The sequence below is a fragment of the Telopea speciosissima genome, chromosome 1 (genome assembly GCF_018873765.1).
Source record: "Telopea speciosissima isolate NSW1024214 ecotype Mountain lineage chromosome 1, Tspe_v1, whole genome shotgun sequence".
Taxonomy (NCBI): Eukaryota; Viridiplantae; Streptophyta; class Magnoliopsida; order Proteales; family Proteaceae; genus Telopea; species Telopea speciosissima.
In genome coordinates, this window is record NC_057916.1 from 76,613,614 (window position 1) to 76,683,327 (window position 69,714).

The 69,714-nt window shown below is 39.8% G+C and overlaps 8 protein-coding genes and 1 pseudogene across 13 annotated transcripts in view; 5 read left to right on the plus strand and 4 right to left on the minus strand.

The window, feature by feature from the left end:
• Positions 1-4,975: 4,975 nt before the first annotated feature.
• LOC122670345 (serine racemase-like) lies at positions 4,976-21,789 on the plus strand. Of its 4 annotated transcripts, none has more exons than XM_043867205.1 (7): positions 4,976-5,025; positions 7,015-7,197; positions 7,329-7,415; positions 7,507-7,737; positions 8,759-8,832; positions 8,952-9,138; positions 9,379-9,700. In XM_043867205.1, exons 2-7 carry the CDS (start codon positions 7,022-7,024, stop codon positions 9,623-9,625), a joined length of 1,002 nt encoding a protein of 333 aa, XP_043723140.1. In that variant the 5' UTR covers positions 4,976-5,025; positions 7,015-7,021; the 3' UTR covers positions 9,626-9,700. The 4 variants fall into 4 exon arrangements, with proteins under 4 accessions (XP_043723140.1, XP_043723132.1, XP_043723148.1 ...); XM_043867197.1 differs by lacking the exon at positions 4,976-5,025 and adding an exon at positions 21,728-21,789 and having other exon boundaries at positions 6,967-7,197; positions 9,379-9,667; XM_043867213.1 differs by lacking the exon at positions 4,976-5,025 and adding an exon at positions 9,705-9,736 and having other exon boundaries at positions 6,967-7,197; positions 9,379-9,650.
• On the minus strand, positions 10,474-15,694 carry LOC122670338 (tubulin beta-1 chain-like). Its single transcript, XM_043867179.1, has 5 exons — positions 15,687-15,694; positions 14,635-14,638; positions 12,856-13,294; positions 12,055-12,324; positions 10,474-11,390 (listed from the first exon to the last, which is right to left on the minus strand). Exons 3-5 carry the CDS (start codon positions 13,247-13,249, stop codon positions 10,714-10,716), a joined length of 1,341 nt encoding a protein of 446 aa, XP_043723114.1. The 5' UTR covers positions 13,250-13,294; positions 14,635-14,638; positions 15,687-15,694; the 3' UTR covers positions 10,474-10,713.
• Positions 18,270-21,789, plus strand: LOC122670382 (annotated as a pseudogene).
• A 2,168-nt stretch (positions 21,790-23,957) lies between these two features.
• Positions 23,958-26,238, plus strand: LOC122654756 (serine racemase-like). Its single transcript, XM_043848996.1, has 4 exons — positions 23,958-24,084; positions 24,189-24,247; positions 24,504-24,833; positions 25,867-26,238. Exons 1-4 carry the CDS (start codon positions 23,958-23,960, stop codon positions 26,236-26,238), a joined length of 888 nt encoding a protein of 295 aa, XP_043704931.1.
• Positions 26,239-26,697: 459 nt separating this feature from the next.
• Positions 26,698-29,696, minus strand: LOC122670323 (tubulin beta-1 chain). 2 transcript variants are annotated; one of them, XM_043867169.1, is made up of 4 exons: positions 29,174-29,696; positions 28,339-28,608; positions 26,929-27,621; positions 26,698-26,889 (listed from the first exon to the last, which is right to left on the minus strand). In XM_043867169.1, the coding sequence occupies exons 1-3, from the start codon at positions 29,565-29,567 to the stop codon at positions 26,945-26,947; spliced, it is 1,341 nt and encodes a 446-aa protein (XP_043723104.1). In that variant the 5' UTR covers positions 29,568-29,696; the 3' UTR covers positions 26,698-26,889; positions 26,929-26,944. The 2 variants fall into 2 exon arrangements, with proteins under 2 accessions (XP_043723104.1, XP_043723095.1); XM_043867160.1 differs by having other exon boundaries at positions 26,698-27,621.
• A 10,054-nt stretch (positions 29,697-39,750) lies between these two features.
• Positions 39,751-42,253, plus strand: LOC122670374 (actin-depolymerizing factor 10). Its single transcript, XM_043867223.1, has 3 exons — positions 39,751-39,906; positions 40,681-40,946; positions 41,869-42,253. The coding sequence occupies exons 1-3, from the start codon at positions 39,904-39,906 to the stop codon at positions 42,017-42,019; spliced, it is 420 nt and encodes a 139-aa protein (XP_043723158.1). The 5' UTR covers positions 39,751-39,903; the 3' UTR covers positions 42,020-42,253.
• Positions 42,254-46,979: 4,726 nt separating this feature from the next.
• On the minus strand, positions 46,980-52,754 carry LOC122670235 (probable LRR receptor-like serine/threonine-protein kinase At1g63430). Of its 2 annotated transcripts, XM_043867149.1 has the most exons (13): positions 52,539-52,754; positions 52,132-52,270; positions 51,366-51,437; positions 51,123-51,266; positions 50,878-51,027; positions 50,034-50,150; positions 49,869-49,936; positions 49,167-49,433; positions 48,855-49,060; positions 48,591-48,723; positions 48,326-48,483; positions 47,562-47,777; positions 46,980-47,424 (listed from the first exon to the last, which is right to left on the minus strand). In XM_043867149.1, the coding sequence occupies exons 1-13, from the start codon at positions 52,621-52,623 to the stop codon at positions 47,179-47,181; spliced, it is 2,001 nt and encodes a 666-aa protein (XP_043723084.1). In that variant the 5' UTR covers positions 52,624-52,754; the 3' UTR covers positions 46,980-47,178. The 2 variants fall into 2 exon arrangements, with proteins under 2 accessions (XP_043723084.1, XP_043723085.1); XM_043867150.1 differs by lacking the exon at positions 52,539-52,754 and having other exon boundaries at positions 52,042-52,167.
• Positions 52,755-62,177: 9,423 nt separating this feature from the next.
• On the plus strand, positions 62,178-66,311 carry LOC122654764. The gene has a single exon (XM_043849008.1). It carries the CDS (start codon positions 62,178-62,180, stop codon positions 66,309-66,311), a length of 4,134 nt encoding a protein of 1,377 aa, XP_043704943.1.
• A 1,754-nt stretch (positions 66,312-68,065) lies between these two features.
• The window catches only part of LOC122670309 (O-glucosyltransferase rumi homolog), a 5,955-nt gene continuing 4,306 nt past the window's right edge, over positions 68,066-69,714 (minus strand). The window contains exon 6 of the mRNA XM_043867154.1: positions 68,066-68,443. Within this exon, the coding sequence (XP_043723089.1) occupies positions 68,105-68,443 (339 nt within the window). The 3' untranslated portion in view covers positions 68,066-68,104. The remainder of the gene's footprint in view (positions 68,444-69,714) is intronic.

The window sequence follows — 69,714 nt, forward strand, 5'->3', positions numbered from 1 at the left end:
TGCCTCCAGCTAGTATTTATAAAAAAATTAGGGTTTAAGTCAGATGGTTACTAGATTGTCCCTCATAGCCTGAGCTTTAATACAAATAGGATTATATTAGAACATATGAAGGGATATTATATCAATACCCTTACATTTGGATCTTTACTACCAAACTGCCCGGCCGGACCATGCTACCGAGGCACAGTGAGGCTAGGAATGACCGCCTTGCTCGAGCAGGGGTAAGGCGATCATTCCTCACCTTACTACTGCCAACAGCTCGGCAGTAGAGGATCTGAATCCACAAAAGCTGACAACATCGCAGGTTGGATGGTCAAGTTGGGAACCTTTTAAAGATTCTGATCCAACTGTTGATGACCGTTATAGTATGATCGTCAGTTATGCTAGTCCTTTAAGACATTGCTAGTGACTGTTTCAGGTTCATGATGTTTTGATGCACGAGAAAACCCAAGACCCAAAATGAAATTCATAGCTACCCAATTTGTGATTTCAGGACTCTACAAGTCCCGTTGTGTATAGCTTGTGAGGCGTCCTGATATGAGAATTGATCCCTTCTCAATAATTCTTTCAATGCCTTCTCCCGCCTCGCAATGAATGAGATCCCATTTACCGTAGGTGAAGGAAAACTCAAGGATTGTTTGCTAATGCTTCTATAGTTTTTGTGTTGAGAACAATAGAAACAGTTTTTTTCATTTCTGTGCTGAGAAATAGTTTTTGGGGTGTGCAATAGCATTTGGAAAACTTGTCCTGAAACGTTTCAAGAACATATTTGGAACACCAATGGTGTTTGATAAAAACCTGTTTCTAGAAACGGAATTTTATACTGTTCGATGACATTTAAAAACCTATCTCTAAGCAATTGGAACAGATACTTAATCGAGAGGAAACTAGTAAATCTAAATAAAATACATTTTCCCCCTATTAAAGCTGTAGTAAAACTCTTAAATAAAAACTATAAGGGACTCAGAAAAAATAGAATACACAAAACATCCCTTGCACTGAAATGCTATGGGATAGTTCATGAAACCCAATTCAACAAACACATACTCCAGCATCATAACCCAAATGCCAAAATCAATCAAAAAGGCTAAATTTGAAACTTTCACTTTTAGAAGTCAAATTCCATTATACCAATCTTGGCTAAGCCATCATACATGAGTCAATGTTTTGCCATTAGTAATCCAACTATGGAAGATGTTTATGAAAGGGCCAGCAGGTCACCTTATATAGAGATATAAGCAATGAGAATCTGTAGGACGAAATGAGTATGATTCCATTCCTAACTCTGGATTTTCTCTTTCACTTGGTCTTAGAACTTTGATTCACAAGAATGAAATGATTGAATTGGGCAAGATATCTTAAGGGAATTGTCATGATTGAATTGGGTAGAATCTTGCATGAACTGAACTACTAAAGCTTGAACTGTCTTTATTGACTTTTGATTTTGTCATTCTCTTAATTGATCAATTAGGTCATTTGTCAAATCTCATCTTATCCCCACACTCAAATCAACTTATCCACCACTAATACACCGAAAGAAATACATGAGTTTAATGAGACAAAACCATAAAATAATTTGACGGTTGATGTTAACAAAAACAGTGTATGGGCCTGGAAGATATCACATACAATATTTTATTATACCATAATAAAGGAATATATAAAGGAAGATCCACTACCCATTATAAGTTCATAAACAAAATTTATTACCTAAATATCTTACATTAATGCATAAATATTCCACTACCTATTATAAGTTTCAAGACATTACTCGATATCATCCAAAATCAATTTCAAATTCATACATTATAACCACAAAAAAAAAAAAAAAAAAGTCCAAAGTCCTGTTGAGCAATGTGGCTTGGCTATGGTGTTGTTCATTGTTGTCATCTAAGTTAACACATTCCTGGAGTGATGCATGTTCAGTTGGTGTTGGGCGTCATCATTTTAGAAACCCTTTTTAATCGATGCATCAGTTTGTAGTTCAAAATCGAGGTTTGTGCATTGAACTTTAGTTGAAAGTGATATTATAAGAAATATAACCCTTGATATTAATATATTGTGAATAGAGAGAATATCTTCAATTGATGCAACAAAAAAAATACAATTTCTTGACCAAAAATCTATTTGTTAACTTATTTTAAGAAATCAAATTGAAATAAAATAGAAATCCAACCAAAGAGAGGTACAACAACCCCAATGAAATTAATTTCTTAATTCTGCATAAAGGCCTCGAAGTACTAATCTTCATAATATTTTTTGTACATGCATGCAAGCATTACTCTAATGATATCATAGTTTTTGTGACACATTCAACATCTACCACACTTAGAAGGTGAGGTGGTGGGAATAGGATCGCATGAGAGTCAGAGGAGCCAAATCCAAGGTGGTGGACATTAAAAAGAAAAGAAAAAGGTTTTCAGAGTGGAAACCCCACCAATGAGGGAGTGGAAGATGAGTCATCCAATAGTAGGCACACATATTTAATAAAGAGCGAGACAAAGTCCCCGTTTGGGATTTTGGATTCCACGAGGCATTATGTGAGAGAGCATGTGGCCTTTCTTTTTTGGGAAAAAGATCTCTGTCCGGGAGTGTGGCCTATGCTAGCACTCCCATGAGTCTATCTCTTTCCTCCCCATGTGAAAAGACACATCTGCCCCCTTGTTTTAAGGAGGAGAGAGATAGACACATGAGAGTGCTGGCGTAGGCCACACTCCTGGATAGAAAACTGCTTCCCTTCTTTTTTTTATTAAACCTTTCTTTTTGGTCTCTCTAGACCGATGGTATTGAGGAAGGGAGGGGAGTCTCCTATGCCACATCAATCATGGCATGGAAAACAATTTTGTCCATAATAAAAGAACTACATGATCATGGAGGAGGGAGGGATTTGGATCTGCTCTCCACATGAGACGGTCTCGCCCTATCCACACAAAACACGGGCTGTAGGACCGAGTCCGGATCATCTCCACATATGTGGAGAGTATTTATTCTCCACATATGCTGCATGAGACCAACATCCTATAGACCATGTAAATAGGGTGGAAACAGTCTCCATTTAGGGAGTGACTCGAGAGGCTTTTTTTTTTGGGTAACAATTTCTTTTACTGTCATAACCTCTTCGGATCCATGTAGACGACCCCATTTAGTTGGGATAAGGTTACACTTGTTGTATGTTAAGATGTGAGAGTAAGAGGGCATGAGAAAGCATCCCACATTGTCATGGGAATTTCTTGGTTTTTCAATTTCTTATTAATAAAAGGGTAAATTACACATCACCCCCTGATTTTCAAACGAAACTCAGATCACTCCTTGATTTTTGAAAAAACTCAAATCAACCCCTCTACAGTAACAATGTCAGTCTGCTATTAGTTATTGGTGTGAAAGGACTATTTTACCCTTGTACTAAAATAATATAATTAAATTTACAATACTACCCTTCAAAATCTATGTTTGGATGTGAAGGGTAGTTTAAGGATTTAAATTTATTTAACTAGTTGATATCATCACTTAATAGCATAAAACTAACGATAGGGACTAATTTATCATATTGGGGTCTAAACCAGGGGGTGATCTGAGTTTCTTTTGAAAACCAAGGGGTGGTGTGTAATTTACCCTTAATAAAAAGGGGAAGGTATTGGTACACCGTACACGATAGATTCCGTGCATCAATGCATTTAATAGGGGGTGGGGGGTTTTATTATGGGGTTTTATGCCCATCTGACAGTACTTCATACAGGCCGTGCCGTGTATCAAAACTTTTGCCTAATAAAAATGATAACCATGGTGTTGATATCATAGACAGTTTCCTCTGGACAAAGTTTTCCATCACCGCACAATAAAGATTCAACCACCATCTTAGAGTTCACAAAATATCCTTTTACGCCAATGGAGAAACCTGTGGTGGCTGAAGCATGGATTGTGGTATTAGTATTGGATCAGCCGGATCATATTGGTATTTGTCGAGGCTTAAACTGATACCTGATTGATTCTAGATCAGGTATCAATATCGGATAAGGGTAAAATCATTAAAAAATAAAATTTTTAAATAAAAAATAGGGGTACAATTGGCCGATAGAGACCGATTCCAACCGATCTGAGTCGTATCGATATCAATATTGATATCTATATCGGTCTCTACCAACGATACTGATACCGATATCTCAATTCTTGGGCTAAAGGACACCCAGTCCTTAAAATTAGGGATGTAAAAGGGTACACGACAATCCAAATTCAATTTGCATCCGCATTCGTTTAGGGGTATCTGTATCAGTTTTGGGGTATCCGAAATTTTATTCGAATAATCTGGAAAAAATTATCAGACCCGAATAGGTATCCAACTAATGATATAGAGGGCTTTTGAAGATTGATTAGGCTCTAAAGAATGAGGAAATGAGAATTATGAGACTAAAACATGGATTGAGAGTGAGTCGTATCCGTTGGGGGAGGAATGTCTAGGTTACACAAGTCAGAAATGTAAACGAATAGTCGAAAATCTGAATTCAATTTACATCTGCATCCGTTTAGGATATTCATATCCGAGCAGAAAATATCCAGATCCGATCACATCCGATCTGTTTACATCTGGTGTTGGTGTTGGTGTTGGTGCTGGTGCTGACCTAAAAAATCGAATGCAGCATGTTCATGGATGAAAGTATGAGTCACGATAGTCCAACTCCCATGGGCCCTTGGCAGTTTGTAGTTTGTAGGGTGGCATGGATCATGGATCATGGATCAACTCAAAAGCAGGTTCGGGCATGTCTGTTGCTTCACTTTCAAGCCCAACCAGACCGGTCCCCATCGATTCCTGTGCGGTTTGGTTTACTCACACAGTCTCCGGTATTCTCTTACCTTTTTATAAGGGCGTGCCCGTTTCCGCCGTCGACGGAGCTCCTCCACCCACCACCATATCGCCGATCAAAAGTCAGAAGCTCCAAGTATCAACAACCAAACAAGCTTATCGATCATTTTCTTCACCACGAAAAGCTGCTGAGGAGGCCCCTTACGGAAGGAGCTTTGAACTTTTCTGTAAGTTCTTCGAAACTGCTATTAGATGGTAGAGCTTATTAGTACTTCTCTTCCGTAGCTTCTCTGATGAAATTGAATCACAATATCTTTTATTGATTAAAAGTTCTAATTATTCTCTGTCTGCCAACTTGAAGTAGACTTCATGGATAGATTAAATTAAAACCTGTAATGAAGTTGGAAAGCGCTGCTGTGGTTCAAACAAATGACCCTTCTTTATTCCTTTCTATTACCACAATTCATCTTTGTATTCATTGCTGCAAATCCAATTCCAATTTGATTCACATTTTTTGCTTGTTCAAAAGTTCGAATTTGGAAGTGTATTATCCTTGTTTATGGCGACTGCTGGCTCGTTGTAGATCAGTCAAGTAGCTTAGGTGCGGGGATAAAGGGCATAATAAATTTGGATGGATAGAGGAAACTGCGAAGAGCATTTAAATCATGATAATATACACTGGACAAGTCATGACAGCTTTAACTCCACATGACGAGGTCAAATTCTAACCTCTGCTGCAAGCAGAGAACACCAATCTTCTTGCAAGATTTGAAAGTTTATAGCTTTTAATTCTAAGGTCCTCAAGGAGAAAAGTGTTGCCATTTCGACTAATCAAAAGGAGCTTCAAGCCGTCCATTAACATTGTTGACATTTACTAGGATGATATTTCATGATCCAATCCACTAGGAAGTAGGAATTAGTAGGAGTCTTCACTGTTTGCTAAAACATTTTTATACAGCAAAGTTTGGTGACTAATCAACTTAAGTATGATTGTGGCTATATGTTGGTGAGGAGTGGTGAAACTATAGCATTAATTGCTATTTTGCAACAGTTTGTTGGTTCCTGCTAGTTTCCAGCCCTAACTTGGCCGATGGCTTTCGACAGTACTGGTAGATTGATCACTTCTTTTAGAATTATTGGCTCCGATACCTCCAAGTAGAAGAGATGGAGGAACTGGAAGACTAAGGACACCAAATTTGCTCTTACCGGAATGCAGCTTTGCATTCTTGCTTGGTTTTAGATGGATGTTCTTTGAAGCATATGCTGCTGTGGTTAGGAAAACAACAGAAGGAGGCACCTGTATAAGTAGGAGGGATATTCTGGTGTTCACTGTGGATTTTGTTCTTGGTATTTTTCTTGGAAAGAGGAAAGGAGATGAAATTAGACTTGTGAAGAGGTCTTGCAGAACTTCTAGGAGGAGGAGACAGTCCTATTGTTATCTCACCTACTTTGTCAGGGATAAGGCCTATTACTTCATTTCTTATGCCAGTGGAAATGGCGAAGACACATTCCTTTTGTTAATCTATTTAGACAGGATATATTGGGATTTGTTTACATGGCCATGCATGACTGTCAATATAAGTGTATGGGTGCCATGGAGATCTATTGATTAGCACACCTGGAGAAACTGCTTTGGGTTGCATTATTGGAACATTTATTTAGCTAATGATTTCATGCATTTGGGTTTGGACAAGGATGATTTAATATATACCTATCATGTGTTGTTATGTGCTTTTAGTTATGGTTCTCTCCTGGAAACCCTTAAGATACTCAATATTACTATGTGTTTTTAGTTATGGTTCTCTCCTGGAAACCTTTAGATACTCAATATTACTATGTGACTCAGTACAAACTATTATAGGTATGGGATAATTAATGGCAATAAGCATGTTTTTTTTACCTTTACACCAAATGTTGAATAAAGCGGGAATGAATTTACTGCTTTTCCTCGAAATCTCAATTTGCCTTTGCAATTAGCTCAAAAATACATGACATTTTGAACTTTATATTGGCAAAGTAACTTTATCTGTCTTCTTGGATTACTTTAACGTGTCCTAGTGTGCTGATTATGAACCTATCTTTCATGAACCCTTCACAATCTTTATGCACTTGTTCAGGAACTTTTAAAACTGCAGTTTCTCATCCAAATCAACATGAAGTTCGTACTGGTATTTACTGCCATATAGAGCACCCTTTTTTCTTGATTGTGGTTACAGAGTGCAAATGGAAGGAAAGAACCAACTACATAATGAGAAATATGCAGCTGATATTTCAACCATAAAAGAAGCACAAGTACGCATCAACTCATTCATACATAAAACTCCAGTCCTGTCTTCAGAAACTCTGAACGTTTTGGCTGGAAGGAAACTATTTTTCAAATGTGAATTTTTGCAGAAAGGGTGAGAATTGAATTAGTGGTGAATCGTAAAAATTTTAGGTTCCACTATGTTAATTTTAATATCACTACAACTCTGAAGATCCATACTGATAGTTGGAGCTTTGCTTTTTTCTTTCTTTCTTGGCTTCTTAGTGGAGCATTTAAATTCAGAGGTGCATGCAATGCTATCTTCTCACTAGGAGAGCATCAGGCAGCTAAAGGGATTGTAACTCACAGCAGGTTGGTTTGAACTCCTCAGTGCCTCTATAGTTTTTATTAGTTTGTTGCCACCATTTATTTACATGATCACTTTGTTTGGTTCTACATTTAGTGGTAACCATGCAGCAGCCGTGTCTTTGGCTGCAAAACTACGTGGGATCCCAGCATATATTGTAATACCGAAAAATGCTCCAAATTGTAAGGTTGAGAATGTCAGGCGTTATGGTGGTCAGGTTATTTGGAGTGAGGTCACTATAGAGTCGAGGGAGAGTGTGGCTGCCAAGGTGCTAGAAGAAACTGGTGCAGTGCTGATTCATCCATTCAATGATGGGCGCATCATAAGGTATTCTGCCTGACCTGCAACATATGGAATTTGGCCATTGAGAAGCCCAGATTATAAAATTAGGGGAAAAAAACTCTGCATGCTTGCGTTTCCCTGCACCCGCACACAAGGGGAGCGAAATGACTGCTGTGCCCCCCCTGTTGGATGCCCATGTGCGCCCCCTCATTGGCCCCCACCATTGTGCAGGGGCCATGCAACCGGGCAGCAAACCCATTTCCATAAAATTAATTATGTTCTTTTTAACTACTGCCTAGCATTTATCATTCCATCATGTGGATCTGTCACTTGATTCTGTACTCGGTGAGAAAAATCATCCATTTCCTTGCATGATTTAATAGCCATGTACTACTCCTTAATCCAAATGGTTCTTCTCCAACATTTAACCTTCCTTCAGTTCCTAAGCATTGAACTCGGCCCAACTGTTCTTTCCATTCCCACTTCTTCCTGACAACAAGGGACAAGATACCACAGAAAACAACACCAGAACCTATATGAAGCTTTAAATGAGGTGTTCTCTCCTTTCCTGAACAAAAATTCAGAAGTTGCGAACTGTGGAATTGCATGCACATATTTGTGGATTGAGATCATCATATGATTGTCACATAGGGATAAGAATATTTATCTTTTCTTTGCATACTTTTGTATGCTGAAGACAATATGAAGGAGAATCTCCCAACCCAACTCCCCACCTATTGCTATTGTTTGGGGGAGGGGGGGGGGGAGAGGAAGCAAAACAATTGTAAGAGTCTGCTCGTCAAATTTCCTTCATGTCTGGATCCATCAGATATTGGGTTGTGACCTCCCTACATGTTAAGTATCCTCTATAACTTAGCAGTTATTAAGGTATGGATACACTAGGGTTTCACTTCAATGTGAACCAACCAATGCAACACATGTCTACCAGTTATGTTGCTCTGGATGACAGTGCTGCTCCTCATTTACTGAAATTCCATTTAGTTCAGTGCTAGATGCTAATGATAGCTGTAGATTCTGTCAATTATGATGATCTTGCATTCTTTAGTGGGCAGGGTACCATAGCACTGGAGCTGCTGGAGCAAATACCCCACCTTGACACTATAATAGTTCCAATAAGCGGTTCGTCCAATGACATCTGAATACCAAATTGTTTGCCACTTGTCATCTTTTCCCACATTATTATGTAAATTATAAATCTCCTGATCAGTTTATTATTTTCTTCTTCTGAAAAAATGAAGGTGGTGGTTTGATCTCAGGGGTGGCATTGGCTGCCAAGGCCATCAACCCTGCCATTCGGGTTTTGGCTGCTGAGCCCAGAGGGGCTAATGATGCTGCTCAGTCCAAATCAGCTGGGAGGATTATAAAACTTCCCGAGACCAACACTGTTGCCGATGGACTTCGAGCTTTTATGGGAGATCTAACATGGTACAATCTCATGTCCTCTTAGGGATGCTTTTTAGGTAGCACGTTCAGTTAGCAACAAAATAACTCTTGCTGAATGTTATGAGCTTTGTTGGAATGTTAACTGGTTACGCATCTGGTGAATGTTATTAGTTCAATCTGTCGAAACGGCCAGAGTTTGCAAAGTTCCTGGGTTCCTCAATTGTTCTTGTTCTGATGCCTGTGTGTCAGTGTATTCATCGATACTATTTTAATATTGTGCAGGCCTGTAGTGCGGGATCTAGTGGATGACATCATCGTAGTCGAGGATAAAGAGATCATAGAAGCTATGAGATTGTGCTATGAGATTCTAAAGGCAGCAGTGGAGCCTAGTGGCGCCATTGGCCTTGCTGCTGTTCTGTCTGAGGGTTTCCAGGAGAATCCTGCTTGGAAGGACTGCAAGGACATCGGAATTATACTCTCAGGAGGTAATGTTGATCTCAATGTACTGTGGGAGTCATTCAGTAAATGAAAATTAACAATGTCCTTGTTTCTATGTGGGAGTCATTCAGAAAATGAAGGTTAACAAAGTTCTTGTTTCTATGTAGCAGTGCTCTCTCTCTCTCTCTCTCCCTCCTTGTTCTTCTGTTGATGAGAAATCCCATTTTAATAAAAGTCTTTGTATTTTAGGCCTTTTACTGATGATGTTGAAACTTTTAATTCTTCTCTATTGCAACTCCATAGACATTGGAATCTCTTCTGGGCAACTTAGGTGTGGTTGTTTTTCAACAAAAGATGATGCATGCTTTATATCTGATGTGTAATTTTCTAACATTAAGTTTGCAGTCACCATTCTTGTCTTACTCCAAAATTAGATTTTATGTCATAGCAGCATTCAAGTTCCAAAAATGCCTCAAATTTGTAACTGCTAAAATTATAGCTCAAGTTTTCTTCATGTTTCAATAATAAAGAGGAATGAGATATACAAAAATTAAGTAAACCCATCATTGAGCTGGGAACCAAAATTACACAAGGGAATAGACAGACTCCCTCTTAAGGCACTGGTGCACATGCAAGACAGGAGGATTTATTAATTTTGAAATCCAGCTCGATCCGCAACATAGTGCCACGCCACAAGATCTGCAAATTGTTGCAGTATATAGCACCAAAATTCATGCATGGAAGTCTGTACATTGGCAAGTTCCCTTCCAAGAGTGGACACAGGATTTGTTGGTTCAGCTAAAATCCCATTTAAAAGTAAAACTAGCAACCAATTTAGTATTTAGAGAGAAATTGAGCAGTTTCTATTTCCAGTCTTTTCACAAAGTAAACTGATGGCCGATGCACACATAACAAACCAGAGCAGCATTTAAAACTTGAAATGTTATATCTAATATCACGGTTCAACTGGAAAAACTAGAATTTTGAAAGAACAGAGAAAGTGACAGTAAGAAGAATACAACCCTATAATAGGCAACAGGATATTGCAAGCAAAAACAATCCCCACATCAGCTAAATTCAAAGAACAAAAACTAAATCCCACCACAAGATGCAAGCAGAGTGAGCTTCACAAATATCCATCCATCCCAATAACAGCAAATCACAACGTTTTCCTTTCTCTTAGGCTTCCTGAAGTTCCTCTTCATCTTCATACTCATCCAACTCTTCATCTGCTGTTGCATCCTGGTATTGCTGATACTCAGAAACCAAATCGTTCATGTTACTCTCTGCCTCCGTGAATTCCATCTCGTCCATTCCCTCACCAGTGTACCAATGCAAGAAGGCCTTCCTACGAAACATAGCAGTGAACTGCTCACTGACCCTCCGGAACATCTCCTGGATTGACGTGGAATTTCCAATGAAGGTCGAGGCCATCTTGAGACCCGTTGGGGGAATGTCACAAACAGTGGACTTGACATTGTTGGGAATCCACTCAACAAAGTAGGAAGAGTTCTTGTTCTGGACATTGATCATCTGTTCGTCTACTTCCTTGGTGCTCATCTTGCCACGGAACATAGCAGAAGCAGTTAGATATCGCCCATGGCGGGGATCAGCAGCGCACATCATATTCTTGGCATCCCACATTTGTTGGGTGAGCTCAGGGACGGTGAGGGCCCGATACTGCTGGGATCCACGAGAGGTGAGTGGAGCAAAACCAACCATGAAGAAGTGAAGCCGAGGAAATGGAATAAGGTTGACTGCCAGCTTGCGAAGATCAGAGTTCAGTTGACCAGGGAAGCGAAGGCAGCAAGTGACCCCACTCATGGTTGCAGAAATAAGGTGATTCAAATCTCCAACTGATCAATGACATGGACAATACATCATTAGATCAATCTGAATACTTTTTGAAAGAACAATATAAATATGAACCCATCAACAGCATGCTTTAAGTTCACAGTGCTTATCCGATCCGGATCGGCATGCATTGATTGGAATCAAACGATTTTACACTTGTTTTTCTCTAAAATGTTTAGACTCTTGCAGCGTATAGACCAACTCCTGGTCACCAGTAGCTATGGAGAACCAGGGTGGAGAGTCTCCACTCTCTATCCACAAACTGACCATCTAAAAGAAAAGGGGGAAGGGATACAGAAAAGCACCAAAGGTAGATCACAGATACCCCTCACCGACTCTCTACCTAATCCAAAGCCGGTTGTGATATACCCAAAATACCAGCTATTTCGACAACGAAGTCTGCATTTTCGACTTTCTTACTCCCGGTGGAGCAATACCGGCATTCGGAATATTTTATTCCCAGCAACAGGGTATTTGCGAAGCTGTTTCCCACAGAAGTGTATTGACTTGTTGACGAAGAGGACAAGGAGCATCACGCTCAGTCAAAGCTAGCGAATATCCAATATACGGAGGGAACAAATACCCAGAAACTACACAGCACTAGAAGACAAATACCACTGAGGTAAACGCGAAGCCCTAAATGTGAAGAAGGAAAGAGATTCTTACAGCTTGGAGTAGTGAGCTTCAGTGTTCGGAAGCATATGTCATAGAGGGCTTCATTGTCCAGGACCATACACTCATCGGCGTTCTCAACGAGCTGATGCACAGATAGGGTCGCGTTGTAGGGTTCTACAACTGTATCAGACACCTTGGGAGAGGGGAAGACAGAGAATGTAAGCATCATTCTATCAGGATATTCCTCCCTGATCTTCGAAATAAGAAGTGTCCCCATGCCTGAGCCAGTACCACCTCCCAAAGAATGGCAAACCTGAAACCCTGAAACAAACCAGAGAGACGATTTGGAATTCTGACCTAAAATAAAAACATTTCCAAGTAATAGGCAATCAATTCTTGATAATACGGTGAAAATTTTAAAAACTGCGATGGTGAAGAGAGCTTGAAATCAATAGAATGCACAGAAAGGACGTAAATGTTCTTGTGGATGATATCTATATGTAAGACCACAAATTATGCAACTTACGTTTAATATCAAAACAGATAGCAAAATGACATCCTTGGTAAGAGAAAGAGTAGACATGAACCATCAAAAACCAGATTAACCCACATAAAGTGTGAAAATCAGTAGAAGTAAAGCCTCGACGACTAGCAAAGTTGAATAAATAACAAAGAAAGCGCAGGAAATCAACACAAAATTCAAAAGAAAAATGAGTAATACACACAATAAAGCGAGACGTATCTAAAACAAAAAGGAAAACTGCACTTATTGCGAGATTCAGCTAAAGGTATGTATACCAAAGAGAGAACATAAAAGATAGGTTACTGTTGAACAAATAGTAAGAAAATTACCTTGCAAGCAGTCACAGTTCTCGGCTTCCTTTCGTACAACATCGAGAACCGAATCAATAAGCTCTGCACCCTCCGTGTAGTGCCCCTTCGCCCAATTATTTCCGGCACCTGACTGTCCGAAGACGAAGTTATCAGGCCTGAAGATCTGACCGTAAGGTCCTGATCTGAGGCTGTCCATCGTCCCGGGCTCTAGGTCCATCAGAACCGCACGAGGAACAAAACGCCCACAGCTCGCCTCATTGTAATACACATTTACTCTCTCGAGCTGCAGATCAGAGTCTCCATGGTATCTCCCTGTCCCGTCGATCCCATGCTCTGCGCACACAACTTCCCAAAACTTGGCACCGATCTGGTTACCGCACTGCCCTCCCTGAATATGCAGAATCTCACGCATCTTCGCGATCTGACAGTGGAGACTGAGAAGTAAACGAAGAAGAAGGTCTGCTACGAGGGATGAGAGGGAAGAGGAAAGCGAGGGAGGGAAAGGTGAAAAATGGAGGACGAAAAGGTTAAATGAACATTTTATAGGTCGAGCTTAACGGTTTCTACTCGCAGTTTCGAAGACGTTATAGATTTGACGGTGAGAGAGTAACGGGCGTTTGGTTTTAGTGGGACTGTTTTAGGAGTTCGAATTTTGAAATTTTGAATTTTGAAATTCGGAGGAATTTTTGCCGTTGGCCAGCGAGTCTTTGGTGACTCCACTTCAGATAGTAATAGAAGAAATATAAAATATTTACTGATCACTACCCTTCATCTTGCAGCGGTTGGCGGTGGTAGTTGAGGACAGTACTTGGATGGCCCACATTAATTAGGTGATTGTCAACCATCTGATCTCCGTGAACGGTCAGGATATGTTATTGTTGGTGGGCCCATCCTTGAAGAGGTAGAGATTTTTTATATAATGCGGTCCACTCCATTTCTAGTAACGAGCATAGGTAGTAAATACGCATATAATATACATAGTATACTCCAAGTAAGTATGAATGGAAAATATGTTGTATTGCATATAATACTTTAGAGTCGGATAAATATGCGATTGTTAAGGGTCGACATATTATACACAAATAATACGTGTATCATACACGACTAATACATTTGCTTACCACTAACCAAACTAGGGGTGTCAATGCCAGGCCCGCACCGGCAGACCCGACCCCACCCGGCCGTTTAAAGACCGAACCGGCCCGACCCGTTTAATAAAGACCCGTTTATAATGTCGTTCGTCTTTGGAAAGTAACACCGTCGGGTGCCCGACCGACCCGCCTGTTTAAAGGTCCGACCGAGCCCGACCCCCTTTGCCCCGTTTAAACCCGACCCCCTAAGCCCGATTATTATTACCTATTCTACCCCCAACCCCAGAGAAAATTCCCAAACGTATACACGTTCCAACTTCCAACTCCCTAACAAGTAACAACCCAGGTAACCTAACCGTCCTAAATGACTAACCATTAACCCTAATTATTTACCAAAAAAAAAACCATTAACCCTAACTAACCTTCCAAATTCCACCTCTGTTTTTTTTTTTTCTATTCAATCTCACAAAATCAAAATTTCAGTCTTTGAGTCTCACACAGTCACACGGCAAAATTGCACTTCTTTTTTCTTTTTTTCTTATTTTTTTTTAAATAGGACATGGGACATGGGACGTTATAGTTTGTGGACATGGGAAATGGGACTGATATTACTTTTCACACCGTTTAGTGCCCGTTTAGTGCCCGTTTAGAGTTAAATAGGCCATTAGCCCGACCGAGGCCGGTTTAAGACCCGTTTACCTTGAATAAGGCTGTCCCGATTAAAGACCGAACGCCGACCGACCGAAATTAAACAGTACCATGTCCGCCCAATGCAAGCCCGAACACCTAAACGGTCGGACACGGTGCAGCCTATAAAATTGGTGAGGCCCGTCTAAGCCCGACCGAGACCGACCGAACCCGACCGGTTGACACCCCTAAACCAAACGTCCAAACCCTCGTCTCTTCTCTAGCGGAAAACCAAAGAAACTCCAGCGGCTGGTTCCCCTCTGCATTCCTCTCTGCCTCTTTCTTCTTCCTCTTCTTGCGTTCTTCAGGCCGGCGATTGCAGCAGTATGTCTGGCGTTCTTCAAGCCGGCAATTGCAGCGGTGCTTCTTGCATTCTTCAGGCCGACGATTGCAGCGGTGCACTTGCAGCAGCAATTCGTTAAGGTATTTTCCCTTCCATTCTTCTCCATCTCTAAGTTTTAAGTTGAAGAGTGCTTTTGGGTTTTAAAACACTGGATCGCATGCAATTTATTTCCTCTTTTGCTTTCACTGGGTTCATCTTGTTTTCGTCAAATCCAAAAAACACCTGGGGAAAGAATAATAAACCAAAGATAGAGGGAATGGGGTTTAATTTTTTATTTTTTGATTAGACAATTAGCAAAGCCCTATAAGATTTAGCTAAGCAGCTACTTGCTGCAAGTCAGACATTCCCCCTTAAAAAATTTGCTACCTTGATCAAGGGCAGATTTGGTCCGTAAACTAGTTTGGTAAATAGTGAGTATTTAAATTCAACTATATAGGATCAGTTAAAATTTCCTTGACATGGATTTATACACATGGTTCAGTAAATTGATGTTGCAGGTTCAACAAATGATGTTACATCATGGATGATCTACTATTGTGTTTACAATAACAACAACAACAACCATAACCTTATCCTAATTAAATGGGGTCAGTTACATGGATCCGAAAGATGCTATGACAGTAATGGAAGTAGGAGAAATAAAAGGAATAAAAGGGGGTTAGCAGAAAATAAGTAGAGATAGAAGTCGAAGCAATATTCAAAGTAGCATCTTAGGAACAATCTCTTACAAGGGGTCGGCTAAACGGGTCTTTGTCCTCCAAACAACTCTATCTATGGTCATACTAAGATCGAGTCCTACCGCATGCATATCCTTTCTTACCACTTCTCCAATAGTCATTTTAGGCCTGCGGTCATACTAGGATCGAGCCCTACCACATGCAGGTTCAACAAATGATATTACATCATGGATGATCTATTATTGTGTTTATTAGGTGTATATGTTTGTTGTTGCATAGTGAATATATGCCTGTATTTTTGCTCCCGGATTTTTACAGAGCAACTGTATTAAATACGTATCGTATTATTGCCGTACCATTTTATTGCACCGGTTTTTTTTTTAAATATTATTGTTGTATAGTCCGTTTAACTGCCGTACGTATCCGTTCCCGTATTATTGTCATTCCCGAACTTACTATGCTAACGATTGCTTTCAAATTGCACTTAAGTAAGGTTTTTAAGCCCCATTTATGAGAGATATAATGTCGCCGTCATGCACGTCTCTCATGCTCATGATGGTTTAAAAGTGAAGCAAAGCTAGCCAAGGTCGTTATTGGGCACGGGCCATGGGGAGGACCTATGGGCCATGGCCCATGAAGTGGTGGCTATAAACTAGTTTTTTTGTTGTGTATGATACAATACAGATTTTTTACGATGCACTGCCCTGTCCTTCCTGTGCTGCACAGACACAAGGTGGCACGCATTGACCGCCTTGTCGTGGAGATCATATTTGTCGTGTGTAGGACACCCTACCCCGGCTGTCCTACAAAAAGAAAAAAAAAGGACACCCCAGGTGTATAGGCGTTGGTGTTGGAGGGGATTTTCGACTTCACTAAGCTAGGTAGGCACTTAAGGCAGTCAAGCCGCCTAGGTGTTGTTTAGGGAGTTTCGATGCAACCGATGCCAACAAATTGCCTAAGTGTCCCTTTAGTCAAACAAAGGATCTGGATGCTTAGGTGGTGTTGTTTTCTAATATGTTTATCGGTGGGAACCTGCATTCTAGCATTTTTGAAACGTCTTTCTTTTTCTTTAATGCAAGTTGTTCCAGGTAAGGGTGCTAAATGGTCAGTTTCCATGTGAACGATTTGGTTTGAATCAATGTAAGATTTTTTGTGAACATTTCGATTTTAAATGGTTTTATTAGGTTTTTTAAATTCTTTATTAAAATCATAATTGAAAATTTGGTTTTGATCGGGGATCTGATCAAATCAATTTTGAAAAACATAGTCAATGGTGGTCAAATAAGACTAGATATTTTTACCCGAATCATTACAAACTTGACAAATCCAATCATTTAAAGAAAAAAAAAGCCATATAGCTGGTTCGTGTTTTTACCTTTTACTGGGAAAAATATTTTTAATATCCATATCATCTGTGTGTTATGCATTTTCTTAAATTTTGTAGGACTTGAGAATAATTTATAATTAGATGGTAATGGTTTATAGATAGATGTTGATATAGATTGTAATTGATGTTTTACAAACAGATAAATTGTGCCATCATCCCTAGAGAAGGGTTGAACATGGACCAAGAAGAGATGCTCAAGTATTACAGGTCAACTGCTATTAGATGGTAGAGCTTATTAGTACTTCTCTTCCGTTGCTTCTCTGATGAAATTGAATCAAAACATCTTTTATTGATTAAAAGTTCTAATTATTCTGTGTCAGCAAACTTGAAGTAGACTTCATGGATAGATTAAATTAAAACCTGTGTTGGTTCAAACAAATGACCCTTCTGTATTCCTTTCTATTACCACAATTCATCTTTGTATTCATTGCTGCAAATCTAATTCCAATTTAATTCACATTTTGTGCTTGTTCAAAAGTTCGAATTTGGAAGTGTATTATCCTTGTTTATGGCGACTGCTGGCTCGTTGTAGATCAGTCAAGTAGCTTAGGTGTGGGGATAAAGGGCATAATAAATTTGGATGGATAGAGGAAACTGCAAAGAGCATTTAAATCATGATAATATACACTGGACAAGTCATGACAGCTTAAAAAATTCGAACTCGGTTGCAAGCAGAGAACACCAATCTTTTTGCAAGATTTGAAAGTTTATAGCTTTTAATTCTAAGGTCCTCAAGGAAAAAAGTGTTGCTATTTCGACTAATCAAAAGGGATTTCAAGCTGTCCATTAACATTGTTGACATTTACTAAGATGATATTTCATGATCCAATCCACTAGGAAGTAGGAATTAGTAGGGGAGTCTTGACTGTTGGTGAGGAGTGGTGAAACTATAGCATTAATTGCTGTTTTGCAACAGTTTGTTGGTTCCTGCTAGTTTCCAGCCCTAACTTGGCTGATGGCTTTCAACAATACTGGTAGATTGATAACTTTTTTCCATTAATATTATTGGCTCCGATACCTCCAAGTAGAAGAGATCGAGGAATTGGAAGACTAGGGACACCAAATTTGCTCTTACTGGAATGCAGCTTTGCATTCTTGCTTGGTTTGAGATGGATGTTCTTTGAAGCATATGCTGTGGTTAGGAAAACAACAGAAGGAGGCACCTGTATAAGTAGGAGGGATATTCTGGTGTTCACTGTGGATTTTGTTCTAACTATTTTTCTTGGAAAGAGGAAAGGAGATGAAATTAGACTTGTGAAGAGGTCTTGCAGAACTTCTAGGAGGAGGAGACAGTCCTATTGTTATCTCACCTACTTTGTCAGGGCTAAAGCCTATTACTTCATTTCTTATGCCAGTGGAAATGGCGAACACAAATTCCTTTTGTTAATCTATTTAGACAGGATATATGGGGATTTGTTTACATGGCCATGCATGACTGTCAATATAAGTGTGTGGGTGCCATGAAGATCTATTGATTAGCACACCTGGAGAAACTGCTTTGGGTTGCATTATTGGAACATTTATTTAGCTGATGATTTCATGCATTTGGGTTTGGACAATGATGATTTAATATGTACCTATCATGTGTTGTTATGTGCTTTTAGTTATGGTTCTCTCCTGGAAACCTTTAGATACTCAATATTACTATGTGACTCAGTACAAACTATTATAGGTATGGGATAATCAATTGCAATAAGCATGTTTTTTTTAACCTTTACACCGAATGTTGAATAAAGCAAGAATGAATCTACTGCTTTTCCTCGTAATCTCAATTTTCCTTTGGAATTAGCTCAAAAATACTTGACATTGTGAACTTTATATTGGCAAAGTAACTTTATCTGTCTTGTTGGATTCCTTTAACGTGTCCTAGTGTGCTGATTATGAACCTATCTTTCATGAACACTTCACTATCTTTATACACTTGTTCAGGAACTTTTAAAACTGCAGTTTCTCATCTAAATCAACATGAAGTTCGTACTGGTATTTACTGCTTGATAGAGCACCCTTTTTTCTTGATTATGGTTACAGAGTGCAAATGGAAGGAAAGAACCAACTACATAACGAGAAATATGCAGCTGATATTTCATCCATAAAAGAAGCACAAGAACGCATCAACTCATTCATACATAAAACTCCAGTCCCGTCTTCAGAAACTCTGAACGTTTTGGCTGGAAGGAAACTATTTTTCAAATGTGAATTTTTGCAGAAAGGGTGAGAATTGAATTAGTGGTGAATGGTAAAAATTTTAGGTTCCACTATGTTAATTTTAATTTTACTATGACTCTGAAGATCAATAGTGATAGTTGGAGCTTTGCTTTTTTCTTTCTTTCTTGGCTTCTTAGTGGAGCATTTAAATTCAAAGGTGCCAGCAATGCTATCTTCTCACTAGGAGAGCATCAGGCAGCTAAAGGGATTGTAACTCACAGCAGGTTGGTTTGAACTCCTCAGTGCCTCTATAGTTTTTATTAATTTGATGCCACCATTCATTTACTTGATCCCTTTGTTTGGTTCTACATTTAGTGGTAACCATGCAGCAGCCGTGTCTTTGGCTGCAAAACTACGTGGGATCCCAGCATATATTGTAATACCGAAAAAATGCTCCAAATTGTAAGGTTGAGAATGTCAGGCGTAATGGTGGTCAGATTATTTGGAGTGAGGTCACTATAGAGTCGAGGGAGAGTGTGGCTGCCAAGGTGCTAGAAGAAACTGGTGCAGTGCTGATTCATCCATTCAATGATGGGCGCAGCATAAGGTATTCTGCCTGACCTGCAACATATGGAATTTGGCCAGTGAGAAGGCCAGACTATAAAATTAAGGGGAAAAAACAGTGTCTGGTTGCGTTTCCCTGCACCCGCACACAAGGGGAGGCGAAATGACTGCTGTGCCCCCCCTGTTGGATGCCCCTGTGCACCCCCTCATTGGCCCCCGCCATTGTGTAGGGGCCATGCTACCGCAAACCCCTTTCCATAAAATTAATTATGTTCTTTTTAACTACTGCCTAGCATTTATCATTCCATCATGTGGATCTGTCACTTGATTCTTACTCAGTGAGAAAAATCATCCATTTCCTTGCATGATTTAATAGCCATGTACCACTCCTTTATCCAAACTGTTCTCCAACATTTAACCTTCCTTCAGTTCCTAAGCATTGAACTCGGCCCAACTGTTCTTTCCATTCCCACTTCTTCCTGACAAGAAGGGACAAGATACCACAGAAAACAACACCAGAACCTATATGAAGCCTGGAATGAGGTGTTCTCTCCTTTTCTGAGCAAAAACTCAGAAGTTGCAAACTGTGGAATTGCATGCACATATTTGTGGATTGAGATCACCATATGATTGTCACATAGGGATAATAATATTTATCTTATCTTTGCATACTTTTGTATGCTGAAGACAATGTGAAGGAGAATCTCTCAACCCAACTCCCCACCTATTGCTATTGTTTGGAGGAGGGGGAGGGGGAGGGGGTGGGGAGAGGAAGCAAAATAATTGTAAGAGTCTGCTGGTCAAATTTCCTTCATGTCTGGATCCATCAGCTATTGGGTTGTGACCTCCCTACATGTTAAGTATCCTCTATAACTTAGCAGTTATTATGTCTGTCTCAGAAGATCCAATAGCTCTCCTTATGTCATATAATTGTCCATGTTAAGGTATGGATACACTAGGGTTTCACCTCGATGTGAACCAACCAATGCAACACATGTCTACCAGTTATGTAGCTCTGGATGACAGTGCTGCTCCTCCTTTACTGAAATACCATTTAGTTCAGTGATAGATGCTATTGATAGCTGTAGATTCTGTCAATTATGATGATGTTGCATTCTTTAGTGGGCAAGGTACCATAGCACTGGAGCTGCTGGAGCAAATACCCCACCTTGACCACTGTAATAGTTCCAATAAGCGGTTCGTCCAATGACATCTGTATACCAAATTGTTTGCCACTTGTCATCTTTTCCCACATTATTATGTAAATTATAAATCTCCTGATCAATTTATTATTTTCTTGTTCTGAAAAAATGTAGGTGGTGGTTTGATCTCAGGGGTGGCATTGGCTGCCAAGGCCATCAACCCTGCCATTCGGGTTTTAGCTACTGAGCCCAGAGGGGCTAATGATGCTGCTCTGTCCAAAGCAGCTGGGAGGATTATAAAACTTCCCGAGACCAACACTGTTGCTGATGGACTTCGAGCTTTTATGGGAGATCTAACATGGTACAGTCTCATGTCCTCTTAGGGATGCTTTTTAGGTAGCACATTCAGTTGGCAACAAAATAACTCTTGCCGAATGTTATGAGCATAGTCGGAATGTTAACTAGTTACACATCTGGTGAATCTTATTAGTTCAATCTGTCGAAACGGCCAGAGTTTGCAAAATTGCCTGGGTTCCTCATTTGTTCTTGTTCTGATGCCTGTGTGTCAGTGTATTCAGCAACACTATTTTACTATTGCAGGCCTGAAGTGCGGGATCTAGTGGATGACATCATCATAGTCGAGGATAAAGAGATCATAGAAGCTATGAGATTGTGCTATGAGATTCTAAAGGCGGCAGTGGAGCCTAGTGGGGCCATTGGCCTTGCTGCTGTTCTGTCTGAGGGTTTCCAGGAGAATCCTGCTTGGAAGGACTGCAAGGACATCGGAATTATACTCTCAGGAGGTAATGTTGATCTCAATGTACTGTGGGAGTCATTCAGTAAATGAAAATTAACAATGTCCTTGTTTCTATGTGGGAGTCATTCAGAAAATGAAGGTTAACAAAGTTCTTGTTTCTATTTAGCAGTGCTCTCTCTCTCTCTCTCTCTCTCTCCTCCTTGTTCTGTTGATGAGAAATCCCATTTTAATAAGTCTTTGAATTTTAGGCCTTGTACCGATGATGCTCTTATTGAAACTTTTAAAACCTTTCAATGCCTTAATTCTTCTCTATTACGACTCCATAGACATTGGAATCTCTTCTGGGCAACTAGGTGTGGTTGTTTTTCAACAAAAGATGATGCATGCTTTATATCTAATGTGTAATTTTCTAACGTTGAGTTTACAGACACCATTCTTGTCTTACTCTATATGCCTCAAAATTAGATTTTACGTCATAGCAGCGTTCAAGCTCCAAAAATGGATTTTTATCTGCTCCATTACTGACATCCTCCATTTTGCTCCATTTACCTCTTAGATAGTTGACATGTGGCATGTTTAAATCCGATGGTAAAATATAAAGATAATTCAAAACCCAACCAATTCAATTCTAACCATGATTTTCAAACCCAACCCTAACCCTAACCACCTAACCATGGTTTTCAAATCCAACCCTCATCTCTCTCCTCCCTCCAACTCTAACCTTCTCTCTTTGCTGCAACTCTCGGAGATGGCAACCACTGCAGCGGCAACCCAACCCTCCTCTCCTATCTCAATCTCTCGGCTGCCGGAGAACCTCAAGTTCACAACTTGGTTTCTGAGAACAAACCAGACAGAGAGGGCATCCAAACGAATCTGCAACTAAGCTCATTTGTTGAGCACTCCATGATTGGAATGAGGTTCACAAGTGCGTTGGGGCTCAAAATGTTTTAAGCCCGAAACTCATCTTTGCTCTTCATGCTTTTCCAAACCAAATCTAAATATAATCAGAACAAAATTCCATTCAGGTTCTCAGAAGTCAGAAAGCTACTTTCTTGGCACATTACCCCTTCATGTGATGATCTCCCCTCTTACAGGGACCCTTCTGCAGACTTTATTCTTAACTTGCTCAAAGCATTTCAGACTCATTCAACCATGACATGAGCATGGAAATAAATAAAAAAAATCATTGCATATACTATTAAACCACAGAGAGGGAAACCCCTTCCACCTCCAGTTCCTCACTGGTTCCCCTTTATGCTAAGCCAAACAATCACTAGGTCTCATCCACAAACACCTAACAGACGTTACAGAAACCTAAATGTATAACAAACTCCAGAAAACCAAAAGATGGAAGAAGATGAACCTCTCACTGGTTCCCCTATAGACTAAGCCAAACGATCACTAGGTCTCATCCACAAACACCTAACAGACGTTACAGAAACCTAAATGTGTGTAACAAACTCCAGAAAACCAAAAGATGGAAGAAGATGAACCTCTCTCTATACATGAGTTGGAAAGTAAAAACAAAATAAGCGCTCTGCAGAAAACCCATTTATCCCATCCCAATCCATCTCTGAAACAAAAAATTACAATGCATAGGGGAGACAAAGGGGCACCAATTGTTAATCAAGCAGCAACGGTCAGGGATCCAAAATATGGAAGCAGCCACCCATTCCTCGTTGCGTGCTCCACATTGAACTTCAGCTTCTCCTCTGCATTTGGGATGTTGAGAGCAAGATCTTTGAGTCCATCCCTTATCCTAGGGAAGCCTTTGGTCATCTGGTTGATGGTGATCAGTCCTTCTCCGAAGCACTCCCCTGCAGTAAATCCAGCATCCTATCATTGCATGCACATATTTGTGGATTGAGATCACCATATGATTGTCACATAGGGATAATAATATTTATCTTATCTTTGCATACTTTTGTATGCTGAAGACAATGTGAAGGAGAATCGCCCAACCCAACTCCCCACCTATTGCTATTGTTTGGGGGAGGGGGACGGGGAGGTGGAGGGGGGGGGGGGGGGAGGAAGCAAAACAATTGTAAGAGTCTGCTCGTCAAATTTCCTTCATGTCTGGATCCATCAGATATTGGGTTGTGACCTCCCTACATATTAAGTATCCTCTATAACTTAGCAGTTATTATGTCTGTCTCAGAAGATCCAATAGCTCTCCTTATGTCATATAATTGTCCATGTTAAGGTATGGATACACTAGGTTTCACTTCAATATGAACCAACCAATGCAACACATGTCTACCAGTTATGTTGCTCTGGATGACAGTGCTGCTCCTCATTTACTGAAATACCAATTAGTTCAGTGATAGATGCTAATGATAGCTGTAGATTCTGTCAATTATGATGATGTTGCATTCTTTAGTGGGCAGGGTACCATAGCACTGGAGCTGCTGGAGCAAATACCCCACCTTGACACTGTAATAGTTCCAATAAGCGGTTCGTCCAATGACATCTGAATACCAAATTGTTTGCCACTTGCCATCTTTTCCCACATTATCCTGATCCCCAATTTATTATTTTCTTGTTCTGAAAAAATGTAGGTGGTGGTTTGATCTCGGGGGTGGCATTGGCTGCCGAGGTCATCAACCCTGCCATTCTGGTTTTGGCTGCTGAGCCCAGCGGGCTAATGATGCTGCTCAGTCCAAAGCAGCTGGGAGGATTATAAAACTTCCCGAGACCAACACTGTCGCTGATGGACTTCGAGCTTTTATGGGAGATCTAACATGGTACAATCTAATGTCCTCTTAGGGATGCTTGTTAGGTAGCACATTCAGTTAGCAACAAAGTAACTCTTGCTGAATGTTATGAGCTTAGTCGGAATGTTAACTGGTTACACATCTGGTGAATGTTTTTAGTTCAATCTGTCTAAACGGCCAGAGTTTGCAAAGTTGCCTGGTCTCCTCATTTGTTCTTGTTCTAATGCCTGTGTGTCAGTGTATTCATCAACACTATTTTACTCTTGCAGGCCTGTAGTGTGGGATCTAGTGGATGACATCATCGTAGTCGAGGATAAAGAGATCATAGAAGCTATGAGATTGTGCTATGAGATTCTAAAGGTGGCAGTGGAGCCTAGTGGGGCCATTGGCCTTGCTGCTGTTCTGTCTGAGGGTTTCCGGGAGAATCCTGCTTGGAAGGACTGCAAGGACATCGGAATTATACTTTCAGGAGGTAATGTTGATCTCAATGTACTGTGGGAGTCATTCAGTAAATGAAAATTAACAATGTCCTTGTTTCTCTATGTGGGAGTCATTCAGAAAATGAATGTTAACAAAGTTCTTGTTGCTATGTAGCAGTGCTCTCTCTCTCTCTCCTCGTTCTTTTGATGAGGAATCCCATTTTAATAAGTCTTTGTATTTTAGGCTTTTTACTGATGATGCTCTTATTGAAACTTTTAAAGCCTTTCAAGGCCTTAATTCTTCTCTATTACAACTCCATAGACATTGGAATCTCTTCTGGGCAACTAGGTGTGGTTTTTCAACAAAAGATGATGCATGCTTTATATCTAATGTGTAATTTTCTAACGTTGATTTTGCAGACACCATTCTTGTCTTACTCCATATGCCTCTAAAATTAGATTTCACGTCATAGCAGCATTCAAGCTCCAAAAATGCCTGTCCTCAAATTTGTAACTGCTAAAATTATAGCTCAAGTTTTCTTCCTGTTTCAATAATAAAGAGGAATGAGATATACAAAAACTAACCCCAGTAAACCCATCATTTTTATTTTTATTTTTAAACAAAATTACACAAGGGATAGGCAGACAGGAGCCTCTACTGAGGCACTGATGCACTTGCGATAGACAGGAGGGTTTCTTAATTTTGAAATTCAGCTCGATCCGCACTGTAGTGCCACGCCACAAGATCTGCAAATTGTGTGTAATAATTATGATTTTATCAACTCTATTCACCACTCCAGGCTAAGTCTAAGGTAGTGATAGTAATTGCCCCATGATTTTATCAACTCTATTCACCACTTCAGAGATTTTGGAGATGCCCTGCGGCTTTGTTTTTGGGTTTTTAACTTAACAATATTGAGTTTGAGTGATTATAGTTCAGGATGGGTTCTACTAGTATGCCCTTCAATGCCTTCGCAGTTGTTGTCTTTCCCTTCATCCTTCTATTGCACCTTTCTGATCTTCTATCAGCTAGAGCAGATCAATTTTCAGATTATAATCATTGTGCTCCGTACCAGCAATTCTGCTGAAACTTAAAACATCAGTTATCCCTTCTTCAACGGCGCGAACTTGCATTGCGGACTCGAACTCATTCGCTCACACCAGTATTTATCTATATTGGGGAGGAGTATGATGAAAGTACATATGAGGTTCGAAGCATCGATTACACCACAAAGACCATATTAGCTCGTGATCGGAGGTTCACCAGAGACTGGCACAGCGACAATGACAAATGCAATGCCCTCTTCAACAATTATACTATGCCACCCATTTTCCGTTATCTTTCAGCTCAAGTCTTAACCGCAAACCTTACACTAAGAGTATGCAAGCATCATCCAGAAGTAAATGATGATGATTCTCATCATGTTGGTGTCCTCCCCCGCAAGGAAGTCTGCAAAGTTGAGGTGATACACTGATACCTGCAGATGTATCAGCTGCACCTTCACCTCGACCACCAAGTTCCCGTCATTACTCTCATCCATATGATCACTGCAAACTGGTTCATCTTCCCGTGGATGTGCAACCTGCCAAATACTATGGCCCGGTTGATCCTGTCTCGCAATTGTTCACTGGGTTTCGTCTTCGATGGAGCCTTGGGTACATTGGCAAATTCTCGTCCAAGAGTGGACAGTGAGGATACTCTGGATACAGGATTTGTTGGTTCAACTAAAATCCCATTTAAAAGTAAAAGTAGCAAACAATTTGGTATTTAGATGGAAGGTTAGAAATTGGGGGAGATTGTTGTACATTGTACTGACAACAAACTGGCATTTGGATGGAAGGTTAGATAGAAATTGGGGAGTTTCTATTTCCAATCTTTTCACAAAGTAAACTGATATGGCCGATGCACACATAACAAACCAGAGTAGCATTTAAAATTTGAAATGTTTTATCTAATATCACGGTTCAACTTGTAAACTAGAATTTTGAAAGAACAGAGAAAATGACGGTAAGAAGAATACAACCCTATAATAGGCAACAGGATATTGCAAGCAAAACCAATCCCCACATCAGCAAAATTCAAAGAACAAAAACTAAATCCCACCACAAGATGCAAGCAGAGTGAGCTTCACAAATATCCATCCATCCCAATAACCGCAAATCACAACGTTTTCCTTTCTCTTAGGCTTCCTGAAGTTCCTCTTCATCTTCATACTCATCCAACTCTTCATCTGCTGTTGCATCCTGGTATTGCTGATACTCAGAAACCAAATCGTTCATGTTACTCTCTGCCTCTGTGAATTCCATCTCGTCCATTCCCTCACCAGTGTACCAATGCAAGAAGGCCTTCCTACGAAACATAGCAGTGAACTGCTCACTGACCCTCCGGAACATCTCCTGGATTGACGTGGAATTTCCAATGAAGGTCGAGGCCATCTTGAGACCCGTTGGGGGAATGTCACAAACAGTGGACTTGACATTGTTGGGAATCCACTCAACAAAGTAGGAAGAGTTCTTGTTCTGGACATTGATCATCTGTTCGTCTACTTCCTTGGTGCTCATCTTGCCACGGAACATAGCAGAAGCAGTTAGATATCGCCCATGACGGGGATCAGCAGCGCACATCATATTCTTGGCATCCCACATTTGTTGGGTGAGCTCAGGGACGGTGAGGGCCCGATACTGCTGGGATCCACGAGAGGTGAGTGGAGCAAAACCAACCATGAAGAAGTGAAGCCGAGGGAATGGAATGAGGTTGACTGCCAGCTTGCGAAGATCAGAGTTCAGTTGACCAGGGAAGCGAAGACAGCAAGTGACTCCACTCATAGTTGCAGAAATAAGATGGTTCAAATCTCCAACTGATCAATGACATGGACAATTCACCATAAGATCAATATGAATACTTTAGAAAGAAAAATATAAATATGAACACCCATCAACAGCAGGGTTTAAGTTCACGGTCCTGGTCCGATCCGGATCAGCACGCATTGATTGGAATCAAACCATTTAACCCTTATTTTTTCTCTAAAAATTGGTTTAGTTTTCTTAGATATTTTGACTCTTGCAGCGGGTAGACCCAACGCTGGCCACCAGTAGCTATGGAGAAGCATCACATGGTTACCCAACACCCTAGAGTGGAGAGTTTCCTCTCTCCACAGACTGACCATTTGTAAAAGAAAAGGGGGAAGGGATACAGAAAGGTGAACCACAGATCTCCAAATGCCTTCCACCGACACTCGAGCTCATCCAAAGCCGGTTGTGATATACCCAAAATACCAGATATTCGACAACGATGTCTGCATTTTCGACTTTCTTTTCCCCTGTGGAGCAATACCGGCATTCGGAATATTTTATTCCCAGCAACAGGGTATTTGCGAAGCTGTTTCCCACAAAAGTGTATTGACTTGTAGACGAAGAAGAGGACAAGGAGCATCACGCTCAGTCAAAGCTAGCGAATATCCTACTCTGCAATTTACGGAGGGAACAATTACCCAGAAACTACACGGCACTAGAGGACGAAGACCACTAAGGTAAACGCGGGAGCCCTAAATGTGAAGGAGGAAAGAGATTCTTACAGCTTGGAGTAGTGAGCTTCAGTGTTCGGAAGCATATGTCATAGAGGGCTTCATTGTCCAGGACCATACACTCATCGGCGTTCTCAACGAGCTGATGCACAGACAGGGTCGCGTTGTAGGGTTCTACAACTGTATCAGACACCTTGGGAGAGGGAAAGACAGAGAATGTAAGCATCATTCTATCAGGATATTCCTCCCTGATCTTCGAAATAAGAAGTGTCCCCATGCCTGAGCCAGTACCACCTCCCAAAGAATGGCAAACCTGAAACCCTGAAACAAACCAGAGAGACGATTTGGAATTCTGACCTAAAATAAAAACATTTCCAAGTAATAGGCAGTCAATTCATGATAATACAGTGAAAATTTAAAAAAAAAAATCCGATGATGAAGAGATCTTAATATCAATAGAATGCAAAGAAACCCCAATAGTGGTTGAAATTTGGATTGAAGTGGACGTAAATGTTCTTGTAGATGAAATCTATATGTAAGACAACAAATTATGCAACTTACGTTTAATATCAAAACAGATAGCAAAATGCCATCCTTGGTAAGAGAAAGAGTAGACATGAAACATCAAAAACCAGATTAACCCACATAAAATGTGAAAATCAGTAGAAGTAAAGCCTCGACGACTGGCAAAGTTGAATAAATAACAAAGAAGCACAGGAAATCAACACTAAATTCAAAAGAAAATTGAGTAAAACACACGATAAAGCAAGACGTATCTAAAACAAAAAGGAAGACTAAACTTATCGTGAGATTCAGCTAAAAGTATGTGTACTAAAGAGAGAACAAAGAAGATAGGTTAACGTTGAATAAATAGTAAGGAAATCACCTTGCAAGCAGTCACAGTTCTCGGCTTCCTTTCTTACAACATCGAGAACCGAATCAATAAGCTCTGCACCCTCCGTGTAGTGTCCCTTCGCCCAATTATTTCCGGCACCTGACTGTCCGAAGACGAAGTTATCAGGCCTGAAGATCTGACCGTAAGGTCCTGATCTGAGGCTGTCCATCGTCCCGGGCTCTAGGTCCATCAGAACTGCACGAGGAACAAAACGCCCACAGCTCGCCTCATTGTAATACACATTTACTCTCTCGAGCTGCAGATCAGAGTCTCCATGGTATCTCCCTGTCGCGTCGATCCCATGCTCTGCGCACACAACTTCCCAAAACTTGGCACCGATCTGGTTACCGCACTGCCCTCCCTGAATATGCAGAATCTCACGCATCTTCGCGATCTGACAGTGGAGGCTGAGAAGTAGACGAAAAAGAAGAAGAAGAAGAAGGTCTGCTACAAAGGATGAGAGGGAGGAGGAAAGAGGGAAGAGGGAAGAGGAAAGCGAGGGAGGGAAAGGTGAGAAATGGAGGACGAAAAGGGTAAATGAACATTTTATAGGTCGAACTCAACGGTTTCTACTTGCAGTTTCGAAGACGTTAGATTTGACGGTGAGAAAGTAACGGACGTTTGGTTTTGGTGGGACAGTTTTAGGAGTTCGAATTTTGAAAGTTTGAATTTTGAAATGCCGAGGAATTTCTGCCGTTGGCCAGCGAGTCTTCGGGTTTTTTCGGTGATTTCACTTCAGATAGGGATTAGGGAGTGAAACGACGGACCTTTATCTGCTGCTGTAACCATGGCGCTGTTTTGCGCATTGTGCGATGCAACAGTGATCATGTGTACAATGGGATCCGTTGTACACACTTGACCGTTGTTGCATCGCACGATACACAATAGTGTTCCAATTATAGCAGCGGATAAAAATTTTGAAAGGACAAAATCTGTTTTTTGATAAAATATATTTTCTATCAAAAAAATAATAATAATAAAATAAAATATATTTATTGATCATTACGGTTCATCTTGTAGCGGTTGGCGGCGGTAGCTGAGGGCAGTACTAGGATGGCCCATATTAATTAGGCGATTGTCAACCATCCGATCTCCGTGAATGGTCAGGATACGTTATTGTTGGTGGGCCCATCCTTGAAGATGAGGAGTCCACTACAGTTCTAGTAACGATAGCTTTCAAATTGTACTCAAATGTGGTTTTTAAGCCCCATTTAGGAGATACAATATCGCCGTCGTGCAGTTCTGTCATGCTCATGGTGGTTTAAAAGTGAAGCAAAGCTAGCCAAGGTCGTCACTGGGCACGGGCCATGGGGGGGGACCTATGGGCCAGGCCATGGCCCATGGCCCATGTGGTGGTTGATATAAAACGAGTTTTTATGTTGTGTCTGATACACAACTTCCCGTGTCTCTTCGCTGATCGAGTGTAACGTGCCTTCTAAGTTCTACTCTGAGAGGTGACAGAGATTGGGCCTGTAATGAGGCAGGAGAATAATCAAAGTTTTCTGTGAAAAATTTATGTGTGACAGATAGATACACGGAATGGCTTCATCGAGTGAGGAGAGGTGATGTTATTATGTTCACAACACCATTGGTAACATAGAAAAGAACCCTTCACAGACTTTGATCACTTGATTGATGGTTCCCCTCCCCCATTCTAAGTATCGGTATAAGTACTACGTATTTCTACCAAAAAAACAAAATAAATGTATAAGTACTACGTATCGGTATCACCGGATCCTGATATCTCCGTTACGATATAGATATGGATCTAATGTATCAACCAAAAAGTGGGTCATTTTTTGTAAAATTGTAGTCCCACTAATCATTTGTATGGAAGTGTTTGGTTTTGAGGGAACAATACCAACTCCAACTCTTACCCAACCATCCCATTCAACGGTCGAGAGGACTTGGACACGTATTCCTTGGTATTGGCAGGGGTTAGGATGTGTGTCCAAATCCTCCCAACCGTTAGATGGGTGATTGAGAGAAATTCGACGCCCAAGTAATTGAAGAGGATCTGGATCCCAATACCAAAGGAAACCAATAAGCTCAAACAACAATGAAGTAATAGCCAAAATGAATGCTAGCTTAAGCCCAAAGTTTACATTACCAGTTCTTTGAGATTGTAGAATGTAGATGAACCACAACAGCAACCAGCATCGCCTATGGAGATCAACCCAAGACTGATAAAACCATAAAGGCCAACTGGCCAACCACGAAATTAACATATCTGAATGGTTGAGTTGGTAGGTGTCCCTGTAGAATTTTCACTCTTTGTCATCATGGAAATATTGTTTGAAATTTAAAAAAAAAAAAAAAAAATGTAACTAACAAACATACTTAATAGGGAAAAGGTATTGGCATTGCCTATACCCGATACTAATATCAATACCGGTGTAGTGTATTAATCCATAGAAACAGCTTCTCTGTCAAAGCAAGGGTAAGGCTGAGTATATTATGACTCTCCTTGGTTAGACCTACAATGACAAGAGCCTCGTGCACTAGATACGTTATTTTACATTGTATCAATCCGTACTAAGGGCAAAATGATTCAGAAAAATGAGAATAAAAATAAAACCATAAAAAATGGTCTGTATACATCGATATCAGTATCAATACCAGTATCAGTACTGGCCGGGACCAATACCATGATTTAAATCCTTTGCTACATCAGTGTATATGGTTTCCTCCCCAAGGTTATCGCTTCTTGAGGCATGGACTGTTGATTCGGATGTTCTACGCATTGGATAAAAAGTTGTGGACTAATAGTTGAAAAAGTTGGGCCATTTCAACTACAAGGAATGCGCGCCTAGACCTTTTATTTTTTTATTTTTCAAAGGAATGCCTCTTACATCGTGGAGCCCCAGCCACTTAAAATAAGAATTTAGCTCATCTCCAGGGAGCCCAACATGCCCAGGATGCTGCCAGCCGTTGGGCTGTGCCGCACATATTCCTAGGCATGCACCGAGATGTGTGTGGCACAGCTCAGCCGCTGAATGCCCCCTGGTAGCACCTTGGGCGCTGGGCTCCCTGAAGATGATCCTGATCCCTAAAATAATGGGCTAATAGGAGCTTTCAAAAACTCAGATCTGAGGAAGTACATTTGCTTAATGAAACTTGTTCATAATGTTTTGAAGAGATGAATCACGAAACACCAACCCCCCTTTTTCCTTCGATCTACACATTCAATCTCATGCGATCCAATGCATACCACCACCATCTTTATTACCCCAAAAGAAACGAGATGCCGCCTGACGAATCTTCATACGATAAAGAGTGGGAAGCCTAAAAAAGTAGCATGCTGCGAAATTATTCATAGATAATGCGGACGATTTTAAGAGCACCTCTTTCCCTGCTTGAGAGATAAGCCATTTCGTCCAACCTTGGAGTTTGCTCATTGTTTTCTTTCATCTGAGGTGAGGGAAATCTAGGGTCATGACCATCCCCACCTCCTATTATACCAAAGTCGTTCATGCCCCTAGGTGTCTATTCAACCACATTAATGAAGGTAAGGAACACCTTCTCAATGGGTGGAGGGAAACTGCCTCCTACTTTGAGAGTGATGCTGGAAATTTTTGTAATTTTTTCTAATTCTTTTTTGGGAGGAAGATCGCTGCCATTTTATTTTTTTGTTAAAAAATATGACTAAAGGTTGACAATGATAATAAGCAAAGTTTCGATGCCAATGAGCTATCATGTGGTGTGAGTCTTGGGCAATTGACTAAGCCTATAAACATGCCATACAGATACTCAGTTAATATCTTACATGCTTATTTACATTTTTTTTTTTTTTCTCTCTATTTTTCTATTGAAAAAATATGGACAATGAAGCATAGTTGGAAAACTAGGTTTTCTAACTCGATTCGTCTTTTAGAAGAATCTGATGACTTGGCCTTGTCAAACTCGATCAAGGGAAGTCATGTTTTTTCTTATTTTTAATGCAACACGTATGTATATTTTAATAAAAAAAATTATAAAAATACAAAAAATATATATATATCAAGGAATCACGTCATACAATGCATTTTGAGTTTATACCATGAACAAGAAAAGGGAGACGAGGAGTTGAGGGTTTCTTATTGTTTTAGAATGTGATTTACTTTTTTTACTTTACTTAGTTACTAAGTGACTCAGCTTATTAGTTTTAAAAAACAACTAAACTCACCAAGTTTGTCATGAGTCGAGTAAAAGTACCAAGTCTTATCTGACTAGGACGATTTATGACCGTATCGTGTCATTTTTTACCATAACCTAGTCTACATGACTCTTGATCAAGTTTTCAAAAATTTTGACTCAACTCAGCCCAGTCAAAACTTGATTTTCCATATATATAATGAAGGCAAAAGGATTTCTTGTAATGGCATTGAAGGAGATTCATTTGGCTACCATTTATAACACATGGGAAATTAATTTTGACCTAGTTTAAGGGGAAAAGATTGTTATGCCGCCAATGTGTAGTTTTACTCTTATAAGAATTTGGGTTGATGTTTTCTATGCTGTAGCGTAGCCTGCGCCTAGGCACATGGGCCTGCGATTCAAGGGGGTAGGGTGGTCATTTTGCCCACCCCCATGTGTCTGAGCACAGCTTGCTTCCTTGGCACAGAGAACATTTGGCCTAAGAAATTTTATATTATATTCTGTCATCCACTCGAAAAATATGGGCCCCTCATGGATAATACCTTTTCAAAACACCAATTGGTGTAACTTCCAAATTCCTCCATAAGGAATCCTCCTCCCTATTTTAATGGTATATCTAAAGATAAGGGACCTTTATCGCCCCCAGTACTACTGGAGGTGCTGTGCGCATCATGCGGTGCAGGACTGCCCATGTGTGCACGGTGGGGCCCACTATGCACACATGGGCGGTGCTGCGCCGCACGATGCGCACAGCATCCCCAATAAAACTGGGGGCGATAATTTTCCAAAGATAAGGCTTATCCCTCTTTTTAGCAAGGATGAAGTTTTCCTTCACCTCTTGATGAACGAAGAATCTCTTCATTCGCCACCTTTTATTGTTGTTCGATGGGACGACTATTGGGATTTCCTCTAGACGGGAAGACTAACTATGACCCTCGATTCTCTAAGTTGGAGAAAGTTTTCCTCCACCATGAGTGAAGAAAAACTCTCCCATTCAACAATCTTTTTTGTCCTCTAGAAATTAACTTTTGATCGGCCAAATTCTTATACTAGTATCCCATGGAGTCATGGGTGATATGCTAGCAAAGTATATTTTAGTGATGCCCATTTCCTTATCTCCTTTTTGCAACATGGAATGCCAAATGGAATTATATTATATTTTGCATGCCATCAAGGATTGCACTTCTTATGTTACTTCGGTCATATGTTTAAAGAAATCGACTTCCAACGTGGTCCTTATCGATAGGCCTAAAAAAGTTAACTAACCATTTTGAGTTATTGAAGAAGCAGTTTTGGTCAAACCAATTGTTGGATGAAAATGATTTTTTATTGAATTAGCAACGTCTCAAGTTTCAAGTTCTATCTTTCATCTATCGTCTATAATATTAAGATTTTTATCCATGCGTTTTCACATTTAAAACGACGATATTTAAATGACAATCTAATTTCATACCTAAATATCTCCAAGGGGAAATAGTGGATTGGGCATAAAACTTTTCACGGTAATAGATAATTATATGGATAACATATTCACAAAGTTATCAATGAAACTGCTTAGACGTCTTGGCCTTGTTGAGAAGCCCCTCAACAAAAGGCCATGTGATAGTGTTTACTCCATTTAGAAAATGTGAACAGGATTCCTAATACCAATTTAAAGTTGAAAAACCCAACCCATATCTATTATAGATCCATTAAAGCAGATCACTAATCAGAACCAACTACGACGCAAGCCCATGATTTAAACCTAGCCCACAAAGATAATACGTAAATAATATAAATAATGGAGTGAATAATTATAACCAACTGATTAACTGTTTGATTGGGTAATTGTTTTTTTTTTTTGGTTAAAATTGGGCAATTGGTTAACGCCCTAACATTTTAAAACTCTTATACCAAAAAAAAGATTTAAAAACTCTGAATCGGATATGGGATCCGTCTCCATTGATTTCATTTTGAATCATCTCGGAGCTAGGTTTGCAATAGAGTCGGGCCTTTTAAAACCCCAGTTCAACCCTGAGTCACCTTAGCTAGGCCCAGATCCGACCTGGCCCTGATTCGGGACTAGAAAAATTTAACTCTGACTTGCCCTTAGGGTCGGGCCGGGCTGAACTTGATTGGCCCTGACCATGGGGGGGGGGGGGGGGAGGGAGATGTATGGGCTGGTCTGGCTGGGAATAAAAAGAAGAACAAAAAAATAATAATAAAAACATGAAGAAAGAAAAGGAAGAAGAAGACAGAATCGGATCAGGCTAGGCCGTGGCTTCAACCCCAACCAGGTCCAAACCTAACTCAGGATCGAAAATTTCCAACTCTGACCCGCCCTCAGGGTCAAGGTATCTCAACCCAGATCATGTTTGGGCTCAAGGCGGACCAACACAGGTTTGAGCCGTTAGAGTTGCCAACTAAACATTCAGTGACCAATATGGGAACAATTGCAAGGTTTGGAACTAAGAAATTCATGGAAGCACTACAGGCAGGAGACGGACGTGAGCATGATTGGTTACTTCGGTGTTGTTCTACTCGGCTTTCCTTGTTACGGATAAAGTTGTTGTCACTACTCTGAGCGGGAGAGTGTTTCAAGGGAGGGCGAGGGAAGTAGGGGCGAGGCTGTGGTTGGGGAGTGGAGCCATGGCTGTAAACGGATCGGATTCGGCTCGGATAGTGCTATATCCGCATCTGCATCCGATTAGCTATCGGACGGATTCGGATAGTGCTAAACAGATACAGACACGGATACGGATTGAATATTTTATCCATTTACATGTAAATATAGCTTTTCGGATAGCTATAGCCTATCCGTATCCGCATCCGTTTACCTTTTGAATAGATTCGGATAGTGCTAAATGAATACGGACACTGATACGAAAACGAATTTCGGCTATTCATTTACACCCGTAAGTGGAGGTGGGGTTGGGGTGGGACTGTGGGAGTGGAGTTGAGAGTGGCAAATTTGGAAATAACATCATTTTGGAATAAGACAAACCTACTAAGGCACCTCAAAAGCCCTTTTCACAAAGATTTGGCATCTCAAATCTAACTTACTGTTTTTTTTGGTGGATATATATAGTTTATTAGCGAGAAAGTGATACAGGCATGGTTCCTGATCTCGGTATCGGCTGGATCGGATCGAATCGGCCAATACAGATCGGGATCGTCCAAACTCGGGCAAATATGATACTTTTGTCCTTATTTTCTTATAAAAAAAAACATTTTTTTTTTACATTTTTACCCTTGTTCGTACAGTTGGATTGGATCGGTATTGGGATCGGTCTTGGCCGATACCGATCTGATCTGACCAAAATTGACCGATCCGATCCAATACCTCAAACTATGGATATAGGAGGTTGGAATGGGATTAAAATTCTCTGTAGTGCGGACATCTAGTGGTGCACTGCAATGCGGCCAAGCTCGACACGTGAAAGAAGCTTCATCCAATAGTGCGAGCTCGATGCAAGGCAGTTTTTTTTTTCTTGAACTCGGCACCGTTGAATGTCGCATCTTTCATGTGTTGAGCTCTCAGGTCCACACTGCAGTGCACCGCCAAATTAGGGTTTTTTTATCGTATCAAGTGCACAATCCACAGATGCACGTCCAATGCACATCTGGGAAGGCGACACGTGACAGGTTTTAATCGACCGATCAAGATTGAATCCAATAGATTCATCCACTCACCCCTAACCTAACCTAGATTCACCCCACCCAACCCTAATCTAACCTGACCTGATTGATTCCTAATCCTCCCTCTATCAGTGCGACGCCCTCCCTTCTCTCACTCATCTCTCTCGCTGTCAGAGTTCACCACTTTCGCAGATCTAAGAAATTGTCCCTAAAAAAATCCCTTTATAAATATGTCTTACTCTTCTATATTCTCTTTCTTTACCAATACCTTACCAAATGGTTACCCCCCTCCATCCAAAAAAAAAAAAAGAACTCTTTTGCTTTCCTTTTTTTGAGAATTCTTGTGTGAATTTCAACATTTTAATAAGAAAAAATTAAGGGTGTCAAAAAAACCTGGCCAACCTGAAACCGTCCTAACCCGCCTTAAGCCCGAACAGGGTCGGGTTGGGTTCAGTTTTTATTGGCCCTGGCAGGGCCAACCCAACCCTGTATTATATACTATATATTTAAAAAATGGGAAATAGTTTTCTGTACGGGAGTGTGGCCTACGCCAGCACTCCCATGTGCCTGTCTCTCTCCTCCTTAAAACAAGGGGACACATATGTCTTTTCACATGGGGAGGAGAGAGATAGACTCATGGGAGTGCTGGCGTAGGCCACACTCCCTACAGAGATCTTTTTCCCTTAAAAAATATACAAAACTATTGGTACAATGGTTAAAATTCCTCTACCATGACCAATTGGTCAAAGGTTTGAGTCTAGTGACTACCGGTTTTTGAAAAATTATATATATTTTTTTATAGCTTGGGCTTTGTTAAGTGGGTAGACTGAGTGGGCTTTGTTAGTTCCACAAGTTAATGCGCAAAGATATTTAGGGCCAACAGGGCAAGGCCGGACTTAGGAAAACCCTGCCAGGATCAGGCTGTGTTGAGGGTATGCTTGGCCCTGGTAGAGCCGGGCTGGACTTGGGTTTAGGTTAAGACTCCTAAAATTGGGTTAGGGTTTAGTGCAAGCCCGGCCTAGCCTGGTCCATTGACACCCCTAGAAAAAATTGGAATCGAATTTTCCTTCACCCATTCCTTTAGTATAATGATTATCATTATTCTTGGATGAAACCCTCTGAATGATCAAAGATATTTTGAACCTCCAAACATATAAAGGGACAGATAATTAGGTAACACTACGTATGAAGCTTGCCGTCCTGCCAACTGTCCATCCACTTTGTGGTCTACCTCTTAGATGCCCAAAGGTCCATAATTCATATCCCATTATAACTAATAAGTTAAGAGGTCAAACATCTAATAGCTGTCCTCTTTTCTCTGGTTCATGATTTTAATTATTTGTCAAATCTAGTTGCAGGGCTCATTGATCCTGTTACCAATTGGCCACCTTTAGAAATAAAAGTAAAAATAGAAATAAAAACTTTCTAAAATATAAGAGGAATATGCAAGTAGTTTGTGTTTTCTAATCCTTTAAAAACAATGTTATATAACCTAATCCTTATTTAAGGGTTTTTGGGTTCCAACTTCCAAGTTGAGGACTACAACCAATCCAAACCTTCTAAGTTGATAAGAGACCTATTCTTGTAATTGGCCAATCCAAATTCATTTGAAATAAACGAAGGTTGATCCATCATAGTTTAAAAAAGATTGGATTAATTTTTCATTCACCCATTGATAAGGACAGAATCTCTTCAACAATGTTGATGTGACCCTAAGAAGATTGGACTTGGGTTCACCGACTCTGGTACCTCATTTTCATGGTCCCAAATATAATTTTCCAACTCGAGGAGAGGGTTAAAATGGAGTTGGGGTGGATAAAGAGATATTCTGTCACCATGGATGGAGAGAAACTGGATCCAAAAGGGGGAAAAGAGAAGAAAATTTTCGTCCATTTAAGAGAAAGAAAACCCATGATTTGACTGTCATTAATACTCCCCGTATCATTTCACCAAAAAAAAAAAAAAAATTACTTCCCATATCATTATTTTTTTTTATGGGTTTAGGGGGAAGGGGGTATTAGACCTTAGACTAAATGAGGAACAAGATGCCTCCAACTTGAGACTTCCTGGGCTAAGCTCTATACGATACTAGTCTTAAGCCAGCTGCGTTAGAAGCTGTCCTTTATTCTTCCTATTAGTTGAAGATCCAAACCATCCATTTTTTATTTATGACACTCATCCCACCCGTTACTAATGCACACAGCAAAGGAAGACCTTTGGAAACCATAATTCCTCGTCTGGGTTGAGTCCAACTGATTTCGATTTGGATTGGCCGAAATTTGTTAGGAATTGATTGAAATCGGATGAAATCTACCCTAACCCTAGTTTTTAGAAAAGGATCAGAAAAACCCGACCAGAATTACAATCGAAATTGGCCAATTCAATCCTAATCCTTGCAGATATTTGGGGCATGTAATGGAGATAAGAATTGATGTCACAGGATAAACCATCCTTCTCTGTAACTAATTCGCGAGATAAAGGGACAGAGAGGTTCCATAAAGTCTACAATTAGAAAAGGTTAAAAAATGGGGAGGGGGGGGGGGGGTGTTCAAACCCACAAATATGTTTGTATTAATCCCAAAACTCAAAACTACCAAACGACATTTGCGACCAAAAATAAGAAGAAAAACCAGAAGTTGAGCCTTCTCATCACAACGTGTCTAAACGTGGCAACCAGAAAGTTTTAATAGTGGACGTGATCAGCCCAGCGACTAATAGAGAGATCTCTCTTTGTCAATTCCTCTGTCTCTCTCTCTTTCTCTCTCACCCTTGTTTTTTCCCTAAAAGATCTCTGCTTCCAACCTTTTTTTTAGCACACCTCAAAAACCCCACCTCTCATTAACACCCAAATTCAAGGATCTCTCTCTTCTCTCTTGTCCCTAAGTCCCATTTCTTTCTCTCTTTCCATTCTTCCTCCTCTCTTCTCATTTCACCCAGGCGGGGGTCTTCTCTCATTGGAGGACAGCATGGTTCGTTTTCCTATCTTGTTATTCTATAATCTCTGTATCCTCTTTTCAATGTTTTGGTTTTAATGCTTCTCTCATTACAAATGTGATGGTGTTGATGTTCATTTTAAGAGAAAAAAAAAAAAAACATAGTTTTCATAATTTTATCTTTCATTTCTATAGTGTTTGTTAAAAGTCTTGAATGAGAATTAAGAACAAAAGAATTTGGTTTTCAGAGACCCTTTTCAGTAATCGGATGTTAATCCAACAAATTAGTTGCTCACCACAAAATTATTAGGAGGAAATTTATAAGGGTTGTTTTGGAATTGGTTTTCCAATGATCCTTGTTTCAGTTTTCTTTTCTTAATTGTTACATTAGATTGTTTCTTGAGCTTCTCAATCTTTAAGAATCCTTCATGTATAAATTCCCTTGGACTCAACCACAAAACTAGCAAAAGATAAATTTATAAGGGTCCTTTAGGAATTGGGTTTCCAATAGTAGATTGTTTCTTGCAAGGATTCCTATCTATCCTTTTTAATCTTGAAGGATTCTTCATGGATAGATCGGTTGGACTTTACTGCATCTAGATCTTTTCAGGTCAAAATTGTACCATTATCTTGTGTCTCTGTCTCTCAGCTGAATGGGCTCTGGTTTCTTGCCATTTGTTAACTACAGCAATTTTGAGCAGAAGAGACTCAACCCATGCACTGGAAAGGATTCCTCATAAAGCCATCCATCCATGGCTTTCAATATTTATATTTATTTGTTTTTGTACTTCATTGTTTCTGTAAGTGCAGTCGAATTCAGCATCTGGAATGGCGGTGAATGATGAGTGTAAGCTGAAGTTCTTGGAATTAAAAGCAAAGAGGAACTATCGTTTTATTGTCTTCAAGATTGAGGAGAAAATCCAACAGGTGATGGTGGAGAAGCTTGGCGAGCCAGACGAGAGCTATGAGGATTTCTCCGCCAGCTTGCCTGCTGATGAGTGCCGCTACGCCGTCTATGATTTTGATTTCACTACCGATGAGAACTGCCAGAAAAGCAAGATTTTCTTCATTGCATGGTAAAGTAAAACCCAAAATTAAATTTCATGCAATACTTGCATGAATTAAAGATTATTTTTGGAAACTGCATGAGATATCATTCCCTATCATTTCATGAGGAGTCAACTTAATTGAAGGTCATTTTTTGGATTTCATGGATTGAACTTCATTTTATATTATCAACTAATGTTTTGAATTTGTTGGTGGTCCATTCCAAAACCTTAAGAAAATAGGTGAAGAGAGCTCCTTAAGTATATGAAGGCATCAAGAACCAGGACAAACCAATGTGGGACTGTGGGACTATGTAACTTCCACACTCCCTCTTATGTGTAGCTTAGACATACTTGGCATTATGGACAGGCAATTTAGGAAGTATGGAAACTGATACGGAAAACAAACGAAGTAGAAGGAAAAAAAAATCAAGCAACCACAACCTAAAGAGATATGTGGTTTGGTAAGGTGCCTACATCCCTGGGAGTGTCTTCAGTAAATATGAAGAAAGGGCTACAAGCTCTCTTCCTCGCGTCTCTTTGTATTTACAAAGAATTCCCTGTAACCCTTTTAACCATCATTACTATTCAGTCCACAGAATATAAGACATCAGCCCTCAAACACGAAGGATAACTAAGTGACCTGGGCTTTGCTACCATGTTGGAGGTTCCAACCTAAAAACCTTTAGGCATTAGGTTGAGAGTGCCCTTAGGACTGAAAGAAACCGATGTGGGACTATAACTCTATAACTTCCTCAACATCTCAACAGAATTGCTATGAAAATAAAGATATGAAACGATTGTCATCACCAACCATTGGTGTTGTCATATTATACTCTGGCTATTTATGAAACTTGAGTTAGAGCAGCTGCAGTCGTAGTCCCATGTAGTTTCTGTAGATCCAAATGAATATTGGTTTTGATACTAATGTTGATAGTTTCTTGTTGCGTAGGTCTCCTGATACGTCGAGGGTAAGGAGTAAGATGCTCTATGCTAGCTCCAAGGATAGATTCAAGAGAGAATTGGATGGCATTCAAGTGGAGTTGCAGGCTACAGATCCGAGTGAGATGAGCATGGACATCATAAAAGGGCGAGCCCTCTAAATATACCATCTTCGATCTGTCTCCTTCAACAAACCGCATCTCCTTGTTACTTGTTTCATTTTGTGGGCATCTCTTTTTAATTCTTTTGCCTTGTTTTTGCAAATGAATTTTGTGTGGGTTTAGAGTTTATAGCCATTGATGGGACTATGCACTTCTGTTTTGTTTTTGTTTTTGTTTTTTGAAGATAACTTGTATATCTTCTTATATCAACGAGACAAGATGGTGGGTTTTGTATCTAAGTAAATTAGCATGAGGTTATGTAGTTTATTCACCTTATTATCTATGTGAGGAGGGGAGGGGGGAGAGCCCCTGTTCCAAAATCTCAATTTAGTATTAGCACCTTCAAATAAAAACTTAATTTGTTTGAGATGGAATGTAATCATTAATTTCTTGATTTACTCTTTCTACTGTAATTCAGCAAAACAGTTAGAAATCTGTGGAAAGAAAGGAACCCTTTAAAGCCTACAACTTAACGTCTAGTATCATGTACCCTAGAGATGTCATCTATTTTCCTCTCTCTCTCTCTCTCTTTTTGTTTTTTGGGTTCTAGCGATAAATTATTTGTTCTTGTTTTTACTTTCCTACAACAATATGGAAATGAATACGCTTTACATCGATGTTTTTTTTAGGGGATTGCGAAGGTATATATTAATCAGGGCCAGAGTACCAATGAGAGGGTTTCATATATTAATCAAGGCTAGAGTACCAATGAGAGGTTTTCATTAGGAGGCCCACATTTTATTAAGGAGAGACTGTGTGTCAATATGGACCCTACGATTCATTATATGATTATTTAGATGAAACAAGTGGGACCCTAGATATTTTAGTGAATACCAAAGGCTTGCCAAATCTACGGTATACTCATCCATGTAATGCCACCACTGTCGCCTAGCATAGGCTAGTAGTTAGCACCACACAGACACACCTAAGTAAGGCCAATGCTATGCCAAGCAAAGGACAAACACACCCACATGCTAGACACGGGATAGCCCACTCGCTCTTGCTCATGTGCCACTATCGCATAGGGTATGCTAGTAGCATCATAAACCAAAGCCTTTGCATCCGCAACAACGCACCATAGCAGCGTCTTCCGCTTGTCTGTGGTTCCCGTTAGTAACCAAACCTATAGAGGAAACACTCTTTAACCACTTCCAATTGTGTCTAGTACACCCGCATAGGGAAAGTACTCCCCTCGAGTTAGAACATGTAGGTTCCATTTGATTGTAAGGAAAAATTAAAAAGAAAGAAAGTAAACTTTACGAATCAGGAAACTTTTGTAATCATTACCAAACATGATTGAAGAAACTACTTAAATTTCTTATTGGGAAAAAGAATGCTACCTAGTCGAGTGGCCAGCGGCTCCTGCGCCTAGATACAACACCAACCTGATCACATGGAAAGTACCACCCTGCCCCTATGGAAAGGCAAAAATCCCGCCTGTCAATTCTTGAGCGCGCACTCCCATTGGACAGAGCGTGTGCAGGTTCTAGAGGCCTAGGCAGCGTTCTCTCGCCCTTTGTTATATATAGTTTTGGGGCAAGAGATCTCTACTTGGTCGCATGGTTTGGACACAAGCGTCTAGGCCAATGGGCGAGCATGCCTAGGTATCTACCCAAGGCGTAAATGCGTCATCTCATGGTGCCCTGTGAGAGGGCGTAGGAAACACCACCAAGTAGAGATCTTTTTCTCATAGTTTTGATACTTTTTAGATGCATTTTTTATTGGGTAAAGTACATGTACCCCCCTCTAATGCACCCAATATTCCTCGTACCCCTCCTAAGCTTCTCATAAGTCCACGTACCACCTCTCAATATTCCATGTATCATCCTTGCTTTACCCCCTAATGCCATTTAAGTCCACACCAAGTGTTAAATGCTAAAAAATGATCAAACTACCATTTCTCTACCATTTCTGCTATCTTTTCTAAAATTTGAAAAGACCTAATTGCCTTGACCTATTTGCTAAAATTTGAAAATACCAAAATATCTTCATCTTCCCCAACTCGTTATCTTCTTTTACATACCAAATACCACCACCCACAATTAAGACTATCACCACCGTGAAGCCCCACCTCCAGCACCACCGCCACCGCCACCCACCACCATTAATACCACCAACCACCGTAAGACCCAAATTACATTGAAGTGCACAATGGGAACATGTGCATCTCCCAGGGTCTCTGCAGTGGCATAAACCCAATTTGGCGCGATTTCAGGTGTGACAGACATTGGATATGTTATGGTTGAAATGGAGGTACTTCCTGTCATTCTCCCAAATTCTGCCAAGGGTGTCATTCTGTGGTGTGAGCAAAGGACCTCCCATGTTCAATCGGAAAACAGCCTCAAGGGCAAGATCAGAGAGGCCATTAAAGGGAGAAGAAGGGTACAGAGCAAGTGCCTGATCAGGTATCAAGGCATCAGGGATGGAAACAACTTCAATCGCATTCACAAATGTGACAGAGTTGTTCAATGGGATAAAGGTTAGTGTCAAAAGTGTCAAAGTATCAGAGGTCACATTGATTGCATACTCCTTAAACATAAAGGAACCATCATAGCTCTTGAAGGTGAAGTTATTCAATAGCACAAAATTGTCTGTGACTACCGTTATTGGAGCAGATGCTAGGTTTTGGCAAGAATCAGGAAAAGGATAGAAATAGAGACGTACCCAGTGACGACCCTCTTGCTGGATTTTAAATGTGCAAGAAGCCGGAGAAGTGAAAACTCGGGCAGACTGGTAGATTGGCGATGGAACACTAGAACTGGATATAGCAGCCACGCTATCTCTTTGACCCTTCAATACGAGGTGGTGCGAGGAAGAGACCGATTCCGGCAGAGGAGGAGATTTGGATGGGTTTGGGGACCAGTTTCGAGTTTGGTTCTTAACCCGATTGCAGAAATAAGGAGAAAACTTAGCCCTTCAATGAAGACTGCCACTAAAGCGGATCTATAAGAGACGTTGCCGGAGCCTTGGAATCCGACGACGGAGTAGGCGAAGAATCCGCTCTCAAGAGGAGGCGGTGGTGGGTAGCGAGCATGAGCAGTTTCTGGAGTTTGGCGGCGATTGTTGATTTGAGAGCGGATTCTTCGGACGATTTTAATTTTGGTGGGTGCCGGTGGTGGCGGTGGGGGTTATGTAAAAAAAGATGATGATTTGGGGAAGATGAGGGTATTTTGATTTTTTCAAAATTTAGCAAATAGGTCAGGCAATTAGGTATTTTCAAAATTTAGAAAAGATAGAAGAAAGGGTCGTTTGGTAATTTTTTAGCATTTAATATCTAGTGTGGACTTAAATGGTATTAGGGGGGTAAAACAGGGGTGGTACGTGGAACATTGAGGAGTGGTACGTGGACTTATGAGAAGCTTAGACGGATACGAGGAATATTGGGTTCATTACAGGGGGGTACGTGTACTTTACCCTTTTTTATTTTACCTTTCAAACACAAGGGATTTAGATGCAAATTAAAGTTTAACTTTTTTTTAGGGGGATAAACAAATTAAAATTTAACTTAATAGTTAAATATGAAATGATTTGGAGTTAGTGATATAATCATGTGGGATAATAATTACAAAATGTTTTTTTTAGAGTTTGAAATTTTCACTTCCATTCTCTTTAATGTCCTTTGCAACCAAACACAAGTTTCATCTAAAATGACATGTTACAAAGTTAAGGTAAATTGTTGAAAACATGATACAGAGTTATAAGTTACAATACTAATGAGACTTTGTCAATGGCCACCTACTACTTGGAATGCTAATATCCTATTTTTTGTTTTCAATTTTTATAACAATATTGTTGTGGCTTTTTATTAATCTATTATTTCATTTAAACAAAAATTAAGTTAATGAATTTGATATTCCAAAATTTTTAATTTATTTGATAGTAAATTTGATATTCAATTTTTTTTTGTTTAGTTGATAATTCTATTGACACTTGTTTATTTATTTATATTTTGAAATTTTTATTATTATGTCACATTTTCTTCACATGTTTTACCAAATAATACTACTTTCATAGATAGTCTTACATTTGTTATTTTATTTTTGGATTTCTCTTAGTGTTCTATGCATTGGATGGGCTTCCTGCTAGTCACTATAAATGTATAATATTTCTCGCAAGTACAAGAATTATTAGTTAAGAGTGTGGAACCGGCTCACTTTCTCAAAATAATATTTAAAGGGAGAGAGTTCTCTGAACAAGTGGCATAGAGTGATCGAAGAACACACCAAATGAGGCATGATAGAATGGTTTTGTATATAAGAGGGCAGCAAGGTCATTTTATTTGAAGAGGAGACAGATAGACAGAGAGGAGGGTGCTAGTGTACCCTCCCTTGGCGGCTCAGAGAATCTTTTTCCTTATAACATACAAGGGGTTATTTTGTCTCCATGAGTACCTTTCTGGCCCAATGGGCCAAGGCCATATGTAAGAATTAATTGGGGTCAATCAAGCCCATTTACTGAGCCTCTTTGAGGGCAGTCCTCAGGCTCAGAAATTAATGTAGCCCATGGTATAGCAGTAAAGTTAGAGGGTGGATCTCAGCGCAATGGTAAGATTACTCCATTGCAACCTAGTAATCTTGGGTTCAAGTCGGGAAATAATCTCTCCACAAAACGGGGGTAGGCTGTATACATTATTCCCCCTCCCCAGACTCCACAGTGGCGGGAGGAGCCTAGTGCACTGGGTATGCCGTTTTTATGGTATAGCAGTATAGCTGGAGATGAAAATTTTGGGAGGCTGAACTGCGAAGCCCAAATACAGTAGGCATGTAGCTTTCCTTTTTGTTCGGTGTTTATAGCTTGTAACAAAAGTGTTCCAAGATTGATTAGGGTTTCTTTTAGATTTTCAAGCTTTAACTTCAGTTCTGGACCTTCTGACTGTAGGGTTCATGGTTCCAGTTGGAATTGGTAGTGTTCAAGAATAGAAAGCATCCATTAGGCCAAAACCAGATCCATGAGAAAAGTGAGAAGAGAGGCAAATGTAACAGATTCATTAAATTCATTACTGATCTCTCAAATTTCCTCATTAGTATACAAATATTATGGCATTTGCAGTGCATGAAGCTCCATATTTTCTTCAGCATGCAATCTTTTTCCCAAAAGAAAAAAAAATGAAAGTATTACAAATTTGTATATCTGATTTACAGTGTGCATCTTCAATGTGACTATGAAGATAAAGCAAGCTCAGCCCATGCCAAAGGACACTCTTTAAGATCAGCAGATACTGAAATGTCGATTCTACTTTCTAACATGGGGCATAGCTCTTTCATGGATGGTCGCTTAGCAGAATCAGACTGAATGCAAAGGCTCACCACCTCGCATACTACCTTTAGGTCATCATATCTGAAATGTCTCAACTCTGGATCGACTAGATAAGACATTATTTCTGGCATATCTACATACTCCTTGGCCTGGACCAGGTAGACAAGAAATTGTTATTTCAGAAATGTTACTTCTAGCAGAAGCCCATAAAATTTACCATAATCTATGGGTATTGTAAAGGAGGAATTTGAGGGAAAAACTCAAATCTAAAATGGTTTCTTCTTACCCAATCTACCAAGCACCCTCTGTCTTTGCAGTATGGAGGTCTCCCACTGATTATTTCTAGTAAGAGTACTCCGAAAGCAAATAAATTCCCTTGGACATCCAAATGGCGTTCACTTAGAGAATCTTGAAAACCACATAATGTGTCTCCATTACTAATGGAACCTGAGTTCTTTTCTGATCTTGCCAGAACTGTTTTCCAGCTTTCAAAATCAACAAGCTGCAGAAAAGAGAGAAAAAGTCATTATAAGGCAGCACACTTAAATAGAAAGCACACATGAAATGATATGAACCTAGAAGAGTTGCATATTTATCTGTCAAAAAACTCAGAAGTTGTAGATTTGAGCTACCTGTTCAATTATGCTTTGTAATCACAATCTAGCCATTCCTGCATTCCTATCAGAGGGAGGACAGGGAACACCATCCCCAAAAGGTTGCACTAAGTCCAAAACCAACTTCAATCATGACCCATAAAGTATCTAAATTTAGTTTCTTTTCTTGAAAGCTTCAACCAGAGTCCTAAAATTTTTAGTTTGACCTACTCAGCAAATCCTTTGGTATTCCTGAGTCTTTCCTAGCCATGTTGAGTTATTCTAGTACTTCTTTAGTTTTTTTGGTTCTTCTTAGAGACGCTTTAATTTAAATTACTTTATTAAGTTAGGTTTTCAGAATCCTGTTTGAACTCCTCAACCTGAAATCTTCTTTCTGTTAGTTAAACAATGCTGTTTTCTTTTGAGCTCAAGTTTTTGAAAATTCGTTTGAGCATACCTTGGGGAAAAAATCCTCTGTAAGATATACAGCCTTTGAACTTAGTTCAGATATCGTGAATGGAGGCTCAAGTTCCGTATGAAGATATCTTAGACCACGGGCAATGCCTAAAATAATTTTCATGCGTCGGCTCCAAGATAATTGACATCCTTCCCCATCTGCAGTTAAATTATAAGGTGCTTTAGCCATCAGAAAATGTAGAAATAAACAACCTCCCTAAAAGTTAAAGTACAGGGAAAGGATGCTCAAAGAAGATCTCACTTACAGTGAAGATGCTCATAAAGTGTCCCATTTGATGCATATTCAAAGACCAGCATCCTTGAAAATGGGTTGGTCTCCCTGCAATAACCCAGTAATTTTCCTGTGTTCTCATGATTTAATCTTGCCAAATCTGCCACCTGAAGCAAGAAATAACTGAGAAACCTGGGCCTCTATCTTTTATGGCCTTCTGACGCTTTCTCATGTAGACTACAGATTAAAGACATCACTAAGCCAATTCTGAAAAATAAAAGATTCAAAGAATACTTACCTCTCTTTGAAAGTAAAGCTCAAGATAGCCCGTCCAGTACTCCTGCTTTACGCAAAGTGATATCACAGCAATCTCTGGCCCACCCTTCATGGTGCCTTTGTACACTAAACTGTCTGGGGAGGAGCCGATAATGTTGCTGAAATCCTCACAGGCTACTTCAAGCTCCTGTCTACTAAACCTTACTACGTCCTTCAGCATTTCAGGATCTAATTAGAGACCACAACAACCAAGTAATCAGGACAATATTACAAACCACAGCGAAAGCAAAAGTCAGAGAGGACAGAAATAGTAATGTTCTGTTGATAAACTAACCCATGTATATAATCTGATGGTCCTTGTACTCATTCCTGTTTTCTTTTTTCTTCCATGGAATTATATCAGAAGATTGTGCATTGCATTTTTTAGCAGCAGTAAAAGCAGCGATAAGCAAGAGGAGGCCCGCAACTGTCCCTGTTACAATTTCTAGAGCCAGCAGCCATGCAGGTTTTGAAGCCTCATGATGTTTATGGCCATTTTCAGCCTGTCGGTGCTTCGGGTAGGCAGGAGGATGGCTTTTTGCAGGTGAAGCTACTGGAGAAGTGCCTGCATAAAAGGAAAAAACTACTATAATTTTAGATGCCATCATCCAGAAATCCATACATCAAATTCTTTAATTATGATGAACCAATGCAGAATGGCTAAACATCATTCGGATAATGCAAATTTTTGTGCCACACAATCTTTGCAAGATGAGACAGATTACAAATTATGAGTCCTCAAAACCCATTTATCCTCTCATAGGACTCGGGCACTCAAAAGAAAACTGTAAATTCTTTGTTTCACTTAAAAACATTTTCACTTAGCTTGAAAGAAATTTCGTCTGTGTAAGCTACCTGAAAAAGGACTTCTGAAATTTTATTGCTTGGATGAAATTTAAGAAGGGTGCCAAGGCAACAATTATTGTTAGGAATACAATTAATCTGCTTTTGCAGTTCCACAACAATGGGGGAGGAGGCAAGGCAATTAGTAGGAACGCACCACATTGCATAGAAGGACGCTGTTTGGATTCTTTATCTTGGAAGCAGTTACCTTGGAAACTTGTCCTGTAGAAAAACAAAATTAAAGAGGGTCAAAAAAAGGTGTGAAAGATAAATTTCACTTGTTAGTATGACCTAACAAAGAAGGGAAAAGCATGGGCACCTGGGGATATAATTCAGGCACTGGGGTATTCTTCCAACGAAAAAGTTGTATGAGAAATCTGCATTCCTTAACTGAGATGCACGGCAGAAGCCAGTTGCATTTCCATGTGATGCATAGCTAAAAGAGCATATCCGTAAGTCATTTAAATCACAAATCTTTGAAGAGTTACATTCAACTAAATGAATGCTATTCTCTTCTACAATATAGGGCTACATATAGATGAGATTCAAATCTAAAATGTAGGTCAATAAATGTGAATAGGCAAATCAATTGCACAGAGTGAAAGCAATATGCCTTTCACTTTTTAGGCAAATATATCCTTCAGAAAACCGACCTACCTACAACTTCAGTCATCCACCACTTTGTTCATTCTATCAATAACAGTTTCTAATCAATAATAATGGATCAACACAATATGCATCCAAAGAATTGTGAACAGTTTCTAACCAATAATATGCACACTCAGAATATATTTTCTAACAGCCACCCCATTTAGTAGGGATGAGGCTGAATTGAGTTGAGAATACATTTTTTAATCATGCCATGGACATCATCATCATTTCCTCCAGTTACCAGGGTCTTTACTATATCCAATAGCAAAGATTTACTACAGATATGTGCCACACTAGGAGGGAAGTTACCGAAAAACTGAAAAAAGGTGGCAATACATTTTCAGATGATTTATTTGTCTGCACAAAACCATCTTATTATAAATTCAAAATCTTTTGCCCCCCTCCCCCACTCCCCACTCCCCCCTCTTAAAAAAAGGGCTTCCTATGGAATATGGCCTTGAAAGACAACAACTGTTTCCCTCAAAATAAAATGCAAAGAGCATTACACTTACATCTCTTGCATGTTAGACACAGAACTTGAGTTGTTGCCACCAGGAACAGTTCCTTGAAGCCTGTTCCTATCCAAGAGCAGTTCCACAAGGTTTCTCAAATTGCCAAGCTCAGGAGGCACACTGCCGGATAATCCATTAGATTGAAGGTTTCTGCAACAGTTGAAGCAAACTGTATTAGTCAGAGAGGGCCAAGGGAATTAAAAAAAAAAAAAAAGGCCCAGTAATAACCATTTTACAAATCTTACATTTTCATTACACTGGTCAAATTTCCAATCTCAGGGGGAATGGGCCCAGTGAGTCGATTCATTCCCAGATCCAAGACCTTTAGGTTTTTCAACATGCCAATTTCTTTTGGAATCGTCCCAAGGAGACTATTTTTGTGCAGGGTTCTGCAGAAAGAACACTTTTAAAGCAGGCTCCACTACCTAATTTTAAAAGATAAATATAAATAAATGCACTTTGATCTTAATGTGTCAAAGAAACCATACAATTCTTGCAGGGAGAAGAGGGACCCCAATTCTGGTGCAAGAAATCCCCTTAGATAACAAGAAGAAAGGTTTCTGCAGAAGAGCCATAAATCAATGAAATCATCAAAATAGTTTCAACAAAAATATTCACAAAACCACTCGCCTATGCATATGGATCTTCAGATAACCTAGACAATGTAACAAATGAACTGGGTGATGAAATAATTCAGTAACAATTCTGAACTCAGGTGAGACATCAAACTTAATGACATAAGATACTTATACTGGTTCTGCAAGATGGCAAGATGTTGGCCTTTTTTCTGCATTTGATATTGTACCATACAACTGGGATCTATATGTGGCGGACAAAAGTATTTGGAGTAAGGCTCAGGTGAATTGAGTTGAGCTCGGATCTATACATGAAACAAATATTTGAATACTAGTAGTAAATAGACAGAATCTCTTTTGGCTTACAACATGATCTAGAACCAGTGAAAACAGACTAACATAACAGTTACTAGAAAACGCACAAATTACAAAGATAATCTAAACTGGAACCAACTAAGAAACCGGGCGAAAAAACACCACTAAGAAAACACAGTATCAGTTCCAAACTCAGGCGAATGGTCGTAAAATTTATCCAACATTTGCTAAAATCTCGGCTAAACTAGCTAATGAAGTAAATTCATGTTGGAACTGTGTATCCGAGTAGACACTGGGGGACCAGCTCTTGGCCTAAACAAAAGACAGTTGTTGAATTTGCTAAGGAATTGGCAGCTTCTCTTACAGCTTCATAACATGATCTCGACCCAGTGAACAGGAAATGCCAGACCAGTTGCAAGGATCTGCATCGAGCGTATTCCAATTTGACAAAACAGATGAAGGGTCCTCATAAATAGCTTCCTTGAAGGCTGTAAGAGCCCGAACTGTGAAAATTCTCAAAGGAGGAAAAGAAAAATTCAATTAGGAATCGAATGAGTCTTTCCGGCAAACAATGCCAGCAAAAATCAATTGCCGGTATCAAAAACTAAAACCTAAATTTTACTTCCAAAAGTTCCCTAAAACACTTAAACTCACGTTACACAGAACTATAAAAACTTGCATTAAGGTTCGTAACAGTGTTTTAAAGAGGCAACAAATAGCCTTAAAGGATCGAAATTAATCAAGATACTAAGGAAGAAAAACAATATGTACCTTCATTGTTCATAAAAGAATCACAGGAGGCAAAAAGAAAACCCCAAATAATCAAGAGAAGCTGAAACGAGCCGAATGATCCCATCCTGGACGCGACTCTGCACTCTATCACTATATGAACAAGAGTTTCTTACAGAATCTCAAAACAGGAAAAAGAACCCATCAGCCCAAACATTCCAAAGAAACTTAAAACTCTCTCAAGGTGGAAACAGGTTCATGAATTCAGTCAAGATAAAAAAAAAACCCACCTCTTTTTCTACTGGGAGAAACCGAGTTTGAAATCAGTTTCTGAAACTACCAAGAAATCATACAAGAGGAGGAACGAAGAAAATCAAACCCAGATGTGAAAGTTTATGCGTGAACAGCAAACATGAAAGTAGTTAAGACTGAGAACATTCCTATGATTTTGAAAGAACAACAGAAAGAAAAGCGATGTGGGGTGGAATTAATCCTTTCTTCTGTAATAATGGATTTTAATTCTTTCTTATCAAAATATTCGAAACAATTTCAGCTTTAGTTTTGGCGCAAATAATTGTTTTTCATACAGGTCCAATTAATCGATTAGTTAGATCATCTCATCTAATCTCATCAAATGAGAAATTAAAAATCTCGCCATGTGATATGACAGGCAACAATTTGACACCGTCCGATGTTAATTGTCCCAAATTGGTATCGATCGGATGGTTAGAAAAGCCAGAATGAATGGAAGGACGGTTTGGTACCCCACTTGGCACCGATCTGACGGTTGAAAATTGTTTATTACACGTGTATGTGGCCTACCGTCCGTGACTTGGGGAGCATCTAATAAACACTTTTGACCGTGTGGTCAGAATTCGAGGGCGCAGCTTCTACACACGTTGGAAGATTAGTAAGGGAATTAGTGCGAGTAATGAATAAAGGGCACTTTACTCTTGTTAATTACGTCAAATTATCACGCGGTTTTGAAACTAAAAAAAAAGATTAGTAGGTGGGGGAAGGGGAACTCTTCCTATTTACTTTGTGTGGAAAGACTGAATTATCCCTACTTTTTTTTTTGTTGTTGGAATTTATCCTTACATTTACTATCTAATAAATGTGATTAAAATTGATACATTCTTTCAATTACCTCTTGTTTTATTCTCAAAAGGTTTTAAGATAGGGGTATAAAAGGATTTTTAAAAATAAGTTGAAAGTGATGTATATTCTTCGAGATATGATATTTTTTCTGAGTATGCATGTGAAATGATACTATTATTCTCATTGAAAAAAAAATTATATATCATACTAAAATGACAGAAAAATAATATTACAAATTATTTGACACTTTGAGAGGTTTCAATAAGGAAATCCTTTTAAATATAGATAGGGATCGAGTTTTCCTTCACCCATGAGAAAATCACCACTAATTTGATATGATACTTTAAGGGTGTCGATCGGTTGGTGCAGTCTAAATTTTGGTTGGGCTGAATCAATCTCCAGTCTCAACTGGGCCAAATCGAAGTTGACCTGATAAGAAATGGATCACTTTTGGTTTTGGTTTTGGACCAGTTTTGATATCGGGTTTGTATTGGGTTGGGTTAACAGGCTGTTGTAAGGTTGGTTTTTGGTTTCGGTTTTCCCATATAAATAAAGGAAATAACTGTAAAAATATATTTTTTAATTGACTTTCCCATTTTTCCCATTTTTTTTTTCTTCTAGTTTCTATCGGGTTTGATTCTCTGCTTGTTTCAGTTTTGATCGGTCCGATCGATTTTGGTCTCTACCGGTATTATAAAAACCTAGACCAAAGCTGGCTGATAAGAATACGATTCAATTCGATTTAGATTGAACTAGTCCATTTCGGTCAAACTAATTAATTTGGATTGAAATTTGACACCCCTATTGACAGTAGATTAGTGGGTGAAGAAAAACTTTTCCCTTCAAATATCATCCATGTACGGAGTAACGTATAAGTTAATCAAATTTATAGATTCAAAGACATACATAGACATTAGTTAATGTTGTTATATTGGGTTGAAAGTTGAAAATGGGTCAAGTAGGATGAAGGGCAATTTGTGTAAATTCAACTATAACATCTCCATGAAGTCTCCCAAGTTGTTAAGGTCCTAAAGAAAAAGTTCAAAAGAGATTTTGAAAAAAAGGCTCCTAAACTAGAGGCACTCATATTACATTCATAACAGTTGTTCCCCATGAAAGATAAGTAGCTTAGAATATTTTTATAACTTCAAAAGTTAGATGGAAACCATACCCCACATGTGACCTTTCATTTTTCTTTCCTACCTTCCTTTTAGGCTTTTTTTTTTTTTTTTTTTCCCCATTTTTATTATTAATTTTTTAACAGTTTTTTTGTTACATGAGAGGGAGTTGGACCACTTGGAAGTTTGAAATGTGGACGTACTAGGTATCTTGACTCATGTGGAAGTGTGGAACAAGAACTATTTTGTCTTGCAGCTTTTTCCATTGTTTTCTATTAGATGCTTAATACTATTTTTTTTCTCCTCTATTAACTTTAGTTATGTTCTAAAGCTTTTTTAAATTGTTATTTATATGAAATAATTAAGCCCCTCCTTTAATTAGTTATGGTGACATATATGGGGTAGGACATGGAGATTGTTTAGCCTTGAAGGATCCTCCACATTGATAATGCTTCCAAGCTAAAACAATTAAAAACAAAGAGTACATAAAACAAAAGGAAAAAGTTCTCTGTCCTGGGAGTGTGGCCTACGCCAGCACTCCCATGAGTCTATCTCTCTCCTTCACATGTGAAAAGACATCTTTGCCCCCTTATTTTAATAAGGAGAGAGATAGACACAAGGGAGTGCTGGCGTAGGCCACACTCCCGTGCAGAAAACTACTTCCCCAAGGATGGGAAGTATCAAGGAAAGGTGATTTGAGTACTTTTTTGTTTTTTTTATCACAAACATGGAAAGATAAGGAAGGTGGGAATGGATTATATAATTCTTGTTGTTTTCCTTTTAAATTTCAAACAAAGCAATAGCCAATAGATTATAGACACATTGAGGCCCTCCATGGTCCTTGTTTTTAAAAAAATGGACCAAGTGAGATTGGTTTGAATGGCCTTTTAGAAGAAATGCAGGTGGAGGTGGGCCCTTAGATCCCCTTTCACTTGCCATGGATATCAATCCATGTGCTCCCTAATGGATGTACTGTTCCTTTTGAGATTTGAGAAGGACCTTTTTTCTCTATTCTCAAATTTTAACCTTTATCTTAAGGTTTTTGGAGATAAATCACACTTCCTCCAACTCTAGTCATCTTAAATTACCCTTGTGCAACCTCTCTCACTCTTGGTGTGGCACTTGCTCAAGCAACTAAGTGCCCACTTGATAATTTTACGGGTATTTCTGTTCTGGTTATGTGCTGAGAAATAGCAAAACATTTTTTTTATTTTCTGTGCTGAGAAACCATTTTTGACCCGCTTGGTAAACTTGTTCTTGAAAACAAGCAAAACTTTTTTTTTTTTTTAAATTAACAAAAGGATATGTTTGGCACGCTTTTTCGATTTTACAAAAGAGCATTGTGGACGAATATAAGAGTTTTTATCAGGCACACTTTTCTAATTTTTAGCCAAGAAACTACAGAACATGTCTAACATGTTCTATCAAAAGTCTTCCAGGGAGTATTAATTTTGATTTATGCTTCAATAAACAGTCACAAAAAACACTTCGTTATCAAGCGATTTTTAAGTTTTTTTACGTTTCTTAGAACGAAAAAACGCCAGAAACTGTTTCTCGTAAGGTTATCAAACGGACTCTAAGCTTTATTAATTCTGTGAAAAAGTCCACAGCCCATTACTGAATTGAGAGAGAGTGAGAGGTTATTTCTACTGAGGCTGGGCTTATTGTGTTTATCTGGAACCCATAAATGGTGACATATCATACAGAAAAGATCTGTTAAAATGTTGGAAGTTATAGAGTTATAGTCCTACATCTATTATATGAGACCTTAGATGTGTCTTAATACAATTTGGATCCTCTACTGTCGTCTGCACGCCGACCGCATGGGTATGTGGCGGCAAAGGATCACGATCCGTCTTAATACATCGTTTGGGCCCGATTTCCACCTAATGTCTTTAGGGTTTTGGGTTAGACCTCCAAGTGATATTTAGTAGATTTTTTTCTTTATTTAATGGGAAATTTACACATACCACCCCTGAGGTTTGATGAAAGGATATTTTCACCCCTCAATTTTGGAAAATTCTACGTACCCCCCTGAGGTTTGCAAATGGTAATAAATAAGCCCATTCCATAACTGACGGAATTGCCCTTCTAAAAAGAATCCCAAAAAAAGAAGAAGTGAATGGACAAAATTACCCTTGCAAGAAACGAAAAAAAAAAACTGCAACTCATCTTCCCCAAATCGACTGGGGAAGATGAGTTGCAGGTTTTATGCAAAATAAGTTTAAAAAGCTCTTTTATTTCATGGATAAAAGGTTAATTTGTTGATGAGTAGAAACTTAAAACTGTGAAAATTTGAAACAGGAACAGCTCTGATTCAGATTAAGGAAACAAAATAATACCAAGCATCGATCATATATTAACTATTTGCAAGTAAAAATTTTCAATATTGATTCATAACCAAGTGGCGAAGTTGTCCAGGAAGAGGAAGCATTTACCCCAAGACCCATTTGAATTTGATCCCTGTCTTCGTTGGAGACATTGCCACCGAGCATCGACAATGTAAGGGCACACGGTGGAAGCTTCCCGTCTGTACAAATTGATGACTTACTCCCTGTATTTGGCCTTGCCAGGGTAGACCACGCGTCGATGAACCGCATGGGCGTTCGTTGCTGTTTAGGGCTTGAAGGCTCACCTAAGGTGATGGAAGATGGAAGAAAGTTGTAGAGGAAGATGGATCGAGGAGGGTTGGAAGGTAGATTCTAGAGTGACAACCTGCAACTCATCTTCCATGAAAGTGGGTAGCAAGACTACTCTGAGGCAGGACTTGGTCAGTGCTCTTGAAATCAAGGCTTTCCAAAGGCTCACCAGGTTGAATCGTTGTGATGTTGATCTTCTGAAGAAGGAAATGAATGAAACAGAAGTTCCAATGTCCTATTCTGGTAACGGTATTCCTGAGAAATCAATCCGCAAGGCTACCTTGGAGGAAATTCTCCGTAGATTGCTTAATTTCTTGAAGTCCGAGTCCTTCCAAGGAGCTGTTAAAGCAATGAATGAGAGGATTCTTTCTGTATTGGATGTTTCAGATTCTGGTAGGGTGGATTTGGGCATGCTCCTACAAGACGCAAGAGGCCGGGTTGTCTTTGATACTGGAACTCCATGGAGAAGCGGATGTTTCACCAGTCTCCTTTTCAGAGTTCCTCGAGATGTAAGAGAGTGGTTAGGTATTGGGGTTAGGGTTTGTTGGGAAGAAAGAAGAGGCTAATGGGGAAGAAGATGGAAGAGGAAACAGATGCCAGGTTTTACCTTCAACGTTTTTGGATTTTGGTGCCATTAATTGATTGATTAGGATTATATGATTAAAAAGTTAAAGAGGAAGGAAGACAGAAGAAAGGGGAAGGAAGATGGAAGAAGAGGGAAATTCTTCACCCACTGCTTTTCCCAACTTATTTCATGAAAATTAACTCATTTATCCATGAAATAAAAGAACTTTTTAAACTTATTTTGCATAAAACTTGCAACTCATCTTCCCCAATCGATTTAGGGAAGATGAGTTGCAGTTTTTTTTTCTTTTCTTGCAAGGGTAATTTTGTCTATTCACTTTTTTTTTTGGGGGTTCTTTTTAGAAGGGCAATTCCGTCAATTCAAATCTAATTTGTAACAGTGTTAGTCATGAATTGACGGAATGGTTATTTGTTACCGTTTGCAAACCTCAGGGGGGATACGCAGAATTTTCCAAAATTAGGGGGTGAAAATATCCTTTCGTCAAACCGCAGGGGTGGTATGTATAAATTTCCCTTATTTAATAAGATCAGGATTTAGGACCCTCCACTAAATGGAGCTGATATGAGAAGGTATACAGCTATGATTTGGTTGTTCCATGTAAAAAAAGGTGGAAAATGAATATTTTCTTTTGAAATATGATTTTCACTGTTTGTTTTAATGTACAATGCAATAAAAGTTGCAAAAAAAAAAATTATAGAAAGAGGAAAATTTTACCCAAAAAATAAAAAAAAAAACGATAAGAAACACGGAAAATATTGTGTTTACTTCAAGGGTGTCAAATTGGAATTAAGACCGAAAACAATTAGCCGAACCAAATCGAACAAATCTGATCCAAATTCAGTTTGGTTCCGTTCAGCTTAAGAAACAAATAGTAACCAAAATCAAATCAAATTGGGATATTATAATAGATTAATATATTGTAGTATATATTACTTAGTATTAAATTTCTTAATACTAATATAATATAGTATATTACTGTATATATAGTATATTAATAATATTTTATAATATACTATATTATAGTATATGAACCTTGTATAGAAACCATGATCGAACTTTGTAAGAACCAAATGTTGGAATCGAATAAGAATCGAGTAGATTCGGTTTGAGTACAAATTTTCAAAACTGATTAGATTCTCGGTTCGATTTCTATTCACACCAACACTCTTTTGGACCAAACCAAAACTGAACCAATTAACTGGAACCAAACCGATTTGTACCCTTAGTTTTTTTACAAAATTTACGGGACCACCAATCACCAATCACCATCTGACCTGACCTGACCTTTTCCATTGTTTTCCTTGTGGATAGTGAAAACTCAATTCTAGATAACCAAACATAACCTAAGGTGGACCAATTTTTTTTGTGGGTTGCTCTCCTTGCTACACGATACTTGCAGTGTAACCACACGTACACTTGGTGTACGTCCCATGAGAACCGGACAAGCTTTGCTTTTTTTTGATAAACTCGGACAAGCTTTGCTTATCAAACATTAAAAGAGAAGGGGTCAGATTACAAACTACCATATTTAAAGAGGATGTCAGGTATCATGAACCTAAATATCTCAGTACACCTCCATCAACCATCATCATATAAGTATAATGGCCCAAGATTGTGAAAGGATTTGGTTTCTCTAATGCTCCATTTGGTTACAAGTGAAGTAAAATGAAAAGAAATTTTAGTGTGTTTGAGAACTTGGTTGGAGGTAGAGTTGATGTAAAATAAAAGGGAGAAATAACACTATCTGGTGGCATGCGGTGCATGGCTCCTGAGGGTGTGACAGATTATTTCATGCGGTCCTATGTCTAGGCATAGGAGTTGTGTGCAACTGGATAGCATTATCTATCACAAAATAGAATTAAAACATGTGAAAACCCAAAATATTAGAGAATGCATTTTGATAAATCATAACAAACACAAGCTTAGTTTCTTCACCAATGATTTTAAATATCCGGACCCACTATTTATATAACATTTATTTTTCATCTCATATTCTCAACCTCAACATTTTGTGAGTTATGAGCACCTAACTAGCTACCTAAAGATATCTATTATAGTTCATGGTTAAATAGAAGGAACTATATACAACGACACTTTGAAAGCAAGCTTAGTGGACATTTTGAAATAAAGGCTATGTTTGATATGATTTCTTAGAATGCATACCAAACGCGGCATAAGTGAATTCTCTTTGGAAACCAATTACATCTTGAGCTACTTAGGTGGCGGGTAGGTGGTGCTCATGCCTTACCTTAATGCGAAAGGCCTTGCAGCTCAAGTCGATCTCAAACTCTCAATAGGCAGTTGTCTAGCAAGACTAAAAATACAGTTAGGTCTCTCCATTCAATTTTGTTGGAAGGAGACGAGAATAATATAATGATCAAAATTTTTTTTTTTTTGGTTAAAGTGAACTTATATATTATAAATTACCAGAATAAAATTACAATCTTAAGTATTTCTTCCCCCATAGCATCATTCCGCACTAAAGAGATATAATTGAAAAACTTGAATCCCCCAACATTCTATGGACCATCAGAAATATAATTATTTTTTTGGTAAGAAATATAATTGAGAAACTAATTTTGAGTCCTTCCGTACTGTGCAAGCCTATAGAGAAACGAATTTTGTGCCATTTCGCCTTTCGTGTGTCTAGACGCCGGCAATCTTCTTTTTCTTTTAATCAATCCTGCAGTGGAAGGGTAGATGGTACTCTTTTGATGGATAGGGGGAAGATGTTTGACTCTAATGGACGTGCTGCTGTTGACATCGGGGGTTTCCTAGGGTTTCCTAGCTTGTCGACTCAGCCAAGAGTTGCAGAAGCGCCTGCGCGGTCTTACGCGAACGTTGCACGACCTTTGCTTCCCGAGATTGAGAACCTGCCGGCACCAGTTCGAGATGGAAACCTTACGAGGATTAAAATTCCCCAGGCAGCATACGTTGCACAGCTGAATACGCTCAAGTACGCGCTACTGGGTCGGCTCAACTTCAGGTTTACCTCCATGGATAGGGTTCGAGATGCAGTGCGGAACTGGGATTTGAAAGAGGGAGTTTCTCTGAAGTCACTTGGCAAGGGTTTCATTATTTTCAGGTTTCAAAACGCGGAGGACATGACGTACATATGGAGAAGAAGCCCTATCCGATTGGATGGACAGACTTTGAGGTTCCAACGGTGGAGGAAAGATTTCATGATTGACGATCAGGCTATCACAAACAGGCTTACTTGGATTCGGTTTCCTGGCTTGCCACAAGAATATTGGCATGAAGATATTATTTTATCTATTGCAAAGGCAGTTGGTAGGCCGATTGCCATTGATAAAAGAACCAAGAACTCTCTCTTTGGGCATTATGCGAGAGTGTGCGTGGACGTTGACGACTCCGTGCCTCGTGTGGAGGAGATCTATGTTGAACGTGAGCAAGAGGGGACCATGGAGATGTACGTTTTCAAGCAGAAAGTGGAGTTTGAGGAACCGCCGTCTCGATGCCGTCGATGTCGCCGGTATGGACATCGCGAAGATCTTTGCCCAAGCAGAGAATTGGAGAAGGACGAAGGCATCCTTGGTGCCAACTACGTTGAGAGGCAGGACCAGCACAATATCAGCAGATGTGCATGGCGCCCAAGAGGTTCTACGACGACTATGGAGGGTGCAACAGGGAGCACGCCGGCAGGGGCCACGGCGGTTGAGGTGGCAGAGTTGGGTTTGGACTCTAACCACGAGAGGATGGCGCAGAATGCGGATTTGGTGCCAACTCAGGAGGTAACAACTTCTAGGAGGGAGACTAATCAGGGAGTCCAGCCAGGCACGCCTACTTCTTTGGAATCGATTTCAAAATCGGTGGTAGTTGAGACACCGTTATCACATGTGCAAGGTGGCACGGATGGGATAAGATTGAATGGGTTAGACCCTTTTCCCCGGTCTGGTTCTCTAGGCCAGGCTGAGACATTGCACGTGGCGAACCAAGAGGAGGTTTCCTCTCCATTTCAGATTGAATGCCGCGACAACGGAAGGACTGCCGTGATAGTTCATGCAGCGATTTCACAAGAAGATTCTGTTGAACATAATGGCTTTATGGAAGCACCATGCAGGCGCAATACAAGGGAGAGACATATTGAACAGGGCAATATCATCTCAGGAACTAGGCGTAGAGGGAAAGGAGCACTTGAAGCTAGCACTGTCGCTAGAAGCCTTGCTCTGCAACGGGGCGCTGGATCTCAGCACCAAGATACTTCCACTGAATTTTAATCATGCGATGCCTTTTTTGGAACATCCGAGGAGTGGGTAACACTAGAGCTAGAGTGCATCTTCGAGCGTTAGTGAACGAACAGAGACCGGACATCATTTGCTTGGCTGAACCGAAGCTAGTCGCTAATAGATTCCCTCATCGTTTTTTCGCTTCATTGGGAGTGAACTCAGATTTAATTTCAAATGAACGGGAAGAGGGCATTGACAATATCTGGTGCATTTGGAAGATGGGGCTGCAACGGCCAGTGATGATTCTTCAATCTGAGCAGCATATTTCCATGAAAGTGGAGCTAAATGGGATGAGTAATATTATCTCAGTTGTCCACGCAAGCTGTTTCAGAGCAACTCGAAGGCAGCTATGGGTTGATTTGGCCTCGATTGCAGGTATGACTTGCCCCTGGCTAGTTATTGGAGATTTTAATGCTTATTTATATGCAGGCGATAAAAGAGGTCCGGGCCGTTTCAACATTGGGTCAGCAGAGGAATTTGCTTCCATGCTAGAGGCGGCAGCTCTTATGCCAATTCACTCAATAGGCAGCAAGTACACTTGGACTAACAATAGAAGGGTGGGCAACGTGCAAGCAGTGCTTGATCGTAGCTTCTGTAATGATGTTTGGGATCAGCACTATGATGGATGTGTTCAACGAGTGCTACTCCGAGGCTCCTCTGATCATGCACCCCTGATGGTCTGTAGTGAGGCTGTGCCAAGGCCAAATAATATCCCTTTTCGCATGAATAGGTTCTGGGCAGATCATGGAGATTTCTGTAGAGTGGTGCGCAGATCTTGGGAGGAACCGGTTCATGGTTCACCAATTTTTGTGGTTCATTCCAAGCTGAAAAGGCTAAAAGGCCAATTGAGGGAATGGGCAAGGGAAACATTCCCCCATGTAGATCATGAAATCAATCGTACCAGGGGCGAGCTTGAACAGATTCAAGGACTATTGGATGCGGAAGGGTTCTCTGAGGCATTATTTGAGAGAGAAGTGCAGGCTCGTCATGTTTATAACCAAGCTCTTGAATTGCAAGAGAAGCTTTGGGGAGAAAAATCAAGAGAGAAATGGATGAAATTTGGGGATCGTTGCTCTAAATATTTCCACCTCACAGCTAGAATGAGGCGTGTTAAGAACACCATTCGCGATTTAGATAAAGAAGACGGCTCGGCCTTGATGGATCAAAAGGAGATTAGTGATCATCTAGTGGATCACTTTGAAAACTTTTTCAAGAGTGGGGGGAGAGATAGAGATGCGGCTCTTCTGACAGTTATCCCTACCCTGGTAACAGACCAAGATAATGCCATGCTGTCCAAGATCCCTTCGCATGACGAAATCAGAACAGCTATTTTTGATTTGGACCCATCTAGCGCACCAGGACCAGATGGTTACCCAGGTACCTTCTTTAGGGCATGTTGGAATATCATTAGCAGAGACGTCTGTCGTGGCATTCAGAGCTTCTTCAGGGAAGGCATTGTCACTAAAGGGGTGAATTGTAATTTTCTCTGCCTGATTCCAAAGGTTGAGAACGCCAAAAAGGTGGGGCAGTTTCGCCCTCTTTGCCTGGGGAATTTCTTTTTTAAAATCATCCCTAAAATAATGGCGATCAGATTGTCTTCCATTCTACACAAGCTAATTTCTTCAGAGCAAGGGGCTTTCCAGAAAGGCAGAGTTATTTTTGAAAATATTGGAGTGGCCTCAGAACTTACAAATCTGCTGGATGTTAAATGTAGAGGAGGTGGCATGAGTATGAAACTAGACATTCAAAAGGCGTTTGACACGCTAGAGTGGAGCTTCCTGTTTGATGTTCTTAGTGCCTTTGGTTTTTTTCAACTGTGGATTAATTGGGTGCATCAAATTCTAAAATCTACTCGGATATCAATTTTGATTAATGGAGGGCCTGCCGGTTTTTTTGGGATGGAAAGAGGGTTGAGACAAGGTGATCCACTATCCCCACTCCTCTTTATTTTATCTGAAGAGGTGCTATGCAGAGGGTTGTCTGATCTGCGTAATAGAGGATGGATTAATGCCCTTGCAGGACCACGCCAGGTGAGAACACCCTCCCACCTATTGTATGCTGATGACCTTTTTATTTTTATGAAGGCAAAGCTGGCTAATATTAGGCGTGTCAAGCGATTCCTGGAGGCCTATGGAGAGTACTCGGGTCAGGTGATCAACCTTGCTAAAAGCAAAGTCTTCTTTGGTCGTATCCCAGCAAATAGAAGGCAGAGAATTTTATCAGTTCTTCAAATCCCAGTGTGTACCTTCCCAACAAAGTACCTAGGAGTGTTTTTAAAGAAGGGCAGGGTGAAACAAGGCATGATTCAGCCACTTGTTGATCAATTCAAGAGTCGACTGGCGTCTTGGAAGGGGCGCCTTCTCTCCATGGCAGGGCGGGTTGAGCTAGTTCGAACTGTGATGGGAAGTATCCCAGTGCACAATTTTTCAGTATATCTTTGGCCGGTGGACACTATCGAGGTTATGGAGAGATGGATTCGCAACTTTATTTGGACCGGTGATGCTGACTGCTCTAAGGCTATCACAGTTCGATGGGATAGTCTATGCAAACCCAAAAAGGAAGGTGGTCTCGGTGTTCGACGGTTACGAGATCTCAATTTGGCTCTTATTGCTAAGCTTGCTTGGACTATATATACAGATCAGTCTACATTTGCAACTTTTTTGAGAGGTCGTCTAGTGAAAGCAGATGGGACCCTCAAAACGGCTGTTGGTACCTCCACGCTCCTCCCAGGACTGAGAAGAGTTTGGGATTTTATACGGGCAGCGGAGAGATGGGTGGTGGGAACCGGCAATTCAGTTAATTTCTGGTATGATAAGTGGATACATAACCAAAGCATTGAGGACCTAGTCTTACCCCTCCACATTCCACGCAATCTATCAGCAAAGGTGGCGGATTTTTGGGAAGATGGAAGCTGGGTTCTGCCGGCAGTCCAAGAACCAGAAATTCAAAATGTTTTCACAGTGATCCAAGGCAGTGGAATAGCTTGTCACAGTAGACCTGATATGCGCTTTTGGGCTCACTCATCCACAGGCCGATTCACAGTTAAGACTGCTTGGGAGGCTTTGCGCATAAAGGCGGCTACACCTGAGTGGGTTTCAGATATTTGGAACCGAGACCTTCTTCCACGCACTGCAGTATTTGGCTGGAGGCTAGCGCATGGCGTTCTTCCCACTGATCACATGGTATGTCGCAAAGCAGTTCCTCTAGCATCAAGATGTGACCTTTGTTACATGGACTGTGAAACGATCCAACATTTGTTTCTTGAATGCGCGTTTTCGCGACAAGTTTGGATGGAGGTGCTATTTGCTTTCAATCAGAGCTGGAGTGGCTTCCCAACCATTGAGCTACTATTTTCTTGGTGGCGCAGGAAGACCAAGGCAGTAGCCCTCCCTAAGGCATGGGGCGCATTACTGATTATAAGTTGTAAAAATTTATGGTGGGAGCGCAACAGACGTCGCCATGAAAACTGCAAGAGAACTCCAGCCGAAGTGGCAAAGCTATGCTTTAAGGAAGTTGGGGATTGCACATGGGCGAAAGGGGTACAAGTAAAAACGGTGCAAGACCTTGCCTTGGCTCGTATGCTAAAAGTCACAATCTCAAAACCAGCTGTTAAAAGAATAGTAGAAGTGCGATGGAAGCAACCACTACAAGGTTGGTGGAAATTGAACATCGATGGCTCTTCCTTGGGCAACCCAGGATCAATTGGAGCAGGGGGAATAATTCGGGATCACTTAGGAGCGGTTTTAAGATGCTTCTCTCAGTACCAAAGAGTGGGCTCAAACTACATGGCTGAGCTGGGGGCCTTTTTTACTGGAGTTGACCATGCTAGAGAAATGGGAGCTGAAAATATTTGGATTGAATGCGACTCGGAGGCGGTCGTCTCTACAATTCTCTCTAGTAAGCTTCCTTGGTATCTAATGAATAAGTGGTGGAAGGCCTCATCTTTTCTGGACACTATCAGGTGGCGAATCACTCATTGCTACAGAGAAGCAAATTCTGCAGCTGATGCGCTTGCAACCCACGCAGCGAAAAGGAAATGCACCACTTGTTGGACTAGTCCACCCCATTTTATTATGCAGACTGTCTATTGGGAAGCGCTAGAACGGCCTTTCTATAGATTTACTTAGATTGCATCTTCGGCTAACGGTAAACTAAGGGCTATGCAGAAGGTTTCACGTTAGAACTCAGGATAGCTTCTTAGGAAATCATGAGTCATTCCTTGTACATATTTTCCTATTTCTTATATATATACATTGCTGACCTTTAGCAAAAAAAATCTACATTTGAACCCCTCAGCTAAGCTTTTTTAAATCCATTTCTTTTGTCTATTAGTCTCTAGAGGCATTAAATAGCATAGATGGCGGCTTTCTCTTCATGTGGTAAGTAAAATACATATAATATGAGAAGTTTTTCTTCTAAGCCACAGTGAAGGACATTTTGGACCTTTAACATATAATGGGGAGTACAATGATCTTAGATTTGCGAGTGAAACCTTTCACAATGTTGAAGGAAAAATAAATTTTACAACGAAATAAATAAGGTGGGAAAAGTTTTCCTAGGCAGCCAATGTATGTACGTCCTCGCTCTCACGTGGATTTTTATAATTAAATTATTTTTTTTCCTCTTCTAATCATATATGGACCCATGTAGATGATGCTGTTGGTTTAACATGGGAGATTCCATTTAACTAAGAGTGTAAAGAACCATGTTCCTATATGCACATACATTGTAGGGTTTATGAACTGTAATTGTGTCTGCCCAGCTTGTGAATTGAAGTGATTAATCAGAAGAGACAGCCCCACAGCCATAATGCTTCCCTTCGTTTCTCAATAGTGTTTTCATTCTCTTACTCATCTTTGCCGTGTGCACGGCAAAATTATGCGACTTGGAAATTATATATGGGAACCCACCACCTTGAGGGTTCGAATACATTCATTCATGTGGGCTATGCAAAAGCAAAATTTTCTGTTTTGATTTAGGTTTATACTTTATACCTTGGATCTTGGATCCCATCCTCAACAAAGGTCCTCGTCCTCTCCGTTTTGTTCTGTCTAATCTAATTTATATTAGGAAGACATGTTTTTATCTTTAACTAAGATAGGGAATGGGAGTTTATGATGAACTGAAATTCTAATCACAATGTCAAATCACTCAGAGGTAAGGGATTCTTCATTATTCTCTATGGTTTACTTTTGGATTTTGGACCAGTAAGGGGGGCCCTCCTCTTCCTCTTCCTATTCCCCCACTGATGTAGGCCAAAAGAGATTCTAATCACAATGTTAAATCGCCCGTAGTGAAGAAATTCTTCATTCACTATGGGTGAAGGAAAACTTTGACCATCAATTTTTTGGTGCTTTAGTTCCTCTTTCTTTTTTCTTTGGATGAGTGAAGAAAAATGTTAAATAATAGGTTATGTTTTATTATAAACCAATTAAATTTTTGTCCGACTTGTTTAGTAATTAACTTTTTCAATCACAATATGTTAGATTGTTGGAATTAATATTCATTAGGAGGCTGATCAATTAGGGTCCACGTTCATTTTGTATATAAGTATATCTCATGATACCTGATTACAATTAATTTTATATTCAATTAGAGTTGACCATGTGCAACTACAAAGTTTTGAAGATTCGTCATCACATTTGAAATAAAAAACAATTGCATAACTAGAAATACAAAAGGAAATGATTTATTGTATGACATGTGATTAATCTAGACCATGCCCTTCTTATTATTTCAAATGGCACATTAGGATTCAAAAAGTTATCATTTAGAGCTTCCCCTCATTATTAATTGTTATTCTAATAGAGGACCTTTACACCATTTATTTTTAATAAAAGAAATTTGTGAGTAAAAATTAAAAATTTACAAAAAAAAAGAGACAATGATGATGATCTTTGAAGGTGGAGAGAGCCTCGATCTAAGATTTCTTCTCCATTGCCTCAACCTGCTTTAATGTTTCCTCCTTTTCTTTAAGAAAAGCTTGAAGAGCATGAGGATCAAAGGGAGGTGGAATGGTGCATGGGCTTGTAAGTGCAGGAAACTTAACCATGGAATCCATCATGAACTTCTTCACCAACCCATTTGCAGGGCAAGCCATTGTCTCCGAGCAAAATTCAATGGCACCTTTAGGTATAGTAGGTTTATATTTCAAGAGCTTAGAATATTCATTCAGTAAATTAAACATATAGTCATACACATAATCCATCTTTAGCTCCTCCTCTATGAAATTGCTAGCCGCCCTTCCTATGCCTTGTGCCTGCTAACTCAAGTCAAAAGGAAGATTATTATAGCACCCAAAAATTAAAAATAAGGAAAGGAAAGGGGAAAAGGGGAGTTTATAATTTCTAAAGAGGATGAGGGATTTTTACCCTCTCAAGTGCAATGCATTGCACCTACGTGGCACATTGGACGGTGTACCACACAAGGAGAGTGATGGATTTGTATCCTCTCAAGTGTTGTGCACTGGGCAGTGCACCGCACTTGAGACGATTAATATCCATTGTACTATCACCCTCTCATATGGGGTTTTTCTTATTGTTTTTCTTTCTTACCAGGAGTTATAATTTCAGCTCCGACCAAACCGAACCCTTATTGGATAGGTTTCTATTGGGGGGTTTTATGAAACCGGAAAAAACCAAAACCGATATAAAGTCCAAATCAACACCGATAAAAATCGAAAAAAGTTGATAAAAGACCCCATTATTTTTCAGTTTTTTTTTAATGCATATATATGAAAAAACGAAACCAAACTGGTAACAGCCCGATAAGAAACAGTTAAAGCAACATGATTAAAAAGTGATTCAAACAAGACCGAAACAAGTTCAACCCGATTGAAACCGGACCAAACCAATCGATTGACACCCCTCTCCTAACTAGATCATGTGGGCCCATCTGAATGATACCTTTATCTGTGCGACCGTTGGTGTGGCATGGGAAGTTTCCCTCCCCCCATATCGGAGTCGTGGGAACCTTCTCCCTTAATTGAAATAAGATAACAGTAGGTGGCACATGTAGCATGTTTGATGGGGGGCATATTTTTTCGACACTTGACAAGTAATCCAATTTTAATTTTTTTTATTTGCATGTCAAGTTTTAACTGAAATAGAATTGATCAAGTGACAAAATAAAGCTTTGAAAATTTTGGATTACTAGAAGTGCAATGTATGCATTAACATATACGTAGACTACCAAAAGGGTGCATGCCAAACCAGACTACATAACTATCCAACCAATGGTTGGAACTACCATATCATCAGTCTACGTGGCAAATAGTAGGTGGGCCATATAGGAAGGTCTTCTTATGTAAGTCATAGAGACATAGAGTCATGGACCAAGTTTCCCTTCACCCATGATGAAAAGAGAATCTCTTAAGCTATGACATTCGGACTAGGCCGGAAAGGGTAATTTTGACCATGTAGAATCAACAGTGAGAGTTTAATGATAAAACTAGCCTTTGAAGAATTTCACAGGGTCACATCATGATTGATGAAGAGATTCTTGGTGGCTTTTGCCTAGATAGAAGTGGGG

Coding starts and splice junctions, on each gene's coding strand:
- LOC122670338 (XM_043867179.1), bottom strand. CDS start 13,249: ATGCGTGAGATTCTGCATATTCAGGGAGGGCAGTGCGGTAACCAGATC. Junction 12,325..12,855: donor GAACTGTGACTGCTTGCAAG/GTAATTTTCTTA, acceptor GGTTTGTTTCAG/GGTTTCAGGTTTGCCATTCT. Junction 11,391..12,054: donor GAAGCTCACTACTCCAAGCT/GTAAGAATCTCT, acceptor GTCATTGATCAG/TTGGAGATTTGAATCACCTT.
- LOC122670235 (XM_043867149.1), bottom strand. CDS start 52,623: ATGGGATCATTCGGCTCGTTTCAGCTTCTCTTGATTATTTGGGGTTTT. Junction 51,267..51,365: donor CTCTTCTCCCTGCAAGAATT/GTATGGTTTCTT, acceptor TTCTTTCTGCAG/AACCCTGCACAAAAATAGTC. Junction 49,061..49,166: donor CCATCAGATTATATACATGG/GTTAGTTTATCA, acceptor GTCTCTAATTAG/ATCCTGAAATGCTGAAGGAC.
- LOC122670345 (XM_043867205.1), top strand. CDS start 7,022: ATGGAAGGAAAGAACCAACTACATAATGAGAAATATGCAGCTGATATT. Junction 7,416..7,506: donor GGGATTGTAACTCACAGCAG/GTTGGTTTGAAC, acceptor TTCTACATTTAG/TGGTAACCATGCAGCAGCCG. Junction 9,139..9,378: donor TTTATGGGAGATCTAACATG/GTACAATCTCAT, acceptor AATATTGTGCAG/GCCTGTAGTGCGGGATCTAG.
- LOC122654756 (XM_043848996.1), top strand. CDS start 23,958: ATGCTAATGATAGCTGTAGATTCTGTCAATTATGATGATGTTGCATTC. Junction 24,248..24,503: donor TCATCAACCCTGCCATTCTG/GTTTTGGCTGCT, acceptor GAATGTTTTTAG/TTCAATCTGTCTAAACGGCC. Junction 24,834..25,866: donor GAGGTAATGTTGATCTCAAT/GTACTGTGGGAG, acceptor TTAAAACATCAG/TTATCCCTTCTTCAACGGCG.
- LOC122654764 (XM_043849008.1), top strand. CDS start 62,178: ATGCGATGCCTTTTTTGGAACATCCGAGGAGTGGGTAACACTAGAGCT.
- LOC122670374 (XM_043867223.1), top strand. Junction 40,947..41,868: donor AAGATTTTCTTCATTGCATG/GTAAAGTAAAAC, acceptor CTTGTTGCGTAG/GTCTCCTGATACGTCGAGGG.
- LOC122670323 (XM_043867169.1), bottom strand. CDS start 29,567: ATGCGTGAGATTCTGCATATTCAGGGAGGGCAGTGCGGTAACCAGATC. Junction 28,609..29,173: donor GAACTGTGACTGCTTGCAAG/GTGATTTCCTTA, acceptor GGTTTGTTTCAG/GGTTTCAGGTTTGCCATTCT. Junction 27,622..28,338: donor GAAGCTCACTACTCCAAGCT/GTAAGAATCTCT, acceptor GTCATTGATCAG/TTGGAGATTTGAACCATCTT.